A 66,456-nucleotide genomic window follows, 5' to 3' on the forward strand; every position below is an offset into this window, starting at 1 on the left:
TTACAGTTACTGGGAAAAGGGGGTGGGAAGGGATAAATTTGGAAGTTTGAGATTTGCAAATGTTAGCCACTATATATAAAAATAGATTTAAAAAAGAAGAAAGAACTAACCTCTGTGAAAAATTAAGAATGTACACAGGTTTCTTTAAGGTTATAGTGCTTACTACTCATTTCCAAGTGAACATTGGTCTGGCGAGGTGCATCTATTCAAGACACCTCATACCTCAGGTTAAAAGGGGTGAATATTACCAAGTTTTATGAGACACACAAAACATGCCAGGACATCGCAATGTTTAATAAACATTTCAGCTATAATTTAATATTTTAAATTACATTTCAATATTTCTAAGGTTGAATATTAAATTTTAAACTCTAACACTAGGAACTTAATATAAATGTGCAACAACTCTGAAAAAAGCAAGTGAGATTTAGACAGAATATATAATTTCTAATTAAATATAACCCTGGAAGGTCTGTAATAAAATCCAGGTTTTTCTGATGTCAAAGTTCATAAATTTCAACCATATACACCAGGTTTCCCCTTCTTTCTTCTTGCCTTGTTCATACTGCTGTCCTTCTTGTTCACTTTCTAAATTTTAAACTTATAAGAGTAGAATTGTCTAAATTGTCTTGTCAAGGGCTAGCTCATTTCATCTTTTTTGAAATCTATAAAGCATACTGACATTTCCCCTTCTGGAGCTTATTTTGCACATGCACTGTTTCAGGAGTGCTCATTCTGACTCCCTCTTTATGGAGCGGGCATTGCCTTGAATCCCTTGCACTAACAGACAAGCTATTAAATGAGACATACGTACAGTCTAGGTAATAATCAGACAAATGAAGAAATGTAATTCCTCACTTCTCTATATGAGCAGTCTTTTGAGCAATGGCATTTCACAGGAACACTGGAAAGAAGGAGACAACATCACAAAGAGGATCTGAAGACAGTGATTCAACACTCAACTGGGAGTCCAGGTATGGTCCAGCTCTTGGTTTTGGCTAAAGTATGTCTAGGAATAAAAATGGTAAAGATGGAAGATGGCATATGAGATTCTTGAGCCTGACTGTCAGAGGAAGAGCAGCCAGGCTCTGAGAACAGTGCTGTCTCAATTCTGGACTTAGAGGCTGGTGCTGGTTTGCCTGGGCCCATGTTCTATGAAGTTTTCTTTGGATGAATTCAACTTCATGAATGTAATTAAATGAACTTAAATGACTAGTGTGTACACAGTACCACATTCAAAATTTGATGGAAAGAGAATCAATTAGCTATCCCTAATCATCCACATAGGAGTTAAAATTAACATGAAATTAAAAAAAAATTAACTAAGGAGCTAATTGAATGACTGCTGATTTGCAACCTATACACATACGTAGCAGTTACCCAGGATACCATGTGAAGGGGGTTTTAGGGCATGAAGTGAGGCTGAAAGAGGAGTGGTAATGGATTTGTTTAACAGATGGCACAGGCATAGGAAGCAGGAAGTCAGGAGCTTATAATAATAAAAAAAAAAATCATGATGGATTATTAGTGTTCTCCAAGCATTCTCATGCCTGTTACTTCCTTCAATCCCCAAGAAAGTGTTGTGAGGCAGGGCATACAATTCTTGGAGGAGCTGAGAGGATACTGGTCAGTAGCCTGAGTGATGAACTTAATCCCATAGACACCAAGAGTCTTTGGGCAGGTTACACAAGTTCTGCAAACCATATCCACTGCATTAGAAAACACTAAATACAATGCTAGTTCGTATCTCATATGGATTCTGTGGGAATTAAAAAAGAAAACCATGAAGATCTTAGCACAGAAACCTCAAATAATAACTCCTTGACACATACTGACTTTAACTGCTGCTGCATTATTTTATTTTCACAGGATTTGAAGACTCTGCAGTCAGTAAGTGGCCTGACTGCAGTGGAGAGCTAAGTCTGTCCAACCTCGAACCCATGGCCTTTCCCACTGTACAAAACAGACTGAGGTGTGTTCTGGCAGTAAGAGATGGGCTTGACTGCACTGGGAGGGAATCATAGAAAAGTATGAGGTTGACTACTCTGGGGGAGGGTCTTGAATTCAGACTGGGAAGTTGAGAAATGGACCAGCAGTCAATATAGTTCTGTGATGAGGTCACAGATTTTAGTACAGAAGAGGTATTATTATCTATTTTGTTCTAGGCTATTTTGCTTTTAAATATTTTAAGTCATGAGATGGTGCAAAGGGAATCTTACTTGGAAGCGTAAACATTTAAAGCAGATAAGAGCCAAGCTGCTGTGTTTCAAAGGGACAGAGTCCCTAAAACAGCTCCTTCAAACTCCTCATTCTTCAATACTCCACCACAATGGCCTGACTCTCCAGATGAGGAAACTGGGTTCCAGAGTGGTGAACAATGTAACAACACATTCTAGGAGTTAGAAGGACAACCTGGAATAAAACCCCACAATCCTCATTTCCCAGAACGTGTCCCTTCTACTACATTGGGGCTATTAAAGAATGTTTTAATTTCTTGGACTGGAAATGGGAGGGGTTCTGTTAAGCCATATTGTAGATGTGTGAAGACCATCATGGGAGCCGTGTGCTTTGTTTAGTAAGAGGAATGATTTTAAGAATGGGCCTTTGTGTATTTAGAAGGGTCTTAGAGAATGTGTAGCTTACATCCCTGTTTAAAGCAATGGTCTCTACTGTGTTTTCACCAAGTGACAGACAGCCTCTGCTTAAGTACCTCAAGCAAAGAGAAGTTTGCCAATGAAGTGGTTCTTTTACTACATCATTTGACTCTATTAACAATTGTATTTAGCCAGTTGAGGCCACTGCTCACTTCTTCAGTGGTATAGTGTAACAGTGAAGGACTTGTATTTCAAAATGGGATTACCTCAATTCATAATCCCTGCTCAACATTATCATAGAAGAAACAACATAGCTTGTTATTGGTATTGATTTTGATTCAGGAAAACCTGGATTTGCACTATTTACTAACTGTGGTGACTTACTGTCATTTTTTTTTTTTTTTTACATCTTTATGTCCTAGTATCTTATCTCTAAAATGAAGAAAATAAAATAGTCCATTGCCTGAAACATAGTAGTGATTCATTGAATAGTCACAGTATGTGATAATAATCCATCTGGAGAAGAAGAAATGTAAATGGAAAAAGTATAGATTCTTAACAAGTGGAAAGTCTTTGGGATATGACCCTTCTGTCTTGTAGGCTCTTCAACTAGCACATTCTAGGTGCTCAATAAGTATATGGAGTAAATGAGTGAGAATTTGAACGAGATGTTCTAAGTTCTTGGACTTGGGTGTGGCTAGTGGTAGGTTAAGGTCAGCTTCCCAGCTTGAGCTTCCTCAGAGGCAGTGGGTGAGTGAAGGGCTTGTGTGTAGGTAGTTTGTTGGGAAACAGAATGAAGGCAGTGAATGGGGTGAGTGAAACAGGGAAGGACAGAAAGTGAATCCAAGATTGTGTTAAGCTGGTTACCATTTATCCACTGGCTCCTGTCTACTAATGATCTAGGGTTTCCTGAAAGTATGTTAATTCTTCATAGAGCCAGGTGTATGTAAGTGATGAAGAAGGGTCTTCTAAGTGTCTCAAGCAGCAACTGTCTGGAAGGAAAGCAAGAGGTACACTGGAAAGAGATGTTGGGGGGATTAGCAGGATGCAGCTGTTCTCAGAATATAATTGTTAGCAGCTGGTTGCTGTATCCATGGCTGGAGAAAAGGTAGGTCAAGTATATGTAAGATAGACTGCAAAACAATGTCCAACACACTCAATAATTAAAAATATTTTTTTTGTAGATTTTCTAGCTCAGAGAGATAAGCTTATATCAGAGCACAGTGAATGGAGAATCTCAATAATGTGACTGAATTCATTCTTTTGGGCATTACAAAGAATCCAGAGCTGAGGAAAATACTCTCTGCTGTGTTTCTAATCATGTATGTGTCCACCGTCTTGGGAAACCTCCTCATTGTGGTAACCATGGTCACAGATCAGAGTCTGAGATCACCTATGTATTTTTTTCTTACCTCCTTTTCCCTCATGGATACAACCTTCTCTTCTGTCATTGCCCCCAAGCTGATTGCGGACTCCCTCTCTGAGAGCACTACCATCTCCTTCAAAGGCTGCATGGCCCAGCTCTTTGCAGATCATTTGTTTGGTGGAGTGGGGATCATCCTTCTCACTGTCATGGCCTATGACCGCTACGTGGCCATCTTTAAGCCCCTGCACTACATGACCATCATGAGGCCTCGGGTGTGCTGCCTGTTGCTGGGAGGGGCCTGGCTGGGGGGACTTTTCCACGCAGTTATACAGCTTCTATTTATATATCAGATACCCTTCTGTGGCCCCAATGTCATTGATCACTTTATGTGTGATTTGTTTCCATTGTTGAAACTGGCCTGCATGGACACCCACATCCTGGGCCTCTTGGTCATCCTCAACAGTGGGGTGATGTGTCTGGCCATCTTCCTTATCCTCATCACCTCCTACATGTCATCCTCTGCTCCCTGAAGTCCTGCAGCTCTGAAGGATGGCATAAAGCTCTCTCCACCTGTGGCTCCCACCTCATGGTGGTCATCTTGTTCTTTGTGCCATGCATTTTCTTGTTTGTGAGGCCTGTAGTCACGTACCCCATAGACAAGGCAATGGCCATGTCCTCTACTATCATCACACCCATGTTAAATCCCTTGATTTATACATTGAGGAACACGGAGATGAAAAACGCCATGAGGAAACTGGATGAAACAAGCAACCTTGTGTGGTCATTAGCTTATATGCTAAGAACAAATCTTTCATAAAGGACAATGAGGTCTTACACTCCCAATTCATTCTAATCCACTGGGGACACAGCAACCAATTATGCAAATCTGGTTTAAAATGCAAATCTGGTTAATATTCAAATCATGTTACTGCCTACCTCTCAAGTATATTTTATATTTTATCCTTTTTCTTGAGGCTCTGATAGCTCTCATTCTCTCCTCTCTGTCTCTCTTTCTCCCTCCTTATTTAACCTGTATTTTGAATAATTCAAACATTTCCCAGTTTAGGGCTTTTGTTTTTCTTACTCTGTTCACTGCTAGAATTCTCTTTCCCAGAGATTTTACTTCACAGATTCCATCTCATTGTTTTTCCACTTTCAGATGAACTCCCATCTTCTTCAACAAGTATTTCCTGATGACTTTCTCTAGTCATTCCCTCTCAGTTTTTCTCTAACTCTTCATCTGCTTATACCTCTAACATCAATAATTACAAGCTATACTTTAAAAATTATTTCTTGATTTTTACTTTCTCTGTTTTCCCATAAGATCATAATCCTTGTAAAGGTGGGAGTTTGTTTATTCAATCATGTTGTGGGTAGAACACTGGCAGTCACCTAACAGGTGCTTAATAAATACTACTGAGTTAACATAAGTCTAAAAGAAACTTTTAAGAAATATTTGCAAATTCACAAGTTGGGTAAAAATTAGGGGACAATAAATAAATATAAACTCTTTACGAGTTAGAATTTTCCCAGATTTCATGCTGCCAAATGTCCTTTGGGGAAGCTTTTGGAAGAAACAGCAATTTCAAGTTATTAGGCTACTATTCAATGTGGAAGACAACACTACCCAAATTTTCTACTTCCTCTTTTCTTCCTTTAGAGAAGTAGAATAAAAATCACTCATGTCAACATACTTCCAAATCTGGTGTCTAAATCTTGAAACATATAGATGAGTTATCTTGATGAGAAAAGAGCAACCCTAGAGACTTTTTTTTTAACAATGTGAAAAACAATTCTTGCTATTGTAGAGTTGAATTTCTAAATCCAAAAGTTGCTTATTTTCTTCCAGATCATGCTTTGTCTGTCATTAGACAGACACTGATGCTCTTTAAAACTGCCTCCCTTGACTGGGTATATGGGAAGATTAGGGTTTTAGTCTAATTTAGTATGCTCTTATGGTTTTCTTATTTTTAAAAATATATGATGTAAATGATAATAATTACAGTATCAGTTATAGTATTTCAAACAGTATAGCATGATATTTGAAAGAATATTTTTATCTGGAAATATAAGATGTGTATGTGTAATAAGTATTTCACATTAATTATCATCAACTCTTTTCAAGAACCAAGATATTCATTCATTTTTTTGAAGAATATCTGCTGAGTTTGTATGAAGCATCAAATAATCTTATAGGATTGGGGTATACTAGTGATGAATAAGGCAATAGATTTTCATTTTGTCCTCAAGTTGACTTTCTAGTGCAGGAGACAACATATAAAATGAAAATAAGGTCAAAGAATATATAAAAATGAAAATAAGGCCATAGAATGACTGATTCTCTGAAAAGTGTAATGGAGTGGTGCATGGGTGACTGGATAACTCTAGTTAAGTGGACAAAGGGGACTTTTCTGAGAGATTATTTCTAAACTGAGACCTGAAAGGCGAGATAGAACCATCCTCAAGCACATCGGTTGGAAAAGCATTCAAGGCAATAGAGAAAAAGTTGTGCAGAAACCCTCGGGTAGGAACCAGCCTGTCATGCAGAAGTTCAGGGAGGTCAGTGACGGGACAAGAGGGAGTGTGGTGCAAGGTGAGATGTGAAAGGTGCGCTGGGCGCTGATCAAGGAATCAATTATTTTTTAACCCTCAGGTTCGAAAAGTACTTGGGCATCAGAGTAACTCTTAGAATAAAAATGAAGAATCTAATCTTTCATGAGCTTATAGATGACACAAATTGCTATCAGATATATTTGCACAGAGCTTTTAAAAAAAAAACTTTTGCTATGTCAGTAGCAAAGCATAATGTTTACTGCCTGCTGCAGTTATTTTAAATTGAATTCCTGGATATGATGCAGGAAAACAGATGTGCGGCATAAGAAGGGCTGTGTCCCAGGCTTCAGTTGAGCCCCTGGGATGTGCCCCACCAGATGTGGGTCCTTGGCTTCATGCAGGAAGGAATTCAAGTGAGCCACAGTTGAGTAAAAGTAGATTTATTCAGAGAGATACATTGAAAAGTAAGAGAAAGGTCACAAGGTGTGGGGATTGGGCACTCAGATTAAAAGCAGGTACATACTCCATAGACAGAATGTGGGCCTTCTCTGAAGGGGAGAGAGAGGGAGAGGCCACTGCCATGAGACACTGTGTTGCCAGTTTTTATGGGCTTGGTGGCTTCATATGCTAATAAGTGGAAGGACCAGTCTAAGTAGCTTGCAGAAGGGGCTGGGATTCCCAGGAAGTTGGCCATTTCCCACTTTGACCTTTTGTGGCTAGCCTTGGGACTGCCATGGTGCCTGTGGGCATGTTATTCACCATGTTAATATATTACAATGGGTGTATAATGAAGCTCAAGTTTTCCTAGAAGTTAAATCTCCCATCATCTTGAGCCTCAAGGCCCACTAGGGGTTGAATCTTCCACCATTTTGATGTTAACTGCTGTAGCAATCCTTGAATGGCTGTGCCCACCCCCTTCCTGACTCAGCCTGACTTTACAACTCTTCACTCAGCTCCTGTCAAAGAAAACGAAAAAGCCCATGACAGTGTAATAACTTTGATCTCTGTAAGAACCTGTGATAATCTTTTTTTTTTCCATTTTAATTATGAAATTTAAGAACTGGGAGGATCACAATGAGATCCCTAACCTTAAGTATTTGTAATATTTTGGTAATTTTCCAGCATCAAAATTAGACATAGTATTCACCTCTTCCATTACATAGATGAGAGCTTTTCTGGCCATTTATGCAGAATTTATCTGTCAGATTCCACAAATTTTTTCTCTGATCTGTTGCATAGGTCTCCCTAATTAGAACCTGTGAAGTAGCTTTACTCATTAAACATATTACTTAGCAGCTCAAAGCCTGCCTTTATTTTTCTCTAACACTGCGATGTTTAAAATAAGTCTTGATCTTACCTCTTTTTTGTAGGAACTTGCTGTTGCTAATATTAGATTGTAATTCATATGATCTCTATATGAGAATTGAACTTACTCAATTCAATTACTGAATTAGTCAATACTATTCATGATACAAAGACATCACAACGTGTAATGTATAAAGGAATACATCTTTTAATTTGAGGGAGAGACTGGTCTAAAAATCAGTTGCAAACTTCAAACTTATTGGAAAACATTGGATGAACTTGCTTCCTATTTCACTCAGAACTAGCTAACAGAAGAGAACTTATATTTACCAATTTGGCAGCACCCATTCAGTTATATGCTACCTCCCTCCTGAGCATAATCTGTACTCCAATCCAAAGGCAACCAACCTCGTATACTCTGGACCTCATCTCCTTATATTTACATGAACATGTGGGAGCCCATGACTGGGTTAACAAATTGTAACAGACCCCAGCTGCTTGTCACTTTTAAGAAGGACAAATGTGCTTAGTAACTGCTTTGCTAGCAGGTGCCTGTGCATCCACAATCCTGTCTCCTTGCCATAAAAAGCAGGGACAATCCCTTGCTTGCATAGTTGAGGTTTTAGATAGCACCCTGCTCATTGCAAAGCAATGACCCAGGCCCTCAGCTATAAACACTGGGCGTGCCTGCTGTTTAGATAGTCTGTTATGCCCTAGAAAAGGAACTGGCTGGCCTGGTGGCCTGCTTTGCAATTAACATATCTAAAGAATGTATCTTGTTCCCCTCTCCCCATGACTTCCCTAAAGATAAACTAAGCCTTTGTACTCATACAATCTCAATCCCATCTTGTCTCCCTTAATTCCTGCATTCCATCACACAACTGTTAGTTATTTTTCCTTTGATTGTACACGATATATGTGGGAGCATTTGAGAGGCTTGTGGAGTTGGTCCCTGACTCTCTCTTGCTCTCGTGACTTTCCAGAGAGTCTCGAGTAATTCCTTCCGTCTCAGTGGTGCTTCTGCTGGTCAGAACCCACATGAAGATATTGGTCAAAAATCTCTCCTATATCTCTTATTTCATCTACATTTGCCTTTTCTCTGAATCATTTTACATCAGCAAAAAGCAATGTTATCTCATTCATTCTTAAAATATAATCTTGCCTGGTTCCATTCCCTTTATCTTCTATGACTTCATTTCATTCTCTCTTCTTTGTAACAAAAATCAGGAGGTTCTATCATGCTTGTCTCCCATTTCTCTCCTTCCACTCTCTTTAACCCTATTCAGTCACACTTTAATTACTTACACTGAAAATGCTCTTTTCAATGTCACCAGTGACCTCTGCATCACTAAATATAGTTGTCATTGTTCACTTCTCATGTTACAGAATCCATCAGCAGCATTTCACCCAATCTTCCTTGGCACACTCTCTTCAGATGACTTGATTCCCAAATTATTACCTCCAACTCAGACTTTTTTCTTGGGTTTGAGACCTGGAAATCTATCTTCCTCCATGGTAGTTCCTCCCAAATGACTAATAGATTTCTTAACTAAGTCTGTATCCTGGTTTTTACCTCATCCCCAAACCTACTCCACTCACAACATTCTCTGTCTTAGCTGATGGTACATTTGGTCTCTCCTTTTCATCCCACATCAGGTCTATCAGGAAATCCTTTTGGCTCAATTTTCAATATATATCCCAAATTCAATCATTTCTAATCACTTTTAGACCTGTAACCTAGTGCCAAATTACTATCATCTTTCCCTGAATCCTTGCAATTGCCTCAAACCTACTCTCTTTGCTCTATTTTAGCATCCTCTGCCAAATAATACTCTATCCTCAACAGAACACTCACAATTATCTTTTAAACCCATAAGTCAGATCACATCACCCCTCTGTTCAGTACTCAGCAAACAGTCTCCATGTCACTCAGGGTAAAAGCGAAAACCCTCATAATTAGTAAAAATTGTTTCTCTTTTATTCCACTCTTTTGAGTGACCCCTTACTGACTGCTCTGGCACCGTTCTGTACCTTTTACTGGTCAGGTAGTTTGTTGCTGTAGTGCCTTTACGTAGGCTGTTCTCCCTACACAGCACACTTTCTCCCAATCATCTGTATGACTAACTCACTTCATATTGGTAAACAGAAATAACTAATATGTTAGTTAGTTCTGACCTTGGACCTGGACAAGCAGAGACACTGTTCTTATCTCTACATCTTGAAGTCTCTTCTGAGAGATTTTCTAAGTTCTCTTTCAGTGTCAGGGGCTGGGAAGCGCCTTCTAGTGGGACACTCCAGCCAGGATTAGACTGCCTGGGTCTCATCCCTGCTTTCCCCTCCAGGTGCTCTTTGCTGCTCTGTCCCTCACCTGGGGTCTACCAGATACCCTCTGCCTCTGTGAGGTTATCTCTGGCCCTGAGGCCAGGACCTTGGTTCCAGGAGGGCCGTCTAGGAAGTAAATGGCTCCTATGAGCTGGTTCATTATTTCTTTCATAATATTGTACTAAGTTGATTACTAGACTGTTGTTTACATGCTGGTTTTGGGTGACACAGGACACTTTCAAGGATCTGGGTTATAAACGGTCCTCTGCTGACTGGCTTGGGCCAGGTGTCTGGGCCCTTCTTAGCTGTCACTTGTCTGAGACATCTTACATCCTGTGCATCTCTCCTGTGGATACCCAGGAAGGTCACCCCAGCCCTGCCACAGTCTCTATGCTGTGTGTCAGTCAGGTCTTCAGATGTGGCTGTGCTTAACTCTTGCAAGGCTTTGAAAGCATTTGTTCTTAATGAGGATTGTTCCTCTCTTGCCTCCACGGATGTGGTGGAATTGTGCTGTCTTGTGTTGGTTCTTGTTGCTTATCTCCTATGGAGTCACCTTGTTCTCTCTGAGAACCCATAGTCCTGAAGGGCAGTGGAAAGCCCTCTCTACCTGTGGATCTCACATGGCTGTTCTGGTTTTGTTCTTTGTCCCAAGCATATTTGTGTATGCACGACCGCCATCTGCTTTCTCCTTTGACAAAATGGTAGCCATATTTTACACCATCCTAACTCCCTTGCTCCATCCTTCGATTTACACTTTCAGGAATAAGGAAGTGGAAAATGCCTTGAGAAAAGTACGGAACTGAATAATAGTAGTTTCTAATGAAAAATAAAGTGGTACACTTTGAGAAAAATTTTAAGTAAGAGTTTAAAAAGTCCAATTTTCTTAGACAGACACTTTATGTGGATGGGCCTCGTTTGATAAATCATAACATAATGCAATGACATTAACATGGGGCCCAGGAAGTAATGTTTTCACCCTGACATCTGGCAACTCAGTATCCTCAAATGTAAATTAAAAAGAGTTGAATTTTATACTTATTTAAAATCTAAAAAAAAAAAAAAGACATTACCTGTTAGATCTCTTGCCACTCATTTGATGCTTTGATAAACTTTTGTGGAGGGAAGACAAAAATTTCTTAGACAGTAGAAAGAGAAACTTACTCAAACTGTTCCACATGAAAAGAAGCTTATATTTGGGAGGCTGATCTCAGTGAATCATAAAAAAACAAAAACAAAAACAAAAACAAAAACAATCAAGACTCAAAAATAGAAGAGATGAGAACATTCACACAACTTCCACTGTAGGGGTTCTTGTATCACATGTTTAGAAATAGCAAATTGTGTCTTGGTTTTCAAGGAACTCTTCCCTGACTACTTTTTATTTTTGGACGACTCATCACTTTCTGGTATACTACATAATTTATTTATTATTTTTAAACTATTATTGTTAGTACTTTTGTCTCCCTTCACTTAAAGGCAGTGAACTATGAGGTGGGGAATTTTCTTTTTTGTTCATTGGTATATCATTAGTGTCTAGACCAGCCTGATGTAGGAGCTGAGTAAATATGTGTTGAATAAATGAATAAATGAGACATCTTCCTATATTCAAATTTAAACCTATCTGTTACATTAACACACTAACATGTTAAGTTTGGCAAAGAAATGTAATTAACTATTGCTGATATTAGACCTTAGATCTTAATGATAACTATAATTCATGCTTTGATAGAATGCAAAGCACACTATTTAAAATAAATTCTATGTTCCAGTTAATTTTCTCATATCTAAGTCTAAATATAATATATAAAAATTCAAATAGACAATAAACCCATTGTTCTCTGTCTACATTTTTTGTCACTCTTTATATTTCATTCCTTTTTTCACAAAATTAAATCTGATGTATATTTTTAAAGCATTTCTGATCCCAATAAAATCATATATAGCTTCAAATTTAAATTTTATTAGTGGGATTAATCTGGCCAGAGTTTCCTAATTATTCACTGGAACTCTAACCTTTGTGAGATATAACTCTCATGTATCCTAACTGGCAATGAAAGTAAAACTATGGCCACCATGAGCCTAAAATTGGAGAAATATTTTTTTTAACCATAACCCAAGCAAGATACTGAAGAGGTCAGGAATAATTGTGCAAACTGGTGTCCAATACAAGAAATATTTTTGCTCAAGAGAGAATCTCCAGAAGCATTATTTCAAAATTATATAGGGATATTATTTTTCAGTAATTGAGATGCACATATGTACATTATGCACATGTACATATCCTAACATATTCATGTGCTTAATGAAGTATATTTAGAATCTGTAACTGTCATATGAAGAAGGAGCTTCAAGACATTAAAGTGACCTGATCAAGATCATAAAGCAAAGTCACTAGTGCTCACAACTTGGCAGAGAGAATAATCACTTGAGGGCTTTCCCCCACCAAAAAAAAAAAATCTTAGTCCCCCTAGAAAGACCTTGAATCAGTGCCCATGGTTAAAGCATAAACATCAGCATTAAAAAATAAAAAAGCTTCCCAAGTGAGTATAATGTATGGGCAACTTTGAGAAACACTGAATTCTAGGTGTTAATGGAATTAGAAATCTGAAAGTTGTGATTCTGAGTCCAAATACACTGCTATTGCCAACTCACCATTTCCTCAGTTTTCTTTGCAGATGAACCATTTCTCAGCTGTGTCTGTCCTACATTCACCATAACAGCAGCATTATGAATAGCAGTGTGAATGAGTTTGTTCTGTATGGGTTAACACAGGATGTTCTAAAGCAGAAAGTAGTACTTGTGATTTTCTTGCTTCCATACCTCGCAATTCTGTTGGCAAACGTCCTTATTGTGATGAACATAAGATATAGTCAGACACGTTGGAGCCCATGTACTTCTTCCTTTTCTGTTTATCCTTTGCTGATGCCTGTTTGTCAACAACCACTGCTCCTAGGTTGATTGTAGATTTTCTGTATCTGAGAAGAAAGTCATCTCCTACAATGAATGCATGACACAGATCTTTGCAGGTCACTTCTTTGGCTGCATGGAGATCTTGGTGCTTGTCCTCATGTCCTTTGATCACTATGTAGCCATTTGTAAGCCCCTGAGATACACAACCATCATGATCCAGTGCGTCTGTGGTGCATTGATGAATCTGACCTGGGTGGGGTCTTGTATCCATTCTTCAACATGGATCCTCTTGGCTCTGAAATTACCCTTCTGAGGTCCCAATGTTACCAATGACTATTTCTGTGATATGCAGCCTTTTTTAGAACTTGCCTGCATGGATACTTATGTCATCAATCTACTCATTGTGTTTAACATGCAAGGTGAGTTTCATAATGCTGCATATCTCCTGTGTTTTCTTCTTACATTCTCTGAGTAATCAGAGTGCAGAAGGAAGAGGGAAAGCCCTCTCCACCTGCACCTCCTACATTATTGTTATCATCCTATTCTTTGTACCATATATATTCACATACATTCACCCTCTAACTGTATTTCCAGTGGACAAGATGGTGGCTGTGATTCACACAATTGGGACACCCTTGCTCAATCCTCTGATTTATACTCTGAGGAATGCAGAAGTCAAAACTGCCAGGAGAAAGTTATGGTGCAACAAACTCTGACTTGAGGTGGCAAAGAGCAGAAGACACCAATTGCTAATTCTGTCACAGTTTAAATAAAACTGGATTGATAGAAAAGGCAAAATGTTCTCATCTCAGTGTGGACAATATTATCCTCTTCCAGTGGGACCTTGCGGGGAATAGGCAGACTGAGCACAGAGCAACGATCTGTATTATTTTAAGCCAATGTCTCATAGCGTGACAGAGCATTAAGTACAGTCATATTTGTGGAAGCCCAAGCCTGTTCCTCATGTCTGCTGTCTGCGTTGATACTTCTCCTCTTTTGAGGCTTGTGAGCCAGATCTTATTGTTTCTATAGTTTACCTTCTTTATTTATATATTATTTTGGTTTGGATTTTTCTTTTTCGTGTTTCTTATCCAAATTTAACAATTTATCGCTGAGTTCTGCCATCCATTTTGTTGGCAAATCAGTTACTGTTGCCCAATGTTGCACATAATTTAAAAAGAAAAAACTTTTACACTTAAAATACATATATATATATACATATAAATACATTTGGAGAGAGAAGAGGTTTTTGACAGGAGACATTCACCCATGACTTGAAATTTGATGTTGTTATGGGTTGAATTGTTTCCCTCAAGAAAAAAAAATGTGTTGGTGTCCTAATCTGCAGCACCTCCAAATGTGACCTTTAGTTAGAGATAGGGTCTTGTGGTGTAAGAACCTGACAGCTTTCTGGAGTCTAATGTAAGCACCTGACATTAAGCTTTTGATTGTCCAGCCATTCACTTCAAAGATATTCATCTTGAGTAACTACATTGGCATAATTAGATACAGAGCCAGGCCTCTCTGTCCATGAAGTCCCCTTTTACAAAGCCCTGGGTGACCTATAATTGACCATTTGAGTGACCTTGCATTCCCCTTCCTATGATTTAGTCCTTCTCTTATGTTTTAAATCCACTAATAGAGAGTGAGCCCAAAAAGATGTAGGCATTCCACCCTTGACCTCAGTGAAGGCAGAACCCCAGGTTCTCTTCTCTCTCTCTGAACCTGTGGCATCCCTGTGTGACCTCAGGCATGCTGTGTACCTTTCATGACCACTGAGGAATAAACCTTGTTTTTCCAAAGTTCCCTGCTGGGTGTCACTGATCATAATAAAAAGCACAAGAGTCCATCCAGTGACAACATTGGTTCTGGTTGGGAAACTCTCTATGGGGGGTCCCACAAGCAGTAGGCTCAGATGAGTGTGGCCAGAGATTCCTAGTTAACAGCATTTCTCTGAGACGGACACAAAACAGCTATTTAAAGAGGTAATGAAGTTAATTTTTTTCCTATCAGGGTGAAAAGATGACATCCTTTTAAGAACTGATACAAAAATTTTAGGAGGTCCTTTGCTAGACTTAAAGCAACGCATAAAAAAAGAAAAAGAAAAAACAGCACGCGGATGTCTCACAGAATCTCAAGTCAACTGGTCTGGCCATACAGACATAGTAAAATGAGAAGGGCTAAACAATCAAATGGTATTTTTCTGTTTTGAAGTTAGTAGGAAAAGACCTGACTTGAGATAAATTTCCCTGGGAAATGGCTAGTTGCTATCTTCCTATGTAAACATAGGTTTGCTTTCCTTTTTGTAAAATTATCCTAACAAGGTAATTGGCGGGGGGGGGGGTGTCTGTGTGTGCTACTTGGAACTTCTTTTAAACAATTTACACTGCAAATAAAAACAGTCTTCTGAATAATCAGAAGACTCCACGGAGAAAATGGACAGAGAGCTGAATAAAATCAAACATCTCCTCAAGAAATAATGCAGCCTTTTGCCCTCTGCTGTGATACTAGATGACAGAAGAATCCCAGATATCTATGAATGAGTTAAAAAGTCTCCCTTCAGGTAGTGAACAAGCCTCCACAAGGTAAGACTAAAAGTAAATAGTAGAAACCAGTCTTCACAATTGTGTAACTTCATTATGTAAGAAAGCAAATCATTTCAAAATAAATCAAACTTAGACCCCATTTCTAGTTTGACCTAAAAATGGGTGACCTTGGGGATATTCATGAGATGTTCTGAGCCTCATTGTCTTCTAATATAAAATGAAGATTATTGTTCTTGTTAACATAAATGTTAGATGTGATATATTAAATTGTGAGTGCATGATTGAAACCATTGTAGGAGATGTGAGCAATTGAGTGATATAATCAGAATAAGGTTTAAAGAGAATCATTTGAGCTATTTCAGGAGAACAAATTGTTGGGGGCCAGAATAAAAGTGGAGACTTGACTGGAGGCTTTGGCAGTGGGCCAGTAAGGAGATGGAAGACAGGGAATGATCAAATTTGTGATAAATTTTGAAAATAGAGATGACAGTATCTGTCAAAGGAATGAATAAGTAATATGACCAACAACAGGGTAAATAACACTGTGAGATTTATTGACTGAGCAATTATAATGGAGGTGGTACAACTTAATGAAATGGGGAACACCTTTTTTTATTGTGGAAACTTAAAATACTGTTTTGTAAATACTAAACTGATATCCAACAGCAGATGTCCGAAATTGATATGTTCCTTAGACAAATGTTAAAATTAAGGTAGAGACAGGGGCCAGAGACACAAAATTGAAGTAAAGACCCTCAGAAAGAAGTCTCAGTTCTGAGACAGTTCAAGGCAGTGACCTTCTATTCACAGTTTGATCTACTCACACTAAGTACATAAATTAGCTTAAATGGGACTCAGTATTACATGTTTTTGACTTTCTAAATGGTGTGCCTTTTCTTGGAATTCCCTTCCCATCTTGTCTTGTTCTTTCCCTTTTCTTTAAAACTGAGCTAATCATTGCTTTTTCCAGGAAGTCTTCTCTGATTCCAGGTTGACTGATACGTTCCTACTCCACGGGCCTTAGCTTGTGTGAATATCCTTACAATGGCACTTATTACATGAGTCTGGGATTTTCTGATCCCTAGTCTTTGTATATCCCTGAAGTCAGGGAACTAGGTCTTATTCAGTTTGGTACTCACAATGTCTATGGCACATTGGACTCAAAAATATACTCCATACAATTTATTTTAATTGAATGGGTAAATTAAAAGTTAAATTTATAATGCATTTGAGAGTTTTCCCTATTGTTTTCTAGGTAAACTGCTTCTAATATGTGAAGTCAGCTCCTGTACAGACTAGAAGAAATCAAGGAACAATGTAACTGAGTTTGTCCCCTTGGGGCTCACTCAGAGCCTCCAGGGTCAGAAAATATTATTTGTTGTGTTCTTGCTCATCTACATGGTGACAATGGTGGGCAACCTACTCATTGCTGTAACTGTGGTGGTCAGTCCAACCCTGAACTCCCCTATGTACTTCTTTCTTGGCTATTTATCATTTACGGATGCTGTTTATTCTACTACAGTCACCCCAAATATGATTATAGACTTACTCTATGAGAAGAAAACCATTTCATTCCAAGGCTGCATGACCCAGCTTTTTATAGAGCACTTATTTGGTGGTGCTGAGATTTTACTCCTGGTGGTCATGGCTTATGACCGCTACATGGCCATCTGCAAACCCTTGCATTATTTGACAATTATGAATAAGCGAGTATGTGTTCTGCTGCTGCTGTTGGCTTGGGTTGGTGGGTTTTTACATGCTGTAGTTCAACTTCTCTTTGTTTACAACCTTCCCTTCTGTGGCCCCAATGTCATTGATCACTTCCTCTGTGACATGTACCCTTTGTTAAAACTTGCCTGCACTGACACCTACATTATTGGCCTCACTGTGGTTGCCAATGATGGGGCAATGTGTGTGGTCATCTTTATGCTCTTACTCACCTCCTATGGGTTCATTCTGCACTCCTTGAAGAGTCTTAGTCAGGAAGGGAGGCACAAAGCCTTGTCCACCTGTGGCTCCCACATTACTGTGGTTGTCCTCTTCTTTGTCCCCTGTATCTTTATGTATGTGAGACCTCCTTCTACTTTACCCATTGATAAATCCTTGACTGTTCTTTGTAGCATAATCACTCCTATGTTGAACCCTTTAATCTATACTCTGAGAAACGGAGAGATGAAAAATGCCATGAGAAAGCTCTGGACCAGAAAAAGAAAATGAGAAATCAGAAAGGTATATCATCTATTTTCAATGAAGAATTGCTCTTTCCAGGTAACCCATGTGTGATTATTTAACTGTAGTAAATTTCTCCTCAGGTTTGATAACTTGGGCATGATGAGAACCATTTATTATATGAATACTTCCAATGATCAAAATATACTTTTAAGATTTTCATAATTTGCTAGTTCAAAGTATATATTTTGTTTTTGAAGTGTATAATGATTATTGAGATTATAGATTTATGTTCTATATGATGAATTAAGCTATTTTAAGACTGTAAATTATTTTAGTTAGTGGAAGATATTCTCATGTTTCTCTTTAATAATATAATTTTTCAGAATTATGGGACTCGATACAGATTTCAGAAAAATAAAATAAAAAATAAGACATAAAACTAGGATACTCCTCCCATAGGTAGCCCATATTAATATTTGAAGTCTATATCTTATTTTTTGTATCTGCAAGATACTTTACACATATTATTTTATTCCTATTGCTTGTGTTAATGTTGAAGAATAATGATGCTTCAGAGTTGTAATATTAATCATAAGGAAGTTAAGTATATAAAAATTATCCAAATGAACAAAATGTATATGCAGAAAATAATTAAATCATACTTATTTTCCCAACTGGGCAATCACATTATCTCCTCAAATGAAGCAGCTTTGTCTGGAGTTATATTTTCATAAAGATGATCCATTAATCTTCGCAGATACTTTAGAATGTGTGTTCACATCTCTGCTCCTTTTCAATATTCCCATTGCTTTTTTGTTTAAAGTGTTTCATAGCCTTCTGTAGATACCCAAGCTCTGCCTTTCATGTGTGAATTTAGCATAATCTATAATCCATAAACTAAAAACTTGACACTAATATTTAGGGTATCATTGTTAAGAAAGTTGCTGACAATAAATGCCATTCTTATCTCTCTTATTAATGAAATATAGTTTACCAGGTAATAAAGAGTCCAGAATATATTGTTTTATTTAACAGATATCATTCATAACATTCTCTCTCTCTCTGAATCAGACTTGAAAAAAAATATCTGCCAGAAGCATGTGGTCAAAGAACTTACTATTCTGCCTCCCTTACTTAGTCTGGATTCACCAGGGGCTAAGGCTTTGGGGCAATCATTGCTTTTCACTGGTGAACCATACTGTATGAGAGATTTTATATCCTGCTGTTTATATTACATGAGGATTTCTTACACCAAAGTCTTATCAAACAGAACAATATTGACCTAAAATATCAAATATTTGAGTTGATCTGAATTTATATAATTCCTCTGCTTTTGGTTGTTGCTATAAACTGAAAGTTTACATCTCCCTTCAAATTCTTAAGTTAAATCTTTTACAATATGGTGGTATTTGGAGGTGGGCCCTTTGAGATATGATTAATTAGGGAAGGTGGATCCCACATGAGTGGGATTAATGCCCTTATAAAAGACATCCCAGAGTCACTTGACATTTCTGCATATGAGGACACAGCAGATGGCGTCTGTGCACAGGAAGCAGACCCTCCCCATAAGTGGAATCTGCCTGCACCTTAATCTCGGACTTCTGAGGCTCCAGAACTGTGAAAAATAAATGTTTGTTGTTTAAGCCATCCTGTCCATGGTATTCTGTAATAGGAGCCCAAATGGACCAAGACAGAAATTTAGTTAATTTTCAAATTTGCATAGTTATTTCAAGTGATGAGATAAGAATCTTTGTTAATTGTCTTTGTTCATTGGTCTATAAACTCCTTGAAATCAGGGAGAGTTACTTAATTGTATCTGTGTTCTCTGTTCCTTGCACAATGTATGAGACATAGAATTCACCCCTCAACTTTGTCATTTATGTGTGTCCTTGAGTTCTTGAACTATTGGGGTGAGAATTTTTATCGATAAATTTTTATTAACTCTTTATACATGTATTTGCTACAAATATATTGTTATTTTTATGTTATAATTATGAGTGTTTCTATATAAGGATGTCATATTTTAATATTCTTTTACTTTTTGATTTTGTCTATCACATTAATCTTGGAAAATTCCATTTCCTTCCAGTGATTTTATAAATTTTAACCTTTTTAAAAAACTTTTTTAAACATAACTTTTTACCCCTTTTTAGATTTTTTTTTTGATGTTAAAAAATATCTAAGCCTCTTTTCCCTAAACAGGTAAAATAATCTGTAAATATAATAATTAATTTTAGTAAGAATATGAAATTTTTAATTTAATATGTCAGGTTTTACACCATCTAAAGGATTAAATTTCTGATCTGTTTCTCCTCCTCCTGCCCCTCCTTCCTTTTCTTCTCTGCTTTCTTCTTTGTTATATTCCTCTACCACTAACATATTTCAGTGGTTAAGGAATTTTAATGTGTATTTTATACCTAGTAGGGGTTTGTTCCCCTACTCACTTTTTTAACAGCTTCTTGCAATTCCTAAATATTTGTTTTTCCTGATAAACTTTAACATAACTTTGCCAAGTTTGAAAACTTCCCATAAAATATATATTTAGAATGTCATTGCTCTAAATATTTATTTTGAAGAAAATGCCATGTTTAATACCTTGTTTTCCCATCCAGAAAAAGACATAACTCTCGCTGTTTGGTTTTCTTTTAAACGTTCTTGTTTACATTTGATTCACATTTTCAGTGAACTTGTCCTAAAGGGCTTACTGTTTTGCTGGCATGAATTACAGTATAATTCCCAAAGCCACGTGGCATATGTCTTTATCCAAATATTCATAGGCCTGTATCCAACAATACACAAGTATGTGTCTTATCACATATTTAGATCTGTATCCATCCTATGTGAATCTGTATGAGTACCTGTATGTACATTTCAATGACATGTAAGTCTGCATCCAATTGCACATATATGTCAACATGTGAACACATATGTGTCCGCATCTGACAACATATGGATCAGTATTTGACTACTGATGTGAATGTATTTGCATATGTACAGGCATATGTATTTGATATGGTCACACAGGCCTGTATCTGTCCACCCACAGAATGGCTCTCTTGCCATTCACTGCTCTGTATCTGACTGTACATGGATTTAGGCAGAACTTGACTGAACAATTCTTCTGTTCCATGTGGCATGAACTGAGGTCACTTTCTGGTATTCAGCTTATTGCTGGACTTTTAAGGAGGGTCCAAGATAATTTCATGTATATGAATCAAACCTTGGCAGGAATGATGACAAGACCAGGCTCTTCTGGGTCTCTTTCTTCTCCGTGTAGATATAGGGCTGTGTAAGCATGGCTGGCCCCTGGTCCCATTGACAGGCTGCCTGCTGCTGGTGGGCAGAGCCAGGTCCTGGTGTGGTTGGTTGTATAACCCAGGAATCCAGGTCCTGGTGCAGGCCCACTGATGGGTGGGACTAGGTCACAAATTAGTTGCCTATGGAGCTCCAGGCTTGTGCTGGTTAACTGGTGGGCAGAGGCCAGTCTCGGGAAGGCTGGCTGAGGACCTCAGTGTGTCCTGGAGCCTGTGCCATTCTGTTAGTGACAAGGCTGGGCCAAGGTGTCTTGGTGTGGTGCCAGCCTGATGGTGGGCAGGCCAGCTCTTGACAAGGCTGGCTGAGGACCTCAGTGTGTCCTGGAGCCTGTGTCATTCTGCTAGTGACAAGGCTGGGCCAAGGTGTCTTGGTGTGGTGCCAGCCTGATGGTGGGCAGGCCAGCTCTTGACAAGGCTGGCTGAAGGGCCATGGTGTTCCTAAGGCTGGTGTCTGCTGCTGGTGAGTGGGGCTGTGGCTCAGTGAATAGGACACAGATGGCTACCTGCCCAGGTCCTGGGGCTAGTGCCAGCCCACTGGTGGGCCAGGCCAGATCTTGGGGTCTCTAGCTATGGGGCAGGGATCTCAGAGCTGGTGTTAATTCCCTGATTGAGGGGCTAGGGCCCAGGTGGTCCTAGGGCTGGTGCTGTCTCACTCATGAGTGGGCTGCAATGGGACATGGCTAGCTGAAAGGCCCTTCTGGTCCTAAGGCTAATGTCCACACACTGGTAGTCAGGGGCATGGCCCAGGGACCCTGGGGCAAGTATGAAGCCATTGGTGGGTAGAATTCTGTCCTGGTGTCTCTGGTTGCAGGGTACAGGGACTCTGAAGCTGGTGTTGGCCCACAGGTAGATGGGGCCAGGGCCCAAGTGATCTTGGGTCTGGTAGCATTCTCTCCCCTTCTTGGTGGGTGCCTCTGGTTTTGGGACTGGTGTTGGCTAACTGATGGGTGAGCCTGAATCTCAGGAGAGTTGAGGGCTCAAGGGATCCTATGATAGGCAGCCCGATGGTGGATGAGGCTGTGTCTTTGCCCAGCTAACTGCTTGATCTGGGGCTTCTCAATATTGGTGATGCCTTGCTGAAGCATGGGGCTGGGTCCCACCACTAAAAAGCTGAAAAGAGGATTCCAGTATGGAGCTTGGCAACACCGGTGTCCTTGTTCTGGTATAACTGCCCATACTGGCTGTTGCCCGCACATATGTCCCCAAGGTGGGTCCCAATTTCCTCCTACCTCTTTGGGAGGTTCTCCAAGATCAGCAAGTGGGTCTGATTCAGTCTCCTTTCAAATTGCTTATTAATTTCAAGTTTTTGCCATGGGTCTTGGACTGTGTGTGATTTTGCACTGACCTTTAAGGCTGGAGTCTCTATTTCCCACAGCCCTTTGGCTCTCCCAAAAGGATGCCCCACTGGCTTTCAAAGGCAAGTGTTTCAGGGGCTCATCTTCCCAGTGAAGGACACCTGTGGGGCTCAGACCTCTTTGCTCCTTTGGGAGAACCCCTGCACCTGGATTAACCTCCCATTTGTGTGCTGCTTACCCCATGGAAGTGACTAGACTATGTCCTGTATCCACCACTCCTACCTGTCTGGGTGTGGTTCTTTCCTTATATTTTTAGTAATAGAAGATATTTTCTGCTCATCTGCAGTTCACTCTCATCAATAGTTGCTCCATAAATAGTTGTAATTTTGGTGTTCCCATGGGAAGATGTGGGCTCAGTGTCTCTCTTCTCCACCATCTTTGATCACTCCACCCTCTATGTCTCTGTTTATGCCAATACAACAATATTTTGCACGTCATAGCTTTATAGTATGTTTTAGAATTGAAGAGTTATGATTTTTTGACTCTTTAGACTCCCTTTGAGATTTCATATTAATTTTAGGTTGGATTTTCCTCTTTATACAAAAGAACATTGTTGGGCTTTTGATAGGGATTCCATTGAATTTTTAGGTCATTTTAGGTGGTACTGATATCTTAACAATATTAAATATTTCAGCTCACAAATGCCTTTCCATATATGTGTGTGTTCTATAATATCTTTCAGCAACGTTTTGTAGTTTTCAATATAGAAGACTTTTGCCTCCTCCTTGCTTAAGTTTATTCGAGTATTTTATTGTTTTTGATGCAGTTGTAAATGGAATTGTATTCTTAATTTCCTCTTTTTGTTGTTCATTGATAGTACAGAAATTCAATGTACTTTCAGAGAGTAAAAAAAAAAAAACTCTCAGCAAATTGGGTCTAGAAGGAATGTACCTGAACATAACAAAGCTGCATACGAGATTTCCACAGCTCATATCGTACTTAACACTGAAAGGCTGAAATCTGGATCAAGACAGGTGCACACTCTCACCACTTCTTTGTAACATAGTACTGCAATAAAATTTTATATTATATTTTTAGAGTTTTATACATATAGATCACATAATCTCTGGAGTGAGATCATTTTACTTCATTATTTTTTCCTTAACTTTACTGTCTGTAACAGTGCTTCAATGGGAGCCACTTCCTGTCTTTTGCATCTCAGCTTAATCATCACCTTTTAAGAAACATCTTCCCTGATTACATTATCCATAGTAGCTTTTGCTCTCTTATTTCTGTCACAGCACCTTATTTCTTGTCTTATAATCCCTGAATAAAACTACAACTACTTTATTAAATTGTCTCCTTCTTTATTGTCTGTTATAAAAAATATAAAATCCATACAGGAAGAAACTTTTGTGTTTTTTCCCCTTTTATATTAATTCCTGTGTCTTCAACCATAGCATACTTTGTGTATTAAAATAGATACACTAAGTTAAAAAAAGAATTAATAACTAGTTAAATAATTAGTTTTTATATCTAAGTAGGTGGTAAAAATTTATATATTTGACCAAACATCAAGACAGAATAAATTGAGTACTAAATAAAAAGAAAGAAAAACTTGTTTTGGCAAGTAGGAAAATACATGAGAAATTAATCTTCCCTGGAACAAAATGATTGCGCTAATAGTTTTTTCTTGACTGGCAGTAGTCTGAACAAAGTTCTGAAGCTATTTTTTTCCTTTGTGTCACATCTTTGTGACCCTCATTCTGTGATGTGGTTTAATAGTATCTTTAAATATAGAGGTACTTTAACATTTAGTGGAAAATCCCAGTGAATTTAATTAAGCAAACATCAGTCTTGGACACATTCCAATTCTATGACTTAATGATAAATGTGGTTACAAGGCATAAATGTGCAGTGATCTTGGCCTCTTTTGAGAAAAAAAGATGATATCCTTTTTAAGAGCTGATATGAATTCTTCAGGAGATCCTTTGTTAGGTTTAAAGTAATGCATTTAAAAAAGAAACAACAACAAAAGAATGTCTCATGATCTCAAATCAGCTAATCTGGACACACCAACATGACAGAATTAGAAGAACTAAACAATTGAAGGATATCTTTCTATTTTGAAGTTAGTAGGAAAAGAAGTTACTTGAGATGAATTTCCCTGGGAAAATGGCTAGTTGCTATCTTCCCATGTAAACAGGATTTTCTTGCATTTTTAATAAATTATCCTAACATAGTGAACATTGTTTTTTTGTGTGTGCACTGTGGAATTTCTTATAAAAAATTTATAGTGCAAATAAAAGTCTTTAAAATAATCCAGACTCCATGGAGAAATGAGCAGACAGGTGAATAAAATAAAATATTTCCTCAATAATGCAGCCTTTCACCCTCTGTGGCATGTTGGATGAAAGAATTCTAGAACTTTTTAAGTAACCTGAAAATTCTCCCTTCAGACTGTGAACAAGCCTCCACAAAGGTAACACTAAGACTGAATAGTGAGAACCAGTTTTCACAATTGTGTGACTTTTTATATTATGTAAGAAATTGAGTCATTTTGGAATAAATAAAAGTTAGGTTCCAGTTCTAGTTTTATCACTTAAAAATATGCCCTTGGGAAAATTAATGAGATATTCTGATCTTCAGTTTCATCAACTACAGAAAGGTAATTACAGTACTGTTTACTGTAAAAGTGAATTGAAATGCAGTAATTTGTGAGAATATAACTGGAATTCACTGAAAGTTTTGAGCAGTTGAGTGACGTAATCATAACAACATTTAAAGAGTATATTTTGATCTATTTCAGGAGAACAAATTGTTGTAGGCCAAAATAAAAGTGGAGAGACATGGCAAGAGGCTACTGCAGTGGGCCAGGAAGGAAATGGGAGGTAGGGAGGGAATGATCAAATTTGTGATATAATGTGAGAGTAGAGACAACAGAATTTGTTACAGATATGAATAAGAACTATGAGAGCAAAAAGGGAGTGAGTAACTAGGTGAGATTTTTAAAGGTGGCACTATTTAATGAGATGGGAAACACTTTATTTGTTGTGGAAAATTTAAAAATTTTTTATAATAGACACTACATTGATATACAACTGCAGATCTCTAAAACTGGAGATGTTGCTTACACGAGTGTTAAAATTAGAGTAGAGATAGGGGCTAGAGACACTGCTTCAGTATGCATTGGTCAGGAAAAGGAGGAACATCTAACTACAGACCCTCAGTAAAAAGTCTCAGTGAGACTAAAGCAGTCCAGGACAGTGACCTTTTATTCATAGTTTGATCTACTCACACTGAATATGTAAGTTAATTTAACTGGGTCTCAATATTACATATTCACGGTCATAAATGGTATACATTTTCATGGAATTCCCCTCCCCATCTTTTTTTGTTTTTTGTTCTTTCACTTTTCCTTTAAAACTGACGTAAAGTGTTAGCTTTTCCAGGAAGCCTTCTCTGATTCTAGTTTGACTGATATATTCCTACACTGTGATCCTTAGCATTGTGTCAAAATTCTTATAACGCCCCTTATTACAAGGATGTGGGACTTTCTGATCCTTCACCATGCATCATATCACTGAGGGCAAGGAGCTATATCTTATTCAGCTTGGTACAATATCTATGACACATTGAGCACAAACATATACTCCATATACATTTTTTAATTGAATAGGTCAATAAAAGATGAAACTTACAACATGCTTAGAAGTTTTCCCTATTGTTTTGTAGGTAAACTGCTTCTAATAGTGACCTCAGCACCTGTACAGACTAGATGGAACCAAGGAACAATGTAACTTATTTCATCCTCCTGGGCCTCACACAGAATCCAAAGGAGCAGAAGGTCCTTTTTGTTATGTTCTTGCTCTTCTACATTTTGACCTTGTTGGGCAACCTGCTCATTGTCGTAACAATAAGTGTCAGTAAGACCCTGAACTCACCGATGTACTTTTTTCTTGCTAGCTTATCATTTATGGACATGGCTTATTCCTCTTCTATTTCCCCCAGGTTGCTTTCAGACTTGTTCTTTGGGGAAAATACCATATCCTTTGAATCTTGCATGACTTATCTGTTTATAGAGCACATTTTTGGTGGTTCAGAGGTCTTCCTTCTGTTGGTGATGGCCTATGACCGCTATGTGACCATCTGTAAGCCCTTGCATTATTTGGTTATCATGAGGCAAAGGGTGTGTGTTGTGCTGCTGGTGGTGTCCTGGGTTGGAGGTTTTCTGCACTCAGTAATTCAACTTGGCACTATTTATGGGCTCCCTTTCTGTGGCCCCAATGTCATTGATCACTTTACATGTGACATGTATCCCTTATTGGAACTGGTCTGCACTGACACCTATATCATTGGCATCTTAGTGGTGGCCAACGGAGGACTGATCTGCACTATTGTGTTTCTGCTCTTACTCATCTCGTATGGAGTCATCTTGAGCTCTCTAAGGAACCTGAGTCAGGAAGGGAGGCGGAAAGCCCTCCAGATCTGTGTTTCCCACATCACTGTGGTTGTCTGTTTCTTTGTTCCCTGTATTTTCATGTATCAAGACCTGCTAAGACCTTCTCAATCGACAAATCATTAAGCGTGTTTTATACAGTCATCACCCCCATGCTGAACCCATTAATCTACAGTCTGAGAAATTCTGAGATGACTAATGCTATGAAGAAGCTCTGGAGGAAAAATGCAGGCAGATAAAGTATTAAATTAGTGCTGTATCCATCATGAAGGTGGTAATTTAGCATTAGGCCATGTCTCTTTGTAATATAAAAAATTTTCATAAATCTGATGCAAACTTTTTGTATCTTCAAATGATTTAGGATAATTATACTTGAAGAATAAACTATATCTTCATGCTATTAATAACAATTCCTTACTAGAATGTAAACTGTATAATGTTCTATCACTGTACCTAGAATAGTAGGATGCATTTATAGTAAGGTGTCAATAAATACTTTATAATGAATTAATGAAGTTTTTATTGAGTTACACTAATTGTTAATTGTTTTACCTCTTTGAAAATTTAATTTTTGTATTGATGCATAGTCTATTTACAATGCTGTGTTAATTTCTGTTGTACAGCATAATGATTCAGTTGTACATATAGATATTCTTTTTCATATTATTTTTCATTATAGGCAATTACAAAGTATTGAATATAGTTCCCTGTGCTATATAGTAGAACTTTGTTCCCTATCTATTTTATATATAGCAATTGTTAATTAATTTCTGCATTTACTCTTACTACTTTCTCATTCTTCATTTTGTTTTTGGTCAGATTCTTATTTTTATAATCTTCATTCTCTATATTATATTAAATATTTAATGTTGCATAGACTAGCTTTATTCCATTTTATGTGCCTTATCTATAAAATTTTTAGTGTAATATTTTAATTTTAGAATTAAAATTATAAGTATGATGGAGAATAATAAATTTTAAGAACAGAATTTATGAAAAATGGAATAGTGTTGAATAAACCTCCAAACTATCCCAAACAAGTTTCTTCCAGTCCTTTCAGATGCAATCACTATACTTTGTTTCCAAGATTCTTCAAGTAATAATCTTTGCAAATTAAGCATTTTTCATATGTGTGTGTATATTTATGTTTCAGTGTATACATTTTGCTTTTTATCACTCAACCCCCTATAGGTCTTTATGTGCCAGTTTATATAAATGTAACTCATTCTAGTTTCTTCATACTGATTAAATTCTTCATAAAGCAGCACTGTAATTGATGTATCTGGTCCTCTTTATATTTTCCCCACTCTTTTTTGATGTTAAATAATTCTGCAAAAGCATCTTTTTGAAATTTTTTAGTATGAGTTCCTAGAAGTGAATTCCAGTCAATTTCTATATGTATTTAAAATGTTGATGTTCCTATTTATTGCCAAAATGCCATCTATTTGGGCACCTATTTACATGTTTAAAATGATTTTATTCTTTTTCTATGAATTGCTTACTAATCAGTTTTACATGTTCTATTTGATTTGGTATGATGGTGATATTTTCTGTACTGATTTGGATGGTGTAGGTGTATCTGTAATATTTATTCTTCCAAATCATGAACATGGGATATCTTTCCATTTACTTGTGTCTTCAATTTTTTTCATCAATGTCATATATTTTTCAGTGTACAAATTTTCACTTCCTTGGTCAAATTTTTCCTAAATATTTTATTCTTTTTGATGCTTCTGTAATGGGATTAGTTTCTTAATTTCTTTTTTGGGTAGTTTGATGTTAGTATATGTAACTGCAAACTAATTTTTGTGTGTTGGTATTGTATCCTGCAAAGTTGAATTTTTTTATTAGTTGTAACTGTTTTGTTGTAGTTTTTTGCATTTTCTATGTGTAATCTCATGTCTACTATATAGTCTGTGAAATAAGATTTTTTTGCTCTTAGTATCATGCATTTGAGATTTATGCATATTAATGGATTTATATATAATCCGTTCATTTACTGCTAAGTAGTTTCCCATTTTATGAATGTATCACAGTTCATTTAGCTTTTTCTCAATTAAGAGATATTTTGGTTGTTTCCAGGTATTTGAAATTCTGAATAAACTGCTATGAATATTCGCATATAGTTTCTGACAGAACAAGGAAACAAACAAGGGAAAATTTAAAATAACTATTTTCAGGACACCAGATATCAGAAACAACTGACAGTGTTCACTAAAAGATGGGAAACAAGTTGAGCTCTAAGATCTTTCCACTTTATTAGGCTGGGGAAAGATCTGCCCAGAGAGATTAGAGAGAGGGGGGCTTGGTCCTCACACTGGGCCAGGAATATTGCCTGTTCTCACCAGCTGAAAACCCTCATGGTTCAGAAAGGCCAGGGCACGGAGTTGAATACTTAGGAAGTGGTGGGTCATGATTAGGCTTAGGCTGAGAACATCTCAAGATCTGCCTCAAAAACCATAATAGCAAGAAAAAAAATCCACAAGAAAACATCTGAAAGAATCAAACTAAATACTAAATACTGTGCTTAGAATTTTGTGTCTTTGTTAATGTGAGATGTTAATTGAATTGCTTTCTTTATGACACCCTTACTCTTGTTTCATTCTAGTATAAGGGTTATGGGTGCATAAAATGCATTAGGAATTATGTTAATTCCTCCCCTCTGTGAAAGTGTTTATGTAGGTTGGTGCCGTTTCTTGATTAGTTGGTGTATAGAACTCAATGATTCAATCTATATGGGAATGAAGTTTTGTTTTAGAAATGGTGAGATTCTAAAGAATCAATTTATTTATGTATTTAATTATTTCAGCTTTTAATTATTTTTCTCTGTGTGTTTAGAAAGTTGTGGGGTTTTTATTAATGGCAGTGGTCCACTTTTGGCAAGTATACTGTCATAAATTCCCTTATCATATTTTGTTATCTTTTTAAGATCTATAGAATCTGCAGTGATGACTCTCTCTTTATAGTTGATTCTGATAATCTGTTCTTTCTCTTATTTTTTCTTAATCCATTTTGCTAGGCTCTTATCAACTTTATTAAACTTTCAAAGAACCAATTCCTGGTCTTAAATATTTTCTTTATTTTCTATTAACTTCTGTTTCAGTGACTGCTGTCTTCTATCTGTTATTTCTTTTCTACAGAGTTCTCTAGGTTTATTTTAATGTTCCTTTTCTAGCTTCTTGAGACAGTAGCTTAGTTCATTCCTTGTAATATTTCTTGTTTTCTAATATCTGCATTTAAGCTATAAATTTCTCTCTAAGCACTCCTTTAATTGCATACAGTTGATTTATATATAATAAAATGTATTATACTACATATAATTTTATATGCATATATAAATTTCATAGATACCTTTCACATACATTTGTATCACCATCTTTGTCTTGAAAATGTACCTTTCAAAATGTTCACAGTTAATTTAGGTGTATGTTGCTTAATTTGTAATTATTTGGAAACATATTTTTGTCATCAGTTTCTAGTAGAACTACATTATTGTAAAATATTTATGTAACAAATATATGTATATATACCTATAATTATTTGTGCTCTATAATTTAAGTCCTTTGAAATGTATTGCAGTTATGTCATGGCCTAGTGTACTGCCTACTTTGATGAGTGCCCCATGAGGTATTTGAGATGAACTGAATAGTCCCACAAATGTCTTCTTCCCCTGTTTCCACACTAACACAAATTCTTTCAACTTGCCTGTCTGAAAATATACGACAAAGTATGAGAAAACTTTATCTGCATTTGAAAGAGACTTTAAGTGACTTATTCTGAAATTAGCATTCATAATGTTTTGGAAATTTGTTCAGATATCATCTTCAAAGACAGAGTTAAATTTAAAAAGATAACCTAGAGGAGATGGACAAGTTTCTGGAAACATACTGTCCACCAAGACTGAATCAAGAAGAAACTGTCCACCAAGACTGAATCAAGAAGAAACTGACCACTTGAACAAACCGATCACTAGAAATGAAATCAAAATAGCAATAAAAAACCTCCCTACAAATAAAAGTTCAGGACCAGACAGCTTCACCAGGGATTTCTACCAAACATACAAAGAAGAACTCATACCAGTCCTTCTCAAACTCTTCCAGATGATTGAAAAGGAGGGAATACTCCCAAACTCATTCTATGAAGCCACCATCACCCTGATACCAAAACCAGGCAAAGGCACTACCAAAAAAGAGAATTATAGGCCAATATCACTGATGAACATAGACGCCAAAATCCTCACCAAAATATTAGCAAACAGAATCCAACAACACATAAAAAAGATACATCATGACCAAGTGGGGTTCATCCCAAGCACACAGGGGTGGTTCAACATACGCAAATCAATCAATGTAATACATCACATCAACAAGAGAAAGGACAAAAACCACATGATCATCTCAATTGATGCAGAAAAAGCATTTCATAAAATTCAACACCCATTTATGATAAAAACTCTCACCAAAGTGGGTATAGAGGGAACATATCTTAACATTGTGAAAGCTATATATGACAAACCTACAGCCAGCATATTACTCAATGGTGAAAAACTCAAAAGCTTCCCACTAAAATCTGGGACAAGACAAGGATGCCCACTATCACCACTCCTATTCAACATAGTCCTGGAAGTCTTAGCCACAGCAATCAGGCAAGAGAGAGAAATAAAAGGGATCCAAATTGGAAAAGAAGAGGTGATAGTGTCACTATATGCCAACAACATATTGCTATATATAGAAAACCCTAAAAAGTCTACACAAAAACTACTAGAGCTGATCGGAGAATTCAGCAAGGTAGCAGGTTACAAGACTAACGTTCAAACATCAATGGCATTTCTTTACACTAACAATGAAGCAACAGAAAAGGAAAGTAAAGAAGCAATCCCCTTTAAAATAACACCCAAAGTAATAAAATACCTAAAAATAAACCTAACCAAGGAGGTGAAAGAATTATACACAGAAAACTATAAACCATTGATGAGGGAAATTAAAGAAGACTTTTAAAAATGGAAAAATATCCCATGCTGTTGGATTGAAAGAATCAATATTGTTAAAATGTTCACACTGCCCAAGGCAATCTACAGATTTAATGCAATCCCTATCAAATTACCCAGGACATATTTCACAGAACTAGAACAAACCATAATAGAATTTATATGGAACCATCAAAGACCTAGAATTGCCAAAGCATTACTGAAGAGAAAGAAAGAGGCTGAGGGATTAACTCTCCCAGACTTCAGACAATACTATAGAGCTACAGTCATCAAGACAGCATGGTATTGGTACAAACCCAGACATATAGACCAATAGAACAGAATAGAGAGCCAAGAAATGAACCCACAAACTTTTGGTCAACTAATCTTTGACAAAGGAGGCAAGAATATATAATGGAATAAAGACAGTCTCTTCAGCAAATGGTGCTGGGAAAACTGGACAGCAGCATGTAAAACGACTCTAGAACACTCTCTTACACCATACACAAAAATCAACTCAAACTGGATCAAAGACTTAAACATAAGACAAGATACAATAAAACTCCTAGAGGAAAATATAGGCAAAACATTATCTGACATACATCTCAAAAATTTTCTCCTAGAAGAAAGAAAAGCAAGAATAAACAAATAGGACCTAATGAAACTTACAAGCTTCTGCACAGCAAAAGAAACCATAAGTAAAACAAAAAGATAACCTACAGAATGGGAGAAAATCTTTGCAAATGGAACCGACAAAGGCTTGAATCTCCAGAATATATAAGCACCTCATACGACTTCATAAGAAACAACCAAACAACCCAATCCAAAGATGAGCAAAAGACCTGAACAAGCAATTCTCCAAGGAAGACATACAAATGATCAATAAGCACATGAAAAAATGCTCAATATCACTAATTATCAGAGAAATGCAAATCAAAACTACAATGAGGTATTACCTCACACCAGTCAGAATGGCCATCATTCAAAAATCCACAAATGACAAATGCTGGAGAAGCTGTGGAGAAAGGGGAACCCTCCTACACTGCTGGTGGGAATGCAGTTTGGTGCAGCCACTATGGAAAACAGTATGGAGATTCCTCAAAAGACTAGGAATAGACTTATCATATGACCCAGGAATCCTGCTCCTGGGCTTAGATCCAGAAGGAACCCTACTTCAGGATGACCCCTGCACCCCAATGTTCATAGCAGCACTATTTACAATAGCCAAGACAATGAAACAGCCTAAATGTCCATCAACAGATGACTGGATGAAGAAGAAGTGGTATATTTATACAATGGAATACTATTCAGCCATAAAAACTGACAACATAACGCCATATGCAGCACCATGGATGTTCCTGGAGAATGTCATTCTAAGTGAAGTAAGCCAGAAAGAGAAAGAAAAATAATACATGAGATCACTCATATGTGGAATCTAAGAAAAGAAATAAATACAAAACAGAAACAGGCTCATAGACATAGAATACAAACTTGTGGTTGCCAAGGGGGCGGGGGGTGGGAAGGGACAGACTGGGATTTTAAAATGTAGAATAGATAAACAAGATTATACTGTGTAGCACAGGGAAATATATACAAGATCTTTGTGGTAGCTCACAGTGAAACAAAAATGTGACAATGAATATATGTATGTTCATGTATAACTGAAAAATTGTGCTCTACACTGGAATTTGACACAACATTTTAAAATGACTATTATTCAATAAAAAATGTTAAAAAGAAAGAAAAAAAGAAAAGGTAACATTTTACCTGAGATCCAAAAAATGAAGAGAAGCTACCAGGTGAAGCTCTGTTACGTGTGTTAAGCTCCAACATTGGAAAGAGCTCAGCAAGTTCAAGACGCTGAAAGGTCATTGTGCCTGAAGGGAAATAGAAAAGGGAGTGGACAGAACAGTCTGAGGTCAAAGAGGTGAACAAGACTACAGATCTTGGTAAAGAATCTGGATTTCACTTAATGCTCCTTTAAGATTAGAGTAAGTAAAGTAAAGCAAGACAAGCAAATTTTTTTAGTTAAGGAAAACACCCAACTCATAAATAGACATTTTGCCAAAGTTTACATTGTAAGTGGCAAAGCTAAGATTTGAACTCAGAATTATCTTTTTAAACACTATGCTCTTTACCATCATAAATTTTATCACCTATTCCTCAGCAACGTATATATGATACATAAAATCCCAATCAACAAAGCAAAACTGGAAAAAGAGGTTTTTAATTCAAATATCTGTTTAAGATTATAATAACAATGAGTTTTCCACAAATAATACAAGAAAAATACATGGTAGACTTTATCTTTTGGAGGAAGAAATAGAAAAATAGAGAACCAGACAAGATGTGCCAGAGTATTAGAAAGTATCAAAAGAGAAATTGGAAAATAAATACCCTAAAATTCCTATTTTCCCAAAATGTTTATTTTGCTTTGCAATTTCATAGATAGTGAACTGCATTTTAACAAGAAACCAAACTGGTTCTGACAGTACTTTAACATTCGACCAACAAATTGGCAATAAATACATCTAAATAGGCTATTTTTATAACGATGATTTCCTGTTAAGGTCTCCTCAGATTGCCTAATGCCAACATCCACATACCTTTGACAAATAGTGTGCCCTTGGCCCTGAAAATTAGGAATTATCTTCTTTAACTTGTAACCATTTAAGGGATAAAGTTGTTTTACATTGTTTTCATTATTTCCCTGATGAAGTCATCTTTTGACTTGGAACTTCTCCATCGCATTTTTAACCTCTGCATCTGAGGGTATAATAGAGTTTAACACAAAATTTAGCACAGTATAAAATATAGCCATGGCTTAATTAATTGAAAAGGTAATAATTTGAGGCAGATACATACATATACAAGATACAAAGAATAAAATGACCAGAGTAATGTGAGAGACCCAGGTGGAGAGGGCTTTGCACCTACCATCCAAACTATTAGATTTCAAACTGTATAGGGCCATGATTTAGGAGACCATCAAAAGGAGTAAGTTTAACAGGAAGATGACCCCTTTGTTGGTAGCAACAAAGAGACCAAAAGTGTGAGTGTCCATGTTGATAAGTTTCAACAGAGTTCATGGCACACACAAAGTGATCCATGTCACTGGGGCCAAAACAGGGCAGCCAAACTGTGAAGAGGATTTAAACTGCTGGATGGATAAGTCTTCAGCCCCAGTGACTCCCAGAGATGACCACATCTCTTTCAGCTTTTGGTGGTCAGGTAGTACAGATGGACACATAGTAGTCACAGGTCGTACCCATCAGCAGAATGATCTCAGCAGCACCAAAGGATGTTCAGCAAAGTTTTAAGTCACGCACTTCCTAAAAGATGGTTTTTCTTACAGCAAGAGTGTCAGGACCTTGAAGGGGTCAGGGAAGAAGAATAGCCGCTATCTATGAGGAATAAGTAACACAGAAAGAATACATAAAGCATTACCGAAGAACGTAAAAAGGACTAAATGAAAACACCTAACTCTCTTTATGGAGAGGAATTCTCAAATCTCTAAAGATATAAACCCTTCCTAAATTAGTCATCCTAAATCAAAATGCACTGAAAATAACAGAAATTTTTGTGACTAGCCTGGCTTACTATAAGTTTAATTTGACATCATAAATATGCAAGAACAGACATAATGCTGGAAAAGAAGAGCAATGAGGGAGTGTTAGGCTTATTATTCTAAATGTATTATAGATGAATTGCAACTATATCATAAATTAAATGGTACATCACTGAAAAGACCAATGGAACTGAGTCCTGAACTGCATTCAAATATTTATGGAAATTTAGAATACAGTAAAATGAGGGTTTCAAATTAATAGTGAAAGATAATTAAGCAACTACAAAAAAAGTTCATTCAGAAAACAATAAAACACAATCCTCTTTAACTATATATGAAAATAAATACCTTACGTACCAAATTTTTGATAAGTCAAAATTTTCATGTTAAATATAAAATCGCAAAAGTTCTATAAATATTAACTTCTTAAAAATGTAGAATGTTATGGTTAGAGTAAAAAATATTTTAAGATTGATGCAAAAAAATAATCAGTGTTCATAAACTGGGCTAGATGAATAACAAAAAAAAACCTACATAGCCAAAAAAAAAATTCCTCATAGCATAAGTCAAAGTCAAATCACAGGCCAGGAAATTAAGTACATAAACAATGGTTTAAAAAAGATTGTTTTCTTAGTATATAATTCCTCATAAAAATAAGTATGGAAAAGACTTAGAAATCAAAGAAAATTGGTTAAAAATCAATAAACAAATCAGAGATAAATATATACAACTTTACCTGTGAAAAGATGCTTAAATCAATTATATTTAGGGAGTTTCAATTAAAGTTTGAAAGTGAATTATAATTTCTTTAATGAACCATATTATTATATACCCAAAAATATTCACTGGTTGTTGAGAATATGGACAAGCTGACAGTCTCAGACTATGGGCAAAAGTGTAGGTACAACTTCATGAATGGCATTTTGGCAATGGCTATGAATATCAACATTTTAAATACATATTCCCTGTTGACCCAAAAATTCTACTTATAGCAACTGACATTTCTAGGAACACATACTTGAGAAGATATATACTTATTGAATAATTATGTATCATAGAAAAAGATTGAAATGACATGAAAAGTACTGGGTACATTAATTCAGGAATATTATAAGGGAACATCACATATTATACAAATAACTGAGAATGAGTTAGATCTATATAGACTGGTATGGAAAGATGCTCAAGATGTTGAATAGTAAAATGTAAGTGTTTACATGCAGGCATATATCCACATACACATATGTAAATATGCTTGTATGTGCAAAGATTGATACTTGAAACATCCTAAGAAAGAGGCTTTGCAACAACTGTAGGTAAGAACACTGGGAAACACTAAAAAAGGATGAAAAAGAAGTTTGGTTCGGTTTGGTTTTACAGGATGTTTCACTAAGCTTTCAAGGCATAAATGATCCCAATTTTATGTGAATACTTTCTCAATTCAGTTTGTAACTTGCCTTTTTGCTTTCTTTCAGAAGTTTTTGTTGAACGAAGGTTCTTACTATGGTCAAATTTATCATTCTTGTCTTCTTACTTGCACCATTTCATATGGTTTCTATTTTTATATTCATTATTATTGTGTTTTCTTTTTATTTTAAACAGAAGTGTCATATTAAATATTTTATATATTATGCAACTGAAACTGAATACAGAGGACATTATATATATAATTAAATATTTTCACTAGTAAAATTAAAAGAATGGACAAAATAAAAAGAACCTAACTAAAAAGATAAGACTAAGTCTCAGGAAAATACTTAAACATAAATACATTAATTGATTACAAATCACCAAAACTGTAAAAATTTCATATATTATATATTTTTATCAACTCCCCCTTTATATGTATTACACCTTTCTAGGCAAAGAGATACACAAGACACTACATAGAGAGTTGACATTATAGTAGAGAAATATGTTAATAACCCAATCACACAGATAATTACTTATTATAATTATGATAAATGCTTTAAAGGATAGAGATAGGTGCATCAGTTTAGAGACTTTTGGTTTCCAAGGAGATAAGCCCTCACATCATATGGCCCTCTTCACAGTGAATGTCAAATTTATTTACTATGAGATACAATGTTTCTTCTCCAGAGCTTCTTCATGGCATTAGTCATCTCTGAATTTCTCAGACTGTAGATTAGCGGGTTCAGCATGGGGGTGATGACTGTATAAAATACACTCAATGATTTATCAATAGGAAAGGTCCTAGCAGGTCTTGCATACATGAAAATACAAGGGACAAAGAAGCAGACAACCACAGTGATGTGGGAACCACAGGTCTGGAGGGCTTTCCACCTCCCTTCCTGACTCAGGTTCTTTAGAGAGCGCAAGATGACTCCATAAGAGATGAGTAAGAGCAGAAACACAATAGTGCAGATCAGTCCTCCATTGGCCATCACTAAGATGCCAATGACATAGGTGTCAGTGCAGATGAGTTTCAGTAGGGGGTACATGTCACAGATAAAGTGATCAATGACATTGGGGCCACAGAACGGGAGCCCATAAATAGTGCTAAGTTGAACCACTGAATGCAGAAAACCTCCAACAAAGGACACCAGCAGCAGCACAACACACACCCTTTGCTTCATGATAATCAAATAATGCAAGGGCTTACAGATGGCCACATAGCGGTCATAGGCCATCACCAGCAGAAGGAAGACCTCTGACCCCCCAAAAAAGTGTTCTGTAAAAAGCTGAGCCATACAAAATTTGAAAGATACTGTATTTTCCCCAAAGAACAGATCTGAAATCAATTTTGGGGAAATGACTGAAGAATAAATGGCATCCATAAGTGACAAGCTAGCAAGAAAAAAGTACATTGGCGAGCCCAGAGTCTTACTGAAAGCGACAGTCACAACAATGAGCAGGTTGCCCACTGAGGTCAAAATGTAGAAGAGCAAAAACATGACAGAAAGGACTTTCTGTTCATTTGGATTCTGTGTGAGGCCCAAGAGGACAAAGTGAGTCACATTGTTCCTTGGTTCCATCTATTCGTTTATAAGTACTGATTTCAGATGTTAGAAATAGTTTACCTATAAAACAAGGGAAAATATTTTAGCTTAGTATTTTCTTTATTCATTCAATCAAAAATGCGTATGAAAATTCTGTTATATCACACAACCTTCCATGGAAATTGAATGTTGAATAAGATTGTTTCCATACTCTCAGTGATTTGACATATAATGATGGGATCATACAATTTAAGATCAATTTAATAAGTACCATTGTAATTATATTTAAATAGTGCTAAGGAACATCTAAATCAAAGTGGGATCAGGCAATGCTTCCCAGAGAAAGCAATGCGTTAGTTGAATTTAGAGAACTGAGAAAACAAAAGAGAGTATGAAGGGAGTAACATGAAAAGGTGCACCATGTGTAAAGTCACAAAAGTGTGATACTGAAGAGTCACTTAAAATAATCTACATATTCAAAGTCAGTAGAACAAATCTGAATGTAAGACTAGAGGTCACTGTATTAGTTGCTAGGGCTGCTTCTTTAGAACAACAATCACCCCTCTTCCAGTTTCCAGTAACGTGTCCTTCATTCCATTTGAGACCTCAATCTGAACATCATATTTCTAGCAACATTCTGTTCATGATGATATATATGTATTTATTCTCTCAGATGATAGATGCTTTCTCTACAGCCATACTTGTTCCCTTCTGGGTCCTCACCAAGATCACCTTTTATTGTTCATATTTCTACAAACAGCCTTTTAAAGGCAGTTTAGGCTCTTTCTATCACACACCTCAAAACTCTCTCAGCATCTACCCACTACCCAATCCCAAAGCCACTTGCACATTTTTTGGTATTCATTGCAGCAACACCCCCCTTCTCGGTATCCAAATCTTTATTAATTTGCCAGAGCTTCTATAACAAAGTAGCACAATTGGGTGGATTAAACAATAGAATTTTATCATCACACTACTCTCAATGTTGGAAATTAAAAATCAAGGTGTTAACAGTGTTGATTGTTTTTAAAGACTGTGAGGAAAGGAGCTGTTCGATGCCTCCTTCCTTGGCTTAAAGATAGCCATATTTAAGTTCTCGTGATGTTCTCCAGATAAACGTGTCTGCATCCACATCCTTCTCTTAATAAGAAAGTCAATCACATTGGAGCAAGATTTACTCTATTTTAACTCAATTACCTTTGTAAAGAACCTATCTCCAAATAAGGTCACATTCTGAAGTTTAAGGATAAGGACACCAGCATATGAATTTTAAGAGGACACAATGGAACCATAATTATGTCTTCTGACATATCATATAACCCATAACAATCACTCTCCTGGATATCCTGAGAACATACTAAAACCTCCTTTGTAGTTAGTGCCTTTACTTGGAGCCTCTTCTTTTTTGTAAACTGTAAATGCTAAAGCACTCTAAAATTGTGCATTCAGTCCCTATCTCTCCCGTAATTTTTAAACTTGAATATGCAACTATCTAACTGATATCTCCAATTAAATATCAACTTAGTATTTATAAAACTAAATATTTAATTTTCCACAATAAGCTTAATCCTTCCTAGATATTCCCTAATTAAATGGTACCACCTTACATATTATTGTACAGAATTTGTATCTGACAGTATCCGTCACTCCTTTATTCCTCTTGCATTATTTATTGAACATTTTAATAAGTCCTACTGACTCTCCCTTTAAAACATATTGCAAATTTGGTCATTAAACCTCCCTTGTCTATCACAGTAGCCTCCTGCAAGTTCTTCCTGTTTTGGTTCTGGCCTTCAACAATCTATTCTCATGAAGCAACCCAAGTGATCTTCTCTAAATCTTACTCAAATTATATTATTCCCCTGTTGAAAATCTCTACAGTAGATTTCTATCACAGTCAGTAAAATCCAATTCCCTGGTATACTTTGGCTTAAGAGACCCTAGATGTCTTAGAAGCTGGCCGCCACCCCAAACTTCCTCCCTAAACCCATACCCGTGTAAACTTATGTCTTATAATTCTCCATGTTCATTCTGCTGAGAACTTTATACTAATCCTCAAATATTCAAAGTGCTTTTCCTTCTCTTTAGTTCCATTAATTCTTTTGTAGATGCTGATTTCAGAGATAGAAAGCACATTACATTTAAAATAATGGGAAGTGTTGTAGAACGGTATATTGAAAGTTTAATCTTCACTTATTTATTCAGTTGACAAATGTTTATCAAATACTTAACATTGTGGCACACCTTTTAGATAACATAGGCTCCCAGACATCTCAGCATGTCCACTGGTCCATTAGCAGTCAAGGTCTTTGCTGGGAGTGACACCATCAGAGGACAGAAAGTTGGTGGTGACGGAGGAAGCATCTTTTCACATCACTCTCTTACTTTTCCAGATAAGTAACCACTTGAGGTTGTAAAATGGCTGCTGATGTCATTTAATTTTTTTAATCTATTCACAACAAAAATCACATAAGTCCTGATCTTGTTCCATTTATTACTCAATGATATTGAACTTCCCTGAAGAAGTTTCCATTTAGCTAATTGACTATCACGTCTGATTATATATGCCTCTTCCTACTCAAGACACTTAAGTTTATTTGCCCTGAAAGCCAAAAATCTTTATGATACAAGGTTTCACATAAATCTTATATTAATATATACACAGAAACAGTTTTATGTTACTCAATGTCTATAAAATTAATTTTTTAGAAAATACATATCTCTCTTCTTAAAAAAGATATTTCAAAACTAGTAAATTATATTTTTATAAATCTAACTGTAATACCTTAAATAACTGGCAGTCACCACGCTGGGTCATAATTTACATATTTATAAAATGAGATTATGATAGATAATGAGTTTTTGTGAGTATCTACTGGGCTAAAATATATAAATATATGTAACACAGTTCTTGGACCAACATGGATAATCAATCTTCATTTTTTTACAAAATATCAGAGGCTTCAAATTAAGCATATCAGCATGAATCACAAGGTTATAACCCTCTGAAATGCAAAATAGCATGGTGAGAAAACAAATATTTTTATTCTGTTATTTCCATTGAAATAGACCAAAAAATTTTATTGAAAGGAAATACTAACATTATAAGAACATCTATAATTTCATTTTCTATGAAAAATTATGTTCAGATGTTATTCTTTTGCATAAATACATGTTATATATACACAATCAGAAATATATGTTCATACATATACACATAAATATATATAAAATTATATTTAATGTATCACAATTTATGTTCACAATAGCAAGAATTATTATCTCCATTTTATAGTTGAAAAACTGAGGCTCATAATATAAAATGAATTTTCCCAAAGTTACCTGTTTTTAAGTGACAGACCTGGAATTGGAATCTAAGTTTGATTTACTTAAAAGTCTCTTCATGGCCAGAAGTTTTTTAAACTTATCAGTTCTTATAAACTCAAGTGATATCATTTCCTATGTACTATAATAAAGAAATTTACACAACTGCAAAGCCTGGTTTCCACTATTAACTATTAAAAGTCTTACCTTTTGGAAACTTTCTCACAATTTGAAAGAGGAATTTTTTCTCACTCATAAAGATCTGGAAATCTCTCTTCCATCCACTGTCCCCACAGAGGGCAAAAAGCTGCATTATTATTTGAGGGTATATTTTATTTCATATGCTTATGTCTGTCCATTTTCTCCACAGTCTTCTCAATATTCCAGAAAATTATTGCTTGCATTGTAGCTCTATTTCAAAGGAATCATGATACAAGAAAAACTAAAAATTTCTCATTAGAAAAATTTATCAGAAATGAAAAGAAAAAATCTTACATCTGCATATGAAGACAGCAACTAGCCATTTTTCCAGGAAACTTTTTATCTAGTCAATTCTTTGACAGCAACATCAATAAAGAATAGTTACCATTCAGATGTTTAGCCTATCTCATTTTATTGTACCAGTATGGCCAAATATTAGTACTTGAGATTCAGAGAGGGCATTCTTGTGCTTCTTTTATATCATGATTTTAGCCTAGTAAAGCATCTCCTGAAATTATTATATTAGTTCTTAGGAAGACTGCATCTCCTACCTAACACAAGAGAAGAGCATTAAAGTTTTATACCTTGTGATGATGTGAATCAAGGAGTCCTGCAGTTGGAATGTGTCCAAAACTGACTGTTGCTTAATTAAATTCACTGGGATTTTCCACCAAATTTTAAAAGAATACCTATATTTTTTTTTTTTTAAAAAATGCCTGTTAGACCAATCACGTAACTAGGGTTAAGAAGGATGTAACAAGGGGGAAAACATAGCCTCAGGACCTTAATGGAACTACTGTCAGCTGAAAATATATACCAGCCCTGCCATTTTTTTTCAGTGAAAATGAGTTTGCCATTTATTTCTCCCATAGCAAGACATTTTTTCCTTTTATCTAATACTGAAAAGTTTTTTCTGTATAAGTGAAGTTGAATATGTAACAATTTTATCTCTAATGTAGCTATAATAACTAATTATTTATCAAATAACTTATTATTTTTTAAAATGTTTGAGCATCTATTTTGTTCCAGGTTCCATGCTATGAACGATGGATATCATAGTTATTAAAATAGAAAAAAATCAGGATAAAAACTCTGCTTGCATTGACATTATACTCTCATAGTAGAGTCAGACAAGAAAAAATGGAACCACTTAGTAAGGTAATTATAGTTAGAGGCTTCAAAAATCCACTGTCAGAAATGGACAAATCTAGAAGACACAAAATCAGTTAAGGACAGAGCTAAACTCAACAGCAATGTCAATCTACTGTATATAATTGACATCTATAGACTACTTCCTTCAACAGCAGCAGAATGCACATTCTTCCAAACTCACATGGAATATTCACCAAGCTAGACCACATTCTGGGCCATAAAACACACCTTAACAAATTTTAAAGAATAGAAATTGTACAATGTTTTCTCTCAGACTACAATGGAATTAAATTAGAAATCAATTATAGGAAGATAGCTGAGAAATACCAAAACATTTGAGGAATAAACAAAACAATTCTAAATGACATGGGGTCAGGGAATAAACCTCAAGAAAAATTTTTAAATATTTTAAACTCAATGAAAGTGAAAACAAAACTTATCAAAATTTGTAGGATACAGTGAAAAGTAGAGATGATGGCCTTTTATTCATTAAATAGTTGTTAAGCATTTACTCTGTTCCAAGTCTATTCTCTGTACTTGGAAATGCGGTGGTGAACAAAACAGACACTGCCTCTACCACATAGAATTTATGTTCTAATTAGAAGAGACAGAGAATAAACAAGCAAATTGGATAATCAGATAATGAAGATACTTAAAGAAAATGTAACAGAGTGATGTGATTGAGAGTAATTCAAGGAGATAGAGAATGGCTTCACTTCGGTGGTTAAAGAAGACAGTGGGGATAATGGCCCAGCCATAGGAAGGTCTAGAGGAAGAGTATTTGGGGAATAAAGAAGAACTAGTTCAAAGGCTCGTGGGCAAAAAGGAGGGCATTGCAACTGGAGTTAGTGAACATGAGAAGGAATGATGTAAGATAATTCAAGAAGGCACATGTTTGAGAAGGGGTACAACTGGGCAGAGCCTGATAAGCCAAGAAAAGGCCAATTATAATTTCATGTAAATTTAGTTAAACAGATAGCTTTCTCTCTACTGATCAGTTTAGCTTAGTTCCTCTAATGAATGCTTTTACCTGAGAAAAAAATTGTAGAAATTAAAATCTAAAAAGCCACAAAGAGGCAAAGTGGAGGTCAATGCTGTCGACTACACCAGAGTCCACCAAAGAGAGCAACCTGCCAGGAAGCAAATGCAAGCTCCAAGGAAAGAGGATTGCTTGAGTAGACATGTTTTATTTTGCTTTGTCCTGATTTTAATCGGAGCTTAATCACTTGTAAGTTTAAGGTTGCTTGGTGATCTTTGAGTTATAAAGAAGAGAGTCGTTAATGGTACTCATCCAAGTCAGATAAAAACCCCCTTCCCCTGTATGAGAACTCCCCTCTGGTGAGTTTACTCATAACCTTTAGCTCAGTGTCTCCTTTCCTGGACATAGTTAAGTAAATGCTGTAAATTCGTGCTCTTGGGTCTTCCTTGAGCACATAATCTAGAGTGGCCCCCTGCCATCTAAGTCACCACCACATCACACCTTTCACTTTTTTCAGCACTTTTTTCTCTCGGTGTGGCTTGTTTATATGTTTACTGATTGGTTGCCTGTCTCCCTCCACTAGAAAGTGCTATGTGGTATGTGTCATTTTAAGATGTGTGCTGATACTGTAGTGTTTAAGAGTGCAAGTTCTAAAGCCAAACTACGTGGGTTCAAGTCCCACCCCAGGCATTTTCTAGTTCTGTGACCTCTGGTAAATTATTTACATTTTCCAAGCTTCAGTTAATTCTTCTGGAAAGCATGAGTAACATTATCTATTTCGTAAGGTTCTTATAGGGATTAAATAATAACTTGCTTTTGTAGCACCAGCGAAGTTGTAATAAGTGGCAACAGTTCTAATACAATTACCAAGTATTGTACTGCAGATTTATTCTTATTTGTCATAAAAATTTTATCAAATGTTGGGGGGCTTCCTGAACCTGATTTTAACTTTGGAGGCATTCACATTTTTAAGGTGAATTGTTTAGAGAGTGAATCTCATTCATCTTGTATTAATTTGGGGGCGTTACTCTCCGAAACTCTTCTGAAAATTCCTCATGACCTCCTAATATAATAGCTATGTAGGGGTGAGTAACAAGTATATATTATAGAGTTTTTTTAAGTCAGAGAGAATGGAATGCTGATGGAGAAATGAGGGAAGCAACAAAGACAGGGACATTTGTTGAAAACCCACTGAGTAACAAGCACTGTCCTGGATACTTTCCATACAATGTCTCATCTGGTGCTTAAAACAACCCTATGAAATAGGGGCTACTATTTCACCGTACATATGAGCTAAGATTAATATAAGATCTTGAGACCTTATGAAATACATCCAATGTTACATAACCTAATGAGGTAGAGTTTAATACTAGTTCTGTTAGTTCCAGGGAAAAGTTATCTGACACAGTATTGGTCATACAGGGAGCTGCCTTTTTCACCCAAGGCACCAAGGCAAGATCCACAGAGGTCCTGACCCAGACAGAATGAAGCTCTTGCTAGTTCCAGAAAAGATATAAACCAAAATAATTGGTAATAAAAGATCTACAAGGATTATTTATTTAATCCTGATAATATCTCTATTATTCCCCTTTAACTCAAACTTAAAGAGGCATGGTTTGCCAAAGCTCACACTCTAATGACAAAACTAAGTTTGGATCTCAGAACTATCTTACTCAGTGACTATTCTCTTAACTACTATTATATATTAAACTCTACCACCCATTCCTCCAAAACATACATATAATAATAATACATAAAGCCTCTTTCACACCGTAAAATCACGAAAAAAAAAATGTTCTCAATATGAATGACTAGGTGATATTATAATAATAATGAATTTTAGTGCAAATAATTCAGCAAGAATAGATGATAGATCTTCCCCTTGGAAGTACAGAAAGAAAAAAAGAGACCAGATGGAGCAAAAGATTAAAAAGTATAGAAAGAGAAGATGGAGAATAAATACCAAAAACATCTTTATTTTCCCAGAATACTATAATTTTGTTTTGTAATTGCAAAGGTAGTAAGCTTGCATTGCATGATTTATGAAGAAATGAGAGTTTCATGATTCTCATAGCATCTGCTATGCAAGATAATCCCTAGGAAATGCCTTAATAAGGTGATCCATTCGTAGGCTGAGGACACAAACGTAATCTGTAGCACTGTTATTCAAAGCGTCTGCATAAATCACCTGCTTAGAAACATCTTGATAATTTGTTTAGAATGCAGAGATGCCAATCCAGTAACAGTCCTGTTGAATTAGAATCTCTAGAGCTGTATCCTGGGAATGTGCATTTTAACAAGAATTCCAAATAATTCTGAAAGTACACCAAAGTCTGACAACTAAAATGGCACTCAGTAAATCTAAATGGTATATTTTTAAATAATAAGTAATTTTCTGCCTGGGATTTTCTCAAAGGGCTTGTATGCCAACATCAACATACTTTTACATATAGTGTTCACTTGTCCCTGAACCATAGAAATTATGTGGTTTTCTCTTTGCCATTTAAAAAACTAAGTCATTGTATACTGCTGTGATTATTTCTCTGTTGAAGTCACCTTTTGATCCAGAGCTTCTTCACAGCGTTTTTCACCTCTGCGTTTCGGAGGGTGTAGATTAAAGGGTTTAACATGGGAGTTATCATGGTATAAAACACAGCCACAGCTTTATCAATGGAAAAGGTGATCGCTGGACACAGGTACACAAATAAGCAAGGCACAAAGAATAGAATGACCATGGTGATGTGGGAGACACAGGTGGAGAGGGCTTTGCGTCTCCCCTCCAAGCTATAGGCCCTTAGGGAGTGTAAGATGACCACATAGGAGACCATCAAAAGGAGGAAGTTTAACAAGCGGATAAACCCACTATTGGCAGCAACAAAAAGACCAAGGGTATGAGTGTCCATGCAGACGAGTTTCAACAAAGGGTTCAAGTCGCACATGAAGTGATCTATGACATTGGGGCCACAGAAGGGCAGCCAGACTGTGAAGAGGATCTGAATGGTCGCGTGGACAAAGGCTCCAGCCCAGGCCACTCCCACAAGAAGGCTGCACACCTGTCGACTCATGATGGTCGTGTAGTGCAGGGGTTTGCAGATGGCCACATAGTGGTCATAGGCCATGACCGTGAGAAGGATGATCTCAGCAGCACCAAAAAGATGCTCAGCGAAGACTTGAGTCATGCATCCCCTAAAAGAGATGTTTTTTCTCACAGTGAGGGTGTCAGCTAGCATTTTAGGGGCCATGGAGGAAGAAGAGCAGCCGTCTATCAGGGATAGGTAAGACAGGAAGAAGAACATGGGGCAGCCCAGGGCCCTGCTGGTGCTGACGGTGATCATGATGAGCAGGTTGCCTGCCAAGGTGACCAAGTAGACCATTAAGAAAACAACAAAGGAAAATTTCTGAAGCTCCACATTTTGAGTCAGGCCCAGGAGGATGAATTCTGTCAAGTTATTCATCCTTTCCATCAACTCAATTCAGGGGACAAGTGACTTCCCTGAAAAGACAGTCACAGTCATCCTCAGTCATGACACCTCTACTTAAGGAATAAATATCTTCATGGAGTGCCTTATTTTCTTTTCTTCCACAAAAGGCAAAAGCAAGCACAAAACCATAACAGTTGTGGGGTTTTGGTATATTCGTACAAGTAACAGTATAAGGGGTATTTATTTTGTTCTTTATAATTCACTCATGTGCTTTTAATTTTTGATGATAAAAATGCAAACTTTTAAAATCAGAAAAGAAAAATATCATATATCAAGTTTTAAGAGCCAATCCATGATGTGACCATATAGGTGGCACATTCATAAATACCCAAATATGCATGTATTTTATCCCCAAAATGGTTGGGCATATTTACCAGTGAAAAATCTGATTTGTTCTATTCACTTAAGTCATACAAAAAGGCTCAAAGACATGAAGATTCTTGCATGAGTGATACCTGTTCCTACCTGGCCTGTCTGGAAGCTTCTCCACTTCCTCAAAACTGAAAAGTGATGCTGCTACCTCCCCCAACCTCAGAGAATGTGGCAAATGTCCACTATAGCACCTGCCACATTGTCTCACATGCATATCTCTTTATTCATCAATGTGGGCCCCTGAAGGCAAAAATATGCTTTACTACAATTGTAATCTTATTCATATCTGTATCCCCAGTGCTGGCCAAAAAGGAAACACTCATAAAACATTGACTGAGAGAGGGAGAAGAAAAAAAAGAAAGAAAGCAAATGGGAGAGAAAGAAAGGAGAAAGGGAGAATTAGAAATGCATTAAAAAGCAAAGAAAGAAAAATGGGCTTAAAATCCCAAGACTTAGTTTGGAGTTCAGGATCTACCCCTTATTAACTATATAACATTAATTCATTTTATCTCCCTTTGCTTCAATTTTTCATCTGTTAGAAGGGTAAGTACACCTGTATTTAAGATTGTTGTGAATATTAAATCATTTTAAGCATTATTATTGTTGTTGTTGGATGGTCTTTATTTTCTCATGGCTTTATCACTAAAGAAAACCTTCAAAATTCTCTCCAAACATCTCCAAAAGGCAAGGATTCTGAAATTGTAAGCTACCCAATTGAAGAGAACAAGGTTAAATGTCAAAAAGGAAGGTCCTCAGATTTTTTTTAAAGGTTTTTGAAGCAAGCTATTAAAAGAATCTTTAACATAAAGATTTAATTATTGTTCAGTTTGCTTACTTTTATGGGAATTCATTTCATTATTCATTTCATTAATTCATTTGCTAATATTTCATATTCCAAAACATTAAAAATAATGTAGTCCTTCTAATTTCAACTCTTAACAATTAAATGCAGAGTTTTCTGGGAAACAGGAAACTTTAAGCTCAGCTCATTATTCAAATAAAGGCTTTGTAGATCTATTCATTTTTGTATCTGTAGTGCTGGCCAATATTAGGCATTTTAAAGCATTTGGTGAGAGAGTGAGAAAAGAGATGTGGCAAGAGAAAGAGAGGAGAAGAGAAGAAAAAGAAAAAGGAGAAAAGGTAAAACAAAGAAAGGAAAAGAGGAAAAGGAGGAGGAAAATGGGCACATTACAGAGCCATCTAAGAAAGACATTTTTCAGGCAGATGTGTTGTAACATTTCCAACAAGTGTTGCCCTTGAATTCCGAACTTTTTATCAAACACCTTTGTTGATTGTGGCCCTTAGGATCGACATCACAAAAAATACTGACATATAAGAATCAGGTTGTTCTTACATACAAATTGGTCAGAAAAAAAGTTTCTATTGCCCAGCTCAGTACTGAGGATTTTAAACTACTGACTTGTCATCAGTTGGTCCCTTACAGGCTCAGCAATACTTAAAATAAACCCCATCAGGGTTTTCTTCAGTCTAAGTTGTGTGCAACCAGAATCATGATCATGTTAATTTACTGTAAAAAAAAAAAAAAAAGTGTTTCCAGAAAAGAAAGCCCTGAAGTAAAATCAAAAAGAAGAAAGTCATGTCTCTCCTATATACCAGTGCTCACCACATCCTGTCTAGGACTTCTCATCCTGGCCTGCCTTGTTCAAATAATAAACTAGCCCAGAAAGAAGACACATTCACTTTGTATTTAAAAGGAATTTGGGTTTGGGAGGAGGGGGGAGATTTCAGCAGCTCTTTTCCATTTCTATTTCTATGGGATTCATAGATGTCTATAATTTTTTTTAATATATGTATAGAATTTAGTCTGCTAGGCCCTAAGAACATGGTTGCCATTTCTAACACTAGAAAAGTAAATCCAATTATGAAAATCAGCAGTGGATTAAAGATCCTCTGGATGAGAAATGTCCTGAAGCCAGTTCTCCCAAGCCTTTTTTCAGAGCATCTATACTCAGCGCAAAGTTAGATATTTTGGTCTTGGGGACTCATCCTTCCTCCTCCCATCTTTTCACTAAACTCCCCGGTTTTACCCAGAGGAGGTCAGGGAGAGACACTGCCTTTGTGGTTTACTCACCAAAATGTCCTCACAGCCCTGCCTTCTCAAATCCTTCAGTTCTCACCGTATAGAGACACCAGTTTTCTGCAAGTGGGTGACTTACTTCTGTGCTATTTCCTCAAGGGAAGAGTAATTAACTTTCGTAGACTTTGCCAAAGTAGCAACCAAATGCTTCTCCCTTCTGGCTACAGCCCTTCCAACTAGAGAATGACATTTTTGACAATGATTAGAATTCATCTACAAGAATGAGAGAAGCATCAGGCTACAGTCAGAACGTGGATTCTTCATTTCTGGTTTTTTTTTTTTTAATGGAATATCTGAAATGTACCAGGCAGCTTTGTTCAATAATAAAAATGACAGCAACTAACTATCAAGTGCTATAGGCCAGGCCCTACGTTAAACACACATATGTGAGGTATGCTTCATGATGAGCACCATTGTTATTCCCATTTTACATTGAGGAAAATGAGTAATTTACACGGGATCAGAATTGAGTAGTGGCAGAACTGAAATTTAAATACAAACCTGTCTCCAAAGCCTAGATAATGTCTTTGCCCTCATGATGCAAGAATTCAACTATTAAAAAAAAAAAAGAACAGTGAGCACTGTGAAAAGGGACATATATATCTTTATGTCATTTGGACATGGCTTAAAGTAGGGTGGAGGTGGAAATGCTCAGGTAAAGTATTCTTTTAAAAGTGATATTAAAGTTGAAGTCAAAAAAAAAAAAACTACACAAGGCCTAGATTAGATAAATTAAGTGAGGGCTTGGGAAGGTTAAAAGGTTTCAGAATGGATCTGGACTATATCATTTGGTGAATAGTGAAGAGGGTACCTGTGTGAGCCCACCAATGCATTGGTAATTCCATCCTCTTATGAGCTAACTCCAATCAATTGTACTTTTGCAAATATCATCTTCAAGTATATTATATGCTTTCCTTGTCACTGTCAGTTAGCTGGAAATTACTGCAGCCGAAGAGTTAAAATGCACTGAGCAACTGAAAAACCCAGTGATAACTGATTCACTCAGATGTGAACAAAGACAGCTTAAAGCACATAGCTGTCCAGGAAGCACAGACCTGGTTTCTATCCTAAGCTGGGGTATCATATTTTCTTACCTTGAATGAGCTATTTAAGCTTTCTTAGCCTGTTTTTATCATCCTCATTGCTTTAAAGAATAAATAGAAATAATTTTTTAATATTAATAAAGGCAGCCGTATTTTTCCCTTTTTTAGTTGTATTAGGTAGAATTATTACAGTTTGACTGCACATTATATTGCATATAAATACATATACACAGTATAATACACATTATTTTAGTTTACATATATGTACTGATTATTGTTTCTAAGAACAGATTAGAGCTTTCGCTTTTTAAACTTGTATAGTTATCAAAGGAATAAAGCCAACTACAAAACAAGAATCAACAGAATGTAGTAATCCAATCATAAAGGACAGTCAAATGTGCTTACACATATTCAAGAGATCAATCATCTTAGTTATAAATAATAAGTAGCTCATCTGTGTCCTTATTATTATTATTATTATTATTATTATTATTATTATTATTATTACTATTTAGATTCCTCATATAAATGATGTCATATGGCATTTTTCTTTCTTTTTCCAGCCCTCTTCAATTAGAATGACAATCTTCAGGTCCATCCATATTGCTGCAAATGGCATTATTTTATTCTTTTTTATGAAGGCAGCCATCTTCTTACTAACTTAAAAAAAAAAAACAAGATCTCAAACTCAAGATGAAATTTCCACTAAAATTTTGAGAATCTGTTTTCAAGTGACTGAAGAAACGTACCTTGTCAAACACTCTTCAGGAATGATTTCCCATCACACAACAACTAGCATGGTTGCCCTGTCTCCCAGGAGCTGCTTGTTCTGCAAGCCCCCAGTACTAAAGTCTGCAGTTGATGTATCTTGGGGTACAATTTTGGGGGTTCAAACGATGCTTGTGTTGGTGCTTCAGAGCTGATGTTGGTTGGTAGATTTCTAGGTAATTCCACATTTCAGTGTTACTGACAGGCTGTTGTAAAGACTAGAACACAAATCTAGACATACATATGCCAACTATTTCCTGAGTAGAATCAAGGTTATGTGGTGTTCAGGATTACTAGATAGCGCCAAATTTGTTTCCAAAGTAGCTGTATCAATACATACTTCCAGCAGCAATGTAAAAGACATCTATTGGTTCCTGTTCTCTACATTACATAGTAATCTTAAACTTCCTAATTTTTGCAAATTACATGGATACAGAGTGTTATCTCATTGTGGGTTTGATAGGCATTTCTATACTTATGAATTGATTATCACGTCACATGTTTATTCTTCACATCAGTCTTTCGCTGAAATGCCTGCTCATGTCTTTGGACTATTTTCCACTTGTCTTTTTATTTTCAGTTGGTAGAAGTTTGTTAAGCATGCTAAACAGTAATCCTTTATGATTTAAAGTCTTGCAAAGATTTTCTAGTTGAGGCTTGTCTTTTCACTTATTTTAAGGTTTTCTTACTAACAGCAGTTCATAATTTAAATATTGATGTTTATATGCTTTTTCTTTATGAAAAAAAGTATTTTGTGTTTCCTTTAAAAAATTCATATACTTCAAAGTCACAAACATACTCACCTCTTTTTTCTTCCAAAGTACTTGATGTTTGGCTTTTGATATTTAAATGCTAAAACTAACACAAACTATGAAATCTTTGTCAAGCCCAAGTCTTCAAAAATATACTCCAGGTTTCTTCTAGAAGATTTATACTTTTTACTCTTTTCTTTTGGTCTGTAATTCATCTCAAATTAATTTTTATGTACTTTGAATTACAAGCTCAGGTTTATTACTATCAATATGATTATCCACTATCACAGCATCTTTTGTTGAAAAGATTTTCCTTTCCCCATAGCTGCACTAGCAGCTTTTTGTGCAGCTCAATTAACCATATACGTGCTGGCCTATTTCTGGACTCTATATTCTGTTCCATATATCTGTCGGCTTACTTCTTGTTGATATCACACTGTCTTGGTCACTGCATATTTATATTAAGTCTCAAAATCAGATAGTGTAAAATTTCAAGGTAGAGCTCTTATACATAATTGATTATATTTTTTCTTAAGTATTTTCACTTTTATCTAATGTAAGCAGTGCTTTTCAATTTAATTTTTCAATATTTTTATTCTTGATGCAGAGGCATAGTTTGTTTTTATGTGTTGAACTTTTATATAGCAATATAGCTACATTCACTTATTAGTAATGGCTTCTCTACGTACAAAACCATAAATTTTGCAAATATACAGTTTAATTCTTCCTTTTCAAACTCTGTCATTTTTCCATCTTTATTGCACTTTCTACAAACTCCAATTTTTGCAAAAATCATTTAGAAAAGTCAATAGACCAACAAACAACTACAGCCCACTAAAAAGTTTTCCTCATACAGTCAGAACAATACAAGGGTGTCCACTCTAAATTCTTCCTATTTAACATTTTATTATAGGTTTCTATCCTAAAAAATTAGGTTTAAAGAAAAGAATAAAAGTCATCCAAATAGAATAGGAAGAAAGTAAAACTATTTTTATTTTCATAGGAATGATCTCACATATAGATAACCGTAAAGAACCCACACCAAAAAAAAAAAAAAACCTCTTAGAGTTAATAAACAAGTTAAGGAAAATTGCAGGATACAAAATCAACATACAAAAAACACTTGTATTTCTATACACTAGTGATGAACAATCTGAAAATGAAGTTGAGAAAAATTATTTACAATAGCATTAGAAAGAATAAATTATAGAAGAATAAGTTTAACCAGTAAGGTAGAAGACTTTCACAATGAAAAATGTAAAATGTTTTTTAAAGAAATTAAATACCGAAATCTTCATGGATTGGAAAATTTAATATAATTAAGATCACTCTTCAAAGTAATTTACAGGTGCACTGAGTCACTGTCAAGATCCCAATACCTTTTTCTGCAGAAATAAAAAAGCTGATCTTAAAATACATATGGCATTGCAAGAAACTCCAAATAACCAAATGATGGCACATTTTTTGCTCTCTAAACTTACCAAAAGTTCTAGTAATTAAAGCACTATAGTATTGGCATGAGGAGACACATATAGACTAAAGGAACAGAATTGAGAGTCCAGAAAAAAACCCGTACATGCATAGCCAAATGAAATTTTACAAGGTAGTCAAAACCATTCATTAGAGAATGAACATTATCTTCAACAAATGGTGCTGGAACACCTGGATATTTAAATACAAAAGAGTGAATTTAGACCCCAACCTCATACCATATACAAAAATTAACTCAAAATGGATACAGGACCAAAATGTAACCTAAAATTATAAAACTCTTAGAACACATAAGAGCAAATCTTTATGGCCTTATGATTAGGTAATGGTTTATTAAATATGGCAGAAAACACAAGTAACAAAAGAAAAGTAGAAATTAGACTTTATCAAAATTTTATATCTTCCCCCATCAAATGTCAACATTTTTAAAAATGAAAAGGCAATACATGGGCTAGGAGAAAACTATATATACACATATAATTTTATAAGTTTTATATACATGAATTTTTAGGACTCTATTTTTAAATGTACAAAGGACATGAATAGAAATATCACAAAAAAAGATACATAAATGGTCAATAAGAACATGAAAAACAAAGTACTCAACATCATTAGCAATAGGGAAGTAAAAACTAAAATCACAATAATTTACCATTCTTGGTGGGAATGTAAATTGGCATCGCATTTATGGAAAACAGAATGGAGATTCCTGAAAAAATTAAAAATAAGATTTTTGATCCATCACCCCCACTTCTGGGTATATATCCAAAGGAACTGAAATCATTTATCTTTAAGAGATATCTGCTCATGTTCATTATGGCATAATTTACAAGAGCTGGGATATGGAAACAACATATATGTCCACTGATAGATGAATGGATAATGTGGTGTATATATATATATACAATAGGGACAACCAAGGGAAAACGGTCATCTGTGACAACATGGAGTGAACCTGGAGAACATAATGCCAAGTAGAATAAGGCAGAGAAGAGAAACACTGCATGATCTTACTTATACGTGGAATCTGAAATAGTCAAACTTACAGCAGAGAGTAGAATGGTGGTTGCCAGAGACTGGGGGAAGGAGAAATAGGGAAATGTTCACCAGGGAGAACAAAGTTCCAGCTATGCAAATGAATGATTTCTGGAAATCTGTTGTACAGCAATGTGACCATAGTTAACAGTACTGCATTGTACACTTGAAATTTGCTAAGAGGGTGGATCATAAGTACTAATGTCACACAAAAAAAATAGTTAGAATGTGAGTGATAAATGTTAATAGCTTGATCACAGAGATTATTTCACAATGTATACTTATATCAAAATACAAAGTTATACACCTTAAATACACCCAATTTTATTTATCCTTGATACTTCAATAAATCTGGGGAGTAAGAAGAAATAAAAAAAGCTTTTAGAGTCAAGAACTTTCAAAACTCTGCCTTTAATTTTATGTCTCACTGATCTAACTCTCAAGCAATTAACAGTGATTTCCAATGAAGGTTTAATATTGGTAAGAAAATAAAAATTTCCCCTATGACACGAGTCAACAGAGAAACTATATCACAGGTCCGCACGCTGGAATTATCCCACCTGGCTATTCACATGACATTCAGTTTTCTTAACAACCCCAGGGGCAGAAAGAGAAAGGTAACTCTCACATGTTTAAGTTCTAAGTGTAGGGAATACTGTTACTCACTGAAGAATGGGTGTTTCTCCAACATATCTCTCCAGAATACCAGCTTCTGAACAGTCTTTCCATCAAAGGAGACGATTAATTCCTAGGAGAGAAAGCAATTACTATAAGACAAGTAAGTTCTCTGAGCCTTATAGAATCTACTTTAAGTATCTATACAAGGGCAAGGTGAAAATGATTTTTGTTGCTGCTTACATGTCCAGAGCAAGATTCATGGGCAGAGTGAACCATTTGAATGTGCTTTTTTCCACGCTGTCTGCCTCTTGTGCTACAGGACCAGAGATATCTTATTTAAAGTCATTTCTCCATGGTGCTTCAAGTGAACCCATTCCAAATTCAGAATCAGAAAACATTTCAAACAGATTTTCTGTGAAAAGCATTTGAGGCTTCAGGCTATGTGGAAAGATTTAGATATGTTAGAACACTTTCTTTTTTTAACAGGTTTATTGAGATATAATTGAGATACCCAAAAAAAGTGTACATGTTCAACGTATACAATTTCTTAACAATTGTTCATTTGATAGTTAATAAGCTCTTCTCAAGTGTGACGTGTTTTCTACTGCAAGTTGCTTACTGTAAGAAATGGTCACTTTGAACATGGAACTGCTTCTGAACATACCCAGACATCACTTAAGATCATCTAAGACAGCTAAGGTAAGAGTTCAACAGGGCTGATGCTTATTTTAGATCGCTACTTTCCCTACACAGTAATCAGTATTTTTTGACATTTTTCAGATATAGTAATAGAATATTTCATCTTCATTCTAATTTTTCAAGAGATATGTGTAAATATCATTAACCTAATTTGACAGTTGAATATTTTGAGGCTCATAGAGATTAAGGAAATTGTGGGAGCCAGCTCTCTGACGCCAGGCACCATGTTTGCCATGAAACGCCTCCTTTAGTAATCAAAACTATTGATGAGGATGAAAATAAAATTGAAATACACTTCACATACACAGGGAGGAAATTAAGAATATTAGTGACAAACCATCAGCTGTTTCATCAAGCACAAATATGGAGAAAACTGGGGAAACTGCTAAGCATAACATGAGTTTCCGTTGCTTCTTTGAGAGTAAAGTTGGTGGTGATTCTTCTGGAGCCTGTTCCATGGTTAATTATGTCTCTGTATTGCTGCCCCAACTGGTCGTTCTTCCTATCCCACAAGTGCATACACAGTCATAAAAACCACGGAGAGTCCTTCTTGTGTCCACAGCAGTGTGGTGACTGTGTTCACACATATTCCCTCAATCATCACAACAATCTCTGAGATGGAGATTATTATTCTAACTTTACAGATGAGAAAACAAGGTGGTAAGGTGCCAAAGAGACGTACCTCAGGGGAAAGAAGTTGCACTTGGAAGAACCATGATTCTAATCTGGTCTTTCTGGTTCTCAAACCAATCCATTTAATCACTTGGGATAGTCTTTTTCAACATTCTGCAGAGAAATCTGTGGTCCCATTCTTTGGAGTGGTATCGGACAAGGGAGAGTGAGTTGTGAGGGAGAAGTCAAGATGAAAGGGCCATGCAGTGAATGCAATACCGCATTTTAATTACACTTTGAAAGTTCAAAGATGTCACTGTGTGTGTCTGTGTGTGAGAGAGAGAGAGACCTAATGAAATTGCTTCATATAAACTTGCCTCTGAAGTAATATTGAAGTAATTAGAACAATTTTGGTCATTTCAAAAAGAGATTACTAGTTCAATATTGTTTATCATAACAATGTTGGGTATAGGTTAAGAAGTAGGAGGAGAAAATTAATAAATAAGAATGACCTGAAACCTCGTCTTGACCCTGCCCTTCATTAGCTGCTTGGTCTTGGGCAGCATTCTTAACCTCTATGCTTCTGTTTCCTAATGTGTAAAATAAGTATAAAAATGATAGTAGTAACCGTCTCTGAGATTTATACTGAGAGTTAAATACCAAATGTCTCCATAAACACTTAAGCCACAGTAAGTGTTCAGCTTTAGTTAATAGTAGCATTTTCATTCAACTATTAACATTAGTCTCTGAGGTTGTTTCCTCATCTGCAAAATGGATGATACAATACCAACCACACAGATTGTTACCACGATGATGAAAAGGAAGCGTGTGTGTGAAACATTTACTACCACACCATGCACGCGGCAACCAATCATTGAAAAGTATATGTTATCATGTATTATAGTGATTAGATTTAGTCAACATGCATTATAAATACTTTTAAAGGGGGGGAGGATTTAGCTCAGTGGGTAGAGTGCATGCCTAGCATACACAAGGTTCTGGGTTCTATTCCCAGTATCGCCGTTAAAAATAAAAACATAACTACCTCCTTCTCCCATGCTTAGGTTCCAAGTGCAGAGAATATAGTTTCCCCACTCAAGAATGGGTGTTTATCAAACATGTCTCTCCAGAATATCTGTTTCTAAGACAAAGCCTTTGACACAAAAGAGATAATTAATTCCTGGGAGAGAAAGCAGCAGCTTTGAGACACAGTCCCTGAACCTTATGGAGACCTCTTTAAATATCCGTACAAGGGCAAGGTGAAAATGATTTTTGTTGCTGTTCACCACTCCAGAGCAAGCTTCATTATGGGCAGAATGAGCCATTTGACCTCTGCACTGTCTGCTTCTTGCCCTGTGAAACCAGAGTCATATATTTAAGGTCATTTCTCCATAGCATTTTAAAAGAATCTGTTCTAAATTTAAAACCAGAAAACCCAAAGAATTTTTGAGGCTTCAAGATAGATGGAAAGATTTAGGTTTATAAGAACATTTCCTTTTTTAACAAGCTTATTGAAGTATACATGACATCCACAAAAAAAAACTGGACATAATGTATACAATTTCTTAAGAATTGTTCATTTGATATGAATTATCTGAATAGGCCCTTCCCAAGTGTGACATATATTTCATATTGAGAATTACTTATTAAGAGAAGCAATCAATTTGAAAAGAGGATTGTTTCTGAGCACCCGGAAGCATCATTAAGACCATCTGAGACAGCTAAGGTAAGTGTTTCAGTAGTGCCGATACTTATTAAAGATTGTTACTTACCATACATAGGACTCACTATTTTCCAGCACTTTTCAGATACAGTGATAGAGGATTTCATCCTCACCCCAATTCTTGAAAAGACCATTTATAATTATCAGTAACCTAATTTGACAACTGAAAAATTTGAAGCTCATAGAAATTAAGCAAATTGTAGGACCCAGCTCTCTGATATCACGCTTTTGCCATTAGATGTCTCCTTTGATAATGAAGACTAATTGTAAATGAAAACAAAATTTGACTACATTTCACAGACACAAAAGACATAAATATGAATATTAAATGACATAAGTAATCAGCAGCTTAGTATAAGCACAAGCATAGAGAATCCTTCCAGGGATTGACTATTATAGATAGTATGAGTCTCTGTGGATTCCTTGGGAGTGAAATTGGTAATGATTCTTCCTGAGATCATTGCATAGTTAAATGTTTCTCTGTATTGCTACTAAAACTATCAATTCTTATTTCCTAGGTGCACACACAGTTATTAAATTAAATAAAAGTACTATGGTGTCTCAAACACTATGGTGGATGTGTTCTATATGTTATCTCAAGTCATCCTCATAGCAGCCTGTGAGGTAGGCACTATTCTCACTTCATAGGTGAGGAAACAAGGATATAAGGTGCCAAAATAATGTAGCCGGATTTTTTTTTAAAAGTGCATGTGGAAGAACTAGGATTCTAATCTGGTTTTGCTAACTCTCAAACCAATACACTTAACCAGTGGGATATTCGTTTTAGATATTCTTCAGGAGAGTCTGGAGGCCCACATTTTGGAGGATGATGGAGGAAATATTGGGGGCTGAGAGAGAGGCCAAGATAAAAGGGCTGTTCAGTGAAAGCAGCCCCACAGTTTTCCTCCACACTGGGGAGTTCCAATATGTTATTGTGCGTTGTGTGCATGAGAGAAAGCAAACTAAATTGCTCCACATAGACTTGCCTCTGAAGTAGGAGTAAAGTCATTATAATTATCATGATCATCTCAAAAAAAAAAAAAGATTACTAGTTCAATACCATTTATTATAACATAGCCAAATGGGTCATGGGTTAAGAATTTGGAGGGAGAATTTAACAATTATAAATCTGATCTAATCTTGACTCTGCCTTTTATTGGCTGCTTGATCTTGGGCAGGACCCTTGACTTCTTTATACATCTATTTCCTGATGTTTAAAATAAGTATAGACATGATAGCAGTCACGTCCTGAGGTTTATACTGAGGACTGAATACCAAATGTCTGCCAAATCACTTAAAGCACATTAAGTGTTCAGTAAGTTAATACTATCATTTTTATTACAACCACTAACATTAGCCTGTGAGACTGTTTCCTCAACTGCAAAGTAGATGATATAAAACCAACCACATAGGTTGTTATCATATGAAAAGGGATCATAACTGCAAAACATTTGCTATTATACCAGCCATACAGCAATCAATTATTTTAAAATATATATTATTAGCTATTGTAAAGTTACTGGATTTAGGAAACATGCATTATGACTACTTTTAAGTGCCTCTTGTATCCATTCTTTACATTCCCATCACCAATGCCCTGTTGCTCCTTATTCAACTCTTGTAAGTAGTCTACTACTGGGGTTCTTGTGCCTGCCTTCCACCCCTCACTGAACCTCAGTCCATTTCATTCAAGACACACAAAGATCTTTACTAGAATAACATCCAAGATTCCCCCTGCTTCAGATTCCTTTCATTCCTAGTCATTCTTTCATTCATATTTTCAGTAACCTTCCATGGCTTTCTATTTCCTAAATATTAAGGCAAATATTCTTTAGCTTTGCATTTACCGATTTTATGCCCAACTTGTACCTCTTTTTAAGAGTTCGTGTACAACTGAAGCATTATGCTGTACACTAGAAATTGACACAACATTGTGAACTGACTATACTTCAGTAAAAATATATATACCAAAAAAGAGTTGGGTACACTATGTATGCAATGTATAATGTCAAATTAGACTCAGTAATCTGTGATGATTACGTGTGCACAAGTGGTCTCTTGCCTGTGTGTTTACAAAAGTTACTTTTATCTATAATCTTAACAAAGACTGCACCTGGGAGGTAATTTGAATTGTCTTTATAATCTCACAATCTTTTATTTCCAATGTGCAGGCACACACACACACACACATAAATCAAAAGAATTCAAAACTCTATGGAATTTTGAAATGTATTATATAGTATAACGGGAAGTTCAATAAATTCAAAGTTGCATTCATAAAAATTGTTTTCTTTTCAGGTAATGCAATTAACCATCACATAAAATACATGGAGAATACAAACAATGTGACAGAGTTTGTTCTACTGGGGCTCACAGAGAATTCAAAGATGCAGAGAATCGTATTTGCTGTATTTTTTGTTATCTATTCCATCACTGTAGTAGGAAATGTGCTCACTGTAGTCACCATCAATGCCAGCCCATCATTGGGGTCCCCCGTGTACTTTTTCCTGGCTTATCTCTCCTTTATTGATGCCTGCTATTCCTCTGTCAATACTCCCAAACTGATCATAGATTCACTCCATGAAAAAAAGACCATTCTATTCAATGAATGTATGACCCAAATCTTTGGGGAACATTTCTCTGGAGGTGCTGAGGGCATCCTGCTTACTGTGATGGCCTATGACCGCTACGTGGCCATCTGCAAGCCCCTGCACTACACAACCATCATGAATCGGCGGGTGTGTGGACTATTAGTTGGAGTGGTATGGGTGGGAGGCTTTCTTCATGCAACCATACAGATCCTCTTCATCTTTCAATTACCCTTCTGTGGCCCTAACGTCATAGACCACTTTATGTGTGATCTGAACCCTTTACTCAATCTTGCCTGTACTGATACCCACACCCTAGGACTCTTTGTTGCTGCCAATAGTGGGTTCATCTGTCTGTTAAACTTCCTCCTGTTGATGGTCTCCTATGTGGTCATTCTGCACTCTCTAAGAACCCACAGCTTGGAGGCAAGACGCAAGGCCCTCTCTACCTGCATCTCCCACATCACAGTGGTCGTCTTATTCTTTGTGCCCTGCACATTTGTGTACATGAGACCCGCAGCTACTTTATCGATTGATAAAGCAGTTGCTGTGTTCTACACAATCATAACTCCCATGTTAAATCCATTAATCTATACCTTGAGAAATGCCCAGATGAAAAATGCCGTTGGGAAACTGTGTAGTAGCAAAGCTATTTTAGGTGATAAATAAATGTGCCTGTAGCCCAACATTGATTCAACTGAAGCAGTGGTCAAAAAGACATTGTGGATAATCTCAGCAAGGAATACTTATGGGATAAATAAAAAATTAACTGCAATGAATCTTAGATTGTGTTGTATCAACTGAAGCAGAAATGGGTGCAAGAAAAGAGAGAAAAACGCCACCCAGGACCACTCTTTCCACATTTAGAAAATTGTTTTACTAGCTTCAACCACATATATGGATTTACATGCTACCCTTCTAATCACAAATTAAAGAAATAATAGAATTTATTGTTATTGAGCAGTAATCTCTGTAATAATCCAAGGAGATAAGCACTGTTTTGACTGCCATTTTTCAGATGGGAAAACTCACATAAAGGAGAAGGTATCAAAACAGATGTATTGGAAAGCCAGTAACCAGAAGTGACTGATTTCCCAGATCATGCTCTGAACTGCTATGAACTTCCCGGCAATGATAATAACAAGATCAGGTAACTATAATAGTTACCATTGACTGAGCTAGGACCTTTGCTGGGCAGTGTATATATTAGTTCATTATCACTAAAACTCTAATGATTTTTCATTAATAACTGCTTATTTTCATATATCACAATTGATTGTCCCTGTTACAGTATGTAACTATTTTAGTAGTGATTTAGATACAAACTACTGTATATAAAATAGATAAACAATAAGGTCTTAGTGTATTGTACAGGGAATTATACTCAATATCTTGTAATAACCCATAATGAAAAAGAATATGAAAATATATATATGAATCACTATGCTGTACATCAGAAACTAAGACAACATTGTAAATCAACTATACTTCAAGAAAAATTTTTAAAAATAAAAAAATTTTTAAATAAAAATACATGGCTCTTCCACACATAAACAATGTTAGGATAAATATATTTATTTTTTCCCTTTGTCTTTAATTCATTAATAGCAAATATTTTTGAGCACAAGGAAAGTATCAAGCATGTTGACAGTTGCTGGGGCTTCAGTGGTGAATAAAGAGACCTGGATTCTGCCTTCATAGAGCTTAAGAAAATGAAACACAAGCAAACTGAATTCAGTACATCCAAAAGATTATACACCATGACCAAGTGGGATTAATCCCTGGGATGCAAGATTGATTTAAAATATGCAAATCAATTAATGTAATACACCACACTCACAGAATGAAAGATAAAACCCCATGATTATGTCAGCACATCTAGAAAAAGCATATGATGAAGTTCGAAACATTTCATGATTAAAAACTCTCAACAAAATAGATTTAGAAGGAAGTTTCCTTAACATAATAAAAGCCACTCATGAATAACCCATGGCTAACATGATAATCAATGAGAGAAAACTGACAGCTTTTCCTCTAAGATCCAGTACAAAGTAAGGATTCCCACTCTCTCCTTCTATTCAACATGTTATTAGAAACAGTAGCAAAAGAGACAAGAAAATGTAGTAATAGGCACCCAAATTGGAAAGTCTGCAGGTGATATGATTATATATGTAGAAAACCCTTTAAACTCCACAAAAATACTGTTAAAACTAATAAATGAACTCAGTAAAAACATAGAATACATTATCAAAATACAAAAATTATTTGCATTTTTACAGCAAATTATATGAAAAGGAAATCAAGAAAACAACCCCATTTATGATAGCATTAAAAAGAATTAAATACCTAGAACGAAATTTAACTGATGAGATGAAAGATCTCTACACTGAAAACTATTAGACATTAACAAAAGAAATTTTAAGTTACAATAAATAGAAAGATATCTATGTTTATGGGTCAGAATTAATATTTTTAAATTGCCATATGGTTTGCCCATATGACTCCAAACCATCTAAGTTTCAATGAAATTCATATAAGAATTTCAGAACATTTTTTACAGAATTAGAACATAAAATCCTAAAATACATATGGAACCACCAAAGACCTTGAATAAGCTGGAGGCATCACATGTCCTGATTTCAAAGCACACTTCAAAGATATAGTAACCAAAACAGTGTGGCACTGGCATAAAAACAGACACCTAGAACAATGGAACAGAACTGAGAGCCCAGAAATAAACTCTTGCATATACAGTCAATTAATATTTGACCAGGGTGCCAAGACAACTCAATGGGAAAACGACAGTTTCTTCAATAAATAGTGATGGGTAAACTGTATATTCACATGCAAACGAATGACATTTGACCCATATCTTATACCCATATACAAAAATAAACACAAAATAAAGACTTAAATGTAAAACCTGAAACTGTAAAACTGCTAGAAGAAAACATAGAGAAAAAGCTTATTGGCATTTGTCTGTAATGATTCTGGAAAATTACACTAAAAGCTCAAGCAACAAATGTAACAATAAACAAGTGAGACTACTTGCTTATCAAACTAAAAAATCATCTGCACATCAAAAAAAGCAACCAAAAAAAGAAAATGCAATAAAAAAAATGGAAGCAAATATTTGCAAACTGTGTATAATAATAAAAGGTTAAAATCAAAAATATATAAGAAACTCATACAATTAATTCAGTAGCAAAAAAGTAAATAATTGAATTTTTAAATGGTTAAAGGACATGAATAGATATTTTTTGAAAGAAGACATAAAAATGGCCAACAGGCGTATGAAAAGTTGCTCAATATCATTAATCATCAAGGAAATGCAAATCAAAACCACAATCAATATCACCTCACACCTGTTAGGATGGCCATGATCAAAAAAAAGTAAATATTAGTGAGAATGTCTAAAAACTGGAACCCATGTGCACTGTTCGTAAGAATGTAAATTTGTCCAACCATAATGAAAAAAAGTATGGAGGCTCTTCAAACAACTAAAAATATGTGAAACTTAACTTAAGCAATGTAGTACAATGTGAGTAAATATCATCCTTTATCAAGACTACTTAACTAATGATCATCTCTGGCAACATCTGAACATAAGTCAACAGAAACCTATTTGAACATTTTTAAACCAGTCACACGAGCTTCACTGACCTAGTTCCTGTCCAAAATGCCTGTACATCTTCATTATTTTTCTTACAACTCTAGATTGAGTCAAAAAAATAAAAAAACATCCTACAGTTTTATCCCGGGAATATCTTCCAGGTTCCACTTTCTTACCACCACTCTAAAATGTCTTAGGTATCTTCATATCAGATATCTGTCTTGTGGGCTTTTGTATGACATGGCCTTTCTGCCAGATTGGAGTTTCATTCATCTTTGGATATCATTTCTGGTTTTGTCCTAGGATGCTTATCTACTTTCAGATTTTTCCATAGCTTCACCTTCTGTAGACATTCCTGCCCCCATTCTGGTGCCAAAGTTTATCTCCCACAACCCCATCATAAACTCTTTTGATAAAGACTAGACCCTTCATTCATTTGTAAAGAGTGTTATACTTAACTGAACTATGAAAATTTAAAGTTTAAATAACAAGGATGTTTAAATCTGTTGTACAATACCACCTACAAGTGATTGTTTATCTCTGTTTATGCATCTCCAGTGAAAGGATTGATGAGATAACAGAACATATCTAATGTTATATGAAATTATGGCAAATTAGTTATACCGAATAATTCAGTAAATTAGACTTTTACTTATTTCCAGACTTTACAATAAAAAAAATTGCAGCTAATTACTACCAACAAAGAAAGGGAATTCTTACTTAAAGCTGTGAATTATATCTGACATGGAGTCATTTCTCACTTTATAGCGCTTTTCTAACACGAACTTGAGATTTGGTCAAATCGAGCCATCTGTTTGTATACTATAAAACGGGTTGTAAGAATTAAGGATAAAAGCTGTATGCCAGTTATCAATTAATTGTCTCTCAGGTGCAAATAAACCCTTTATTGCCTGCTCCATATTAATGAAAATAGACCCTGTAAGCATTCCTCCCCTGTGCTTTGCCTAACGATGTTAGACTTTGTCAGTAGGGGGCATTGAAAAGAGGCATCTCTTTCAGCTTTAAATGTGCTTATCTTTTTGTCTTGCTCTGCCTGTGTAGCTTCCAACGTTGTGTATGCTGTGGAGGGTGGAGAAGGGAGACATCTACTGGTGTTTACTGCCACTGAGTTTCACTGACACCTCCATGGACAGTTTCCCATTGAGTTTCAGTGGCACCTTTGCAGGAAGATCCCAGTGAATTTCACAGGTCTATCTGCACCATAGAGGGGTGTTTTCTGCCAGCCTTGCTCCATGGGCACCCAAGAGGGGTTTTTCAGGGCCGCAGTTCCTTTTCATGAGCCTGAGCCAACCAGCACTCCAGTGGGAGACTCCCATCTTGCCAGTCCCAGAGACCTTTAATGCTTACCAGCCTCTGTCTAGCCACCATGAACAAGCTCTGGCTCAAAGCAACCCAGTAAACTTCTTTACCTTTCAATGCACACAACTACACCCTATCCAAAAGATTGGAATTCCAGCCTTGGGGAGGATGCCCACATCTAAATGTGCTCCTCCCATGGATGTTCATCACTCTGCCCCAGGGCCGCCTTTAGAGTGCTCATGACCCCTTTTTATAG

The 66,456-nt window shown here is 36.1% G+C and overlaps 5 protein-coding genes and 2 pseudogenes across 5 annotated transcripts; 5 read left to right on the plus strand and 2 right to left on the minus strand.

Moving 5' to 3' along the window:
• The first annotated feature begins 3,821 nt into the window (after positions 1–3,821).
• Positions 3,822–4,748, plus strand: LOC105076760 (olfactory receptor 4C6-like; annotated as a pseudogene).
• Positions 4,749–12,867: 8,119 nt separating this feature from the next.
• On the plus strand, positions 12,868–13,766 carry LOC141578965 (olfactory receptor 4C11-like; annotated as a pseudogene).
• A 2,347-nt stretch (positions 13,767–16,113) lies between these two features.
• Positions 16,114–19,622, plus strand: LOC105076761 (olfactory receptor 4A47-like). Its single transcript, XM_074372996.1, has 3 exons — positions 16,114–16,128; positions 16,896–17,800; positions 19,490–19,622. Exons 1-3 carry the CDS (start codon positions 16,114–16,116, stop codon positions 19,620–19,622), a joined length of 1,053 nt encoding a protein of 350 aa, XP_074229097.1.
• Positions 19,623–26,155: 6,533 nt separating this feature from the next.
• LOC105076762 (olfactory receptor 4A47) lies at positions 26,156–27,075 on the plus strand. The gene is given in 2 exon segments (XM_010965019.3): positions 26,156–26,921; positions 26,924–27,075. Coding segments are annotated over 2 exon segments (918 nt in total).
• Positions 27,076–37,436: 10,361 nt separating this feature from the next.
• On the minus strand, positions 37,437–38,366 carry LOC105076420 (olfactory receptor 4A47-like). Its single transcript, XM_010964515.2, has one exon. It carries the CDS (start codon positions 38,364–38,366, stop codon positions 37,437–37,439), a length of 930 nt encoding a protein of 309 aa, XP_010962817.2.
• An 8,172-nt stretch (positions 38,367–46,538) lies between these two features.
• On the minus strand, positions 46,539–47,450 carry LOC105076421 (olfactory receptor 4C12-like). The gene has a single exon (XM_010964516.2). The coding sequence runs from the start codon at positions 47,448–47,450 to the stop codon at positions 46,539–46,541; it is 912 nt and encodes a 303-aa protein (XP_010962818.2).
• Positions 47,451–61,003: 13,553 nt separating this feature from the next.
• LOC105076422 (olfactory receptor 4C46) lies at positions 61,004–61,936 on the plus strand. The gene has a single exon (XM_010964517.3). The coding sequence runs from the start codon at positions 61,007–61,009 to the stop codon at positions 61,934–61,936; it is 930 nt and encodes a 309-aa protein (XP_010962819.2). The 5' UTR covers positions 61,004–61,006.
• Positions 61,937–66,456: the final 4,520 nt, after the last annotated feature.

This window comes from Camelus bactrianus, chromosome 10 (genome assembly GCF_048773025.1).
Source record: "Camelus bactrianus isolate YW-2024 breed Bactrian camel chromosome 10, ASM4877302v1, whole genome shotgun sequence".
Classification (NCBI taxonomy): domain Eukaryota; kingdom Metazoa; phylum Chordata; class Mammalia; order Artiodactyla; family Camelidae; genus Camelus; species Camelus bactrianus.

Bases quoted from the DNA above. Each gene is read 5' to 3' on its own strand.
- LOC105076761 (XM_074372996.1), top strand. The intron at 17,801-19,489 runs AAAAAGAAAATG...TCAAATTTGCAT, and splicing joins ATGAGAAAGCTCTGGACCAG to AGTTATTTCAAGTGATGAGA.
- LOC105076422 (XM_010964517.3), top strand. From the start codon at position 61,007: ATGGAGAATACAAACAATGTGACAGAGTTTGTTCTACTGGGGCTCACA.
- LOC105076420 (XM_010964515.2), bottom strand. From the start codon at position 38,366: ATGGAACCAAGGAACAATGTGACTCACTTTGTCCTCTTGGGCCTCACA.
- LOC105076421 (XM_010964516.2), bottom strand. From the start codon at position 47,450: ATGGAAAGGATGAATAACTTGACAGAATTCATCCTCCTGGGCCTGACT.